The following is a 69,994-nucleotide window of genomic DNA, read 5'->3' on the forward strand; positions in this document are numbered from 1 at the left end:
AAAAGAAGAAACATCATGGGCACAAGCATGGAAAGCATGCCAAGAAGCTAGGTAGAGGAGATTAGAAAGGTTCAAATGAGTCTATATTTGCTCCACCCTTGTCCTCCTCATCCCGTTAGCTTGTACTTGTTTCTAAGGATGGTTGGGAAACTGACGGGTATGCAACTAATTCTAACAATTTTTAGACCAAAAGATGAGTAGACCATCGAAAGCTATAACATAGAGATGCTTTTTATGAATTTGAACACAAGGGTAGGAATGGATTAAATCATCACTTTGTGGACCATAATGCAGACATGAAGTAGTTTGTGGTATCTTTCATTGAAGCTTCTGATTGATTAGTTTCTTTCACATATGACAATGCTGCAAATGTTGTTTGTGTATTATTGTTGATGTGTGATTGTCACCTAGGTTCCTCATCAAGGATTGCAAGCTTCACCATTTGAATATGATACTGCTAGATATTGGAATGAAACATATTAACAATGATGAATTTTCTAGCTAATTCTATCAATACTATAAGGAAGCATAAGTTCCATCAAAAGAAAGAGAGGGAGGGGGGAGGGGGGGGGGGGGGGGGGGGGGGGGTGATTTACTGATGGGTTCCTTTTCTAAGTCCCTTTACAGAACTGAGGTTGCCATTCTTTAACATCTTATTATAAGATAGGCTTGCCATTAGTAGAGGTTATTCTAGAATGTGGAGTTGATATTGTATTGGTGCATTAGCATTTATAAAAAGCTTCTAGATTTCTTGCCCTGCCATATAATGTGCACCATCCAAAATTTTCTAAGAGATGTCAATAGGGAATGTTTTTTTAAAATTTTTGTGAATGAATGTTTGTTGTATATTACATTTTCCACCTACCTCAATCCCAATTTTTGCATAGCCTAGTCTTTTCGGCATTAGACAACTATCTTCAAGTGTCTTAAGACAAAACTATTCATTGTTGAGCTCACAAATAAGGGGTCTTTGTGCCTAAAAACAATGAACAATTTCATCTTGAGAGCCCACAATACCATCTAAAATCCTAATTCTATGATGTTCTACTGATGGAGAACCAAGCTTCCTATGAAGAGTTGCAAAATAATTGTCTTTGGAAATGTTTGCAAGGTTAATGAGGGATATTCTTGGCCAAATATGAGGGGTATATCGGGAATTTTTGGGTGTTTTGAGAGGGATACTTTGCTAATTTTTTCTTGGATTGAAGTGAGGGCCTCTCTCCAAATTTCATCATCTATGATTTCATCTCAAATGCATGTGGTTCTATAAAAGAAATGCTTAGCTCTTGGTTTTTAATCAATTCAAAGCAAAAGCTTCTCTCCATATGTCATTTATTAAAGGCAAATAGCATTAGGCAAGATGTTGACTTTACACTATGCTTGCACTTTGAAGGCATGTTCCTCATGTAACACCTTGAACTGGGCAAATAGAGTCGTGATGAGATTAAAAAGGTTGTTGAAAAGTGTCACTGTGTTGGCAAACCTTTGATTGACATCTTTGAGACACCCTCTTTCTTAACACTCATTGTAGCTCCCAATGAAGAGAAGGCACAAGTTAGAGTGCACTAAAAGTAGGAAAAGTGTTTAAGTGGACATCATCTAAATAGAGGCATGCTTGAGAAATTTTCCGTTGTTGCCTGGAGGAAGCTTATATAAACCAAATATTGAAAGCAAAGTCGAGCATGAAAACGTGGCTTTTGTGTTTTTCTTTAGCAATTTGTTTAGTTTTTGTGGCTCAAAAGTTTCTACGCTTTCTTTGTTGGCCATTCCTCACTTTGCTAAGTTGTGCTTGACTAGCTGTCCTCCTTGTCAATTGTCATTTCTCTAAGATGCAAGCTATCTCCATTATAGCTTGACAAAATCTAAGCACTAATATATTATGCAACATGTTACTTGATAGCATGCCGTAATCTCAACACTACAATAGCATACATCTGTTGCTTGAGTTCTTACAGGGAACAGGTTGCACCTATTGAACTGTTTTTCTCACCTAGGCAGGCCCATGGCTAGAAAAATACATTTTCCCTAGCCGATAAAAATAAGGGGGCAAACTTGAAATTCTCCCGGTTTCTAGGTCAAAATTTAAATCTTTTGCAGATAATTACACTCAAATTTGTGTATATGTCTCGGTTTTCTTTAAAGCAAGCTCAAAATCTAACTGGGATTGATTTTACAATTTCAGCCGGTTAACATACATTGGACCCAGTTTTTTTCTGACACTGGGCAGGCCTCGCGATTTTATATCATTATCATTATCAATAACAATAATGTGCATCATATTAATTGTTTTTTTGCTTAACACCTGTTATCGTTCACGATGTTCACTTCACTGGCCTGACGCTGCGAGCAGAGCGGCCCCTTCTGGCATAACCATGAAGCGTTTTGCAAAGATGGCAATGTTTGTCACTCGGGGATTCGCATCTCAGAGCAGGTATTTCCTTGAAAACAATCTCTCTCTCTCTCTCTCTCACACACACACACACACACACACACACACTTTTTTTGGAAATCACGTTGATAGAAATTTACAAGTGGGAAACCTCAAAGCGAGGAAAACCCACGAAAAAACAAGAGATACGAGGCTCCGACGGCTAGAAACAGTCAAAAGAGGAAATCCTGTAGGCATCAAGAGTGATGTCCCTAGCATCATGAGCTAAATGCAGCCCTAAATAGGGAAAGGGGTTAACATCAGTGCCTTGAAACATTAATGCATTCCTATGGTACCTGATGGCCCACAGAACCCAAAATCTGACGCAAGTAAAGAACACGGTAAACTGAGAATGCGGAGACTGGAGCACCCCAAAAAGCCAAAACCGTCTATGGAAAATGCTGGAAGGAAAACGCAGCCGAAGAGCAGGCGACACTTGTCAAATGAAGACTCTGGAGCAGCGACAACCCCACAACAAGTGTGGCACAGTCTCCTCAGCTTCCAGGCATCTCAGGGAGAAGGCGCAATATGCCGTGCATGTAATACATTGCCAAGAGGCAGAGCTCCCATTAAGCAGTGCCACAAGAAAATACGTTCCTTCATAGGCAGATGACTCTGCCAAAGGTTGGACAATGTTCGTTGCCACCACAAGGATGACTTGGAGAGTGACCACAATTGATTACCATGATGCACAATCCACACGTCAGATTGCAGGAGGGCATAGACATTACCGGTTGAAATGCAATACAATCTGGTAGTAGCAAGGTCCCAATCAGAGAAGTGAGAGTCCACATTCAACAGAGGAATGGGTGAGTGATCATCAAGCATCCTTTGGATTCCCTGCCATAAAGAAGAATAGTGGAAACCTAACCGGAATCGGCACACTGCATCAGCGAATGAAAGAACATGACCCGTGTCATCCACCGTCTGATGCACTTGGCAGATTCCTTTTTGGGAAAGAAAATACGCTTGACAAGAAGACCGCTGAACCAAAGTGGAAGAGAAGGCCCTGCTCCAATGCAAACTCTCCAAATGAAAGGAGTTACCCACAGAGGATTGTCTACCATGCCATGCCAAACGCGAAGTGATAGCCTTCTAATCACCAATGAGAGAAGAAGTAAGGGACAACAAGGAATGCGTCCTTCAAGCTTCCCAAAAATAACGTCTCAATATCTCGACTGCCAATGACCAAAAGATGGCGTGACAATATGCGTACACAAATGCAAGACCATGAGAGCCCAGGGCTGCAGTTGCTCCACCAGGATTGACAATAGCATAGCTTTCCGAGCGAGAACTGTTACCATATACATGTGGTAGTGATGTGTGTGAACACACCAGGACCGCCGAGGCATTTTTTTCCCTCTTTAGGAGGTTTTTCCCCCCTGTGCATTGTACATACGCCCATCACTCTAGGGCTATCTATCTTTCCATTGCACACTAAGTAATACACTCTCTATTGTGTGTCTTGAGCTTCCTTCGTCTTCTCCAAGCTGTGTGCGTTTCTCTGGAACCCTAATTCCAACAATTGGTATCAGAGTAGGTTGTGTCCCCCCGGGCTTAGTCGTCTGCTGCTCCAGTATACGCGTGCTCACTTTCTCCGATTTCAGTGAGCTTTGGCGAGCGTTCGTAGGTTGATTTTTGATTTGGGCTCATTTCGGCCTCTGTTTCCACTACATGCAGCATTGCACAGGCTATTTCGTCATTTTGTGCAGAATTTCTGTTAGTGCCGTTTTCTGCATAACAGGTGCCTTATAGTCTTCTACGGTTTGTGCTATATAGCATGTGTTGTTCCCGCTCCGTTTCTTCTATTTTCGGGCAGTTTTCACATCAGGTGCAACATTTACCATGGCTGACAACAACAACACAGATGTGTTCAAGATGTTTGTTGCTGAGGACAGGTTGGATGGGGACAACTACCCTATGTGGGCTTATATGATGCAACATGTTCTTGTGTCAAAGGGCGTTTGGAACATTGTGCAGGGCATTGATGTACGTCTTGTTTCTGAGGATATAGGCGATGTTGAGGATGTTGCAAGTCTTGCTGCTGTTAGAGTTGTTTTGCCTACGGCAGAACAAGCTCGTTGGGATGTAAAGGATGCGCAGGCTCATGCATTGATTGCGTTGTCTGTGAAGCGCACCATTGTTCCTCACATCCGTTCAGCAAAATCTGCAAAGTAGGCTTGGGATATTCTAGCAGGTCTTTATGCAAGCCGCAACGAGGCTAATATTGCTTTGCTGTGTAAAGAGCTGGAGTCGAAGATTATGCATGAGGAAGATGATATGGACACTTTCCTTGCTAGTGTCAAGGATATCAATGAGCAACTTATTTCTGCAGGCGAAGTCATTTCAGACAATTCCCTTGTGCAAACTATTCTTGATGCCTTACCAGATTCTTACCAGACTTTTGCTAGTACTTGGAGACTTATGACCCAAGGAAATCCTGAAGTTGTCAAGTTTGATGCATTATGTACATTGCTGTTGCAAGAGTCACTTTCCAGAAAAAACAGGACTAGGCAGCGTGCAGTTGAACAGGCTTTTATTGCTTCTCAAAGAAAGGGTGGTAACAGCAATGCAGCCACTTCTTATGGTTTTGTTGTGAGTGGCAAAAATACTGTTCCTAATGCTTCTGCTGGCAGCACTTCGTCTGGCAATTCTGGTGATAAGGACAAAAAGAAGATGCGTTGCCATTATTGTAAAGCTAATGATCACTTGATCAAGTCGTGTCCTAAGTTGAAGGCCAAAGAGGCTAAGAAGTAAGAGGGTGGTTTCATTGCAAATGCAGCCATTGTTGAGTCTTCTGTAAAGAAGACTGTAATGTTGATGTTGATGCAGAATGGGCTTTTAGCGCAGTGCACTTACAATCCTGCTGTCCATGATGCATGCTTGTCAGTTGCTGCAGATTCACATGTGTGGTATTTCGACAGTGGTGCTATAAAGCACATTACCTCACATCGTGAATTGTTTACCTCTCTCGAGTCTGTCCCTCATGGGAATTCAGTCACTTGTGCAAACAATGCCTCTTATCCAGTTCAAGGAGTTGGAAAGATTGTGCTTACTGCTGCTAATGGCAGTTCTTTCACACTTGTTGATGCACTTTATATACTTGGGATCAAGAAGAATCTCTTGTCTGTATCCGCACTTGCTAGACTTGGACTTGTAGTCAAATTTGTGGATGACAGATGTACAGTTCATGATCTCAGTTTTCGTGATGAAATTGTTGCATCTGGCCTTTTGTGTCGTGGGCTATATAAGCTCACTTTGTATGACAAGTGTGGACAAAATTTTGCAAATGCAGTTGCAGATTCAAGGGCTATTTCAGATGCAAAACTTTGGCATGCACGTTTTGGTCATCTGAATTTTGCTAGTTTGCTGCGTTTGCAGAAATCTGATATGGTTGCTTCTTTGCCGCCTCTTGAAGCACCTGTCAAACATGTTTGTGAAGGCTGTATTTTGGGTAAGATGCAGCGTTCTAAGTTTCCAAAGGATCATTCAGTTCGGGCTACATGCAGGTTGCAGCTTGTGCATATTTTTCATGCTCGCACAAAGCACATTGAGGTGCATTACCACTATGTCAGGGAGAGGCTCTCAGTAGGAGAGATCAGCTTGGCTTATGTGCCAACACAGGACAACCTTGCAGATCTTTTCACAAAGGCATTGTCTCGTGAGAAGCTTGAAGCTTTCCGCAAAGCTTTGGGCTTACTCCCCTTTGTGGACTGATCATGTCCTCAGGGCATGGCACTTTCCTTTACTCATGTGCCAGCTCTCGTTCACCGCATCACTCCAGGGGGGGATTTGTTACCATATACATGTGGTAGTGATGTGTGTGAACACACTAGGACCCCGGGGCATTTTTTCCCTCTTTAGGAGGTTTTTCCCCCGTGCATTGTACATACGCCCATCACTCTAGGGCTATCTATCTTTCCCTTGCACACTAAGTAATACACTCTCTATTGCGTGCCTTGAGCTTCCTTCATCTTCTCCAAGTTGTGTGCGTTTCTCTGCAACCCTAATTCCAACAAGAACATGACGTCGCAAGTCCAAAATATTCAGCCCTCCAAGCCGCTTGGGAGAACACAACTTGTCCATAGTCATCTTTGAGGGGTAGACCACTATGTGTCAGATGGTCTTTGATGGGAGAGCTTGTGCTCTTGCACCAAAAGTATCTCGGGTATTCCTCTAAAAATGTAAGTTTCCCATGTGAGTGCAAAATGAGGGAAATTTTTAATCAATAGACTTTCAAAAATTTAGAGTATATTTGCAAAAGTGGGTTTATTTTCGCATTTTAGGGAATAGAGAATAGCCCTTTTAGGTTTTGTTAGAGAATGTCAAGAATTATGGCATCTCCATGGATTTGTCTAGTCTCGGTATCTCCTAGGATAGATAGTTATAAGTGATTTAAGGTCATAACTCAGGATGAGTGCACAGTGCTTGCTCAAGGTTCCTTTAGTTCATGACAGAGATGTGCAATAGACGAGAGAGAGAAGAGAGAGATATTGTGAATGAAGGTTTTGTGAGTGATAGAGAGAGAAAGACTTACACCGGATGGGGTCCCAACCCCCCCTCCAAGGGCCCCCCTCTCTATCGCTAGAGAGGTATTTGCTTTAGATTACACAAATGCTGCCACAATGGATCTAGATGCTGAGATGTTGATGGGTGTGGCAGATGCTTGGATCTGTGAGGGTAAGGGCTGAAAAGTGAAAACGCTAATGATGAGGGCTTGGACTTAGCAAACATGATGAGGTTACGGGCTGAAATCTGAAGGGCTCATGTGCTCTGATAAAACGCTAGGGTTGAGATCTACTGGCTAATGCAAACGCTAGGGATTTGCAACTGCAACAGGTGCTCGTGACGATGAGGGTGAAAACATTGGGCTGAATCTGCTGTCGAGGATGGCGATTGGCTGAAGATGTGGCTGAAGATGAGGGAAAAAGCCAATGGTGCTGCTGTTGGAGAGGTATTGCTTCTAGCAAAAAACGCTAGAGATGCTTGGACTCTATCTGCCCCTGATGGGTATTGATGGACTGATTAAGGGTTGAACCCCTCGGTCACTTATATATGCACTTGTGGGTAAGGTCGAGCAAACAAAAGTTAGCTGTAGCCCCCACGACTTCATCATAGATGCTAGGTTACTTGTTAACTATTAGTCAGGTTACTTATTGGTAAGTTAACTATTAGTAAGGGGTGGTTCAAATGCCCTATCTACCTATTCTTGGTACCAAGGACTACTATGGGAACACTCCCCAGTGCCTACACCTAGTGGACACCGGCGGTGCTCATGTGCAATCAAAGGTACTCTAAAGTGCCTGGACATGCACATCGTGCGTACAGGCTCACAAAGATACCAAAACATTTCTCAGGTTGTCCTAAACCCTAGAAGTAGGAGTTATAGCTTGTCCACATGCACATAGGGTTAGATGTGCATGTGGCAACTAGACTCCTACAAGCTAGGAGCATTTTGTTGATATTTTCTCTATGGCCCCACAAGCCTCTGCTGCCCCTACCTCCTATTTTCCCATTTATCAGGCTTTTAAGGGCTGCTTAGATCTGGCTGCCTAGCGTTTCTAACTTTTTGGCCAGATGGCCTCGGTCACCAGCAGCGGAGCAGCACCACCGGTAGTTGATGGGCAGCGGGGGGGGGTCTTCTTTACGTTTTTCTTCATGGTAGCACAAATCTATGAGAAAGAGCTATTGGCAGTTATCCATGCTCTTACATAGTGGCGACACTATTTACTTGGAGCTGATTTTACAGTCTTTACGGATCATCAAAGTTTACGCTCTTCTTGTCACAGAAGCAGCTTTCAAAAAATCAGATGCGGTGGGCTAAGTGTTATTGCATGCGACCACGTAAATCCATTGTTATCTCAACAATAGCTTTCTAGGGCCAATACTGCTAGTTGCATGTGACTACACGTAAATCCATAATACCACAGTAAAAGAAACGCCAAAGTAGTACATGGACATACATCTTGCTAGCGTGTGGTTTTGTGGATGCCGGGGGCCCATGCAGACGGATTGTGAGATACTAGCCCCCTCTTTTACAGATAGAGCTTCTCCTTTTATGAGATCCTTGGTGCATGTCTTGAGAGAGATAGGTGGGGTGGTATGACCGTACAAGAGCTGAGATGTTTGGACGAGATTGAGCGCTAGTTGCCGATTTGGAATTTTCTGGTTAGGGTTTAGGATGGCTGTCAGCTAGGAGAGAGGAGTGTATTGATTGTATGAGGTGGGATGAGGGACCTCCTCTCTCTATGCTTCACTGGTTGGAGGTTATTTTGATAGATGCTAAGTTTATTGGCCGGAAGTTTGGGGTCGCAGAGGGGTTACTGCACCTATGGCTGAGATTGAGGCAACTATTCTTGATGCTTGGCATGCTGTGATTTGTGTTGGGAGGTACATTCCTGTACTTGTGCTATTTATGCACGGTGTGGCTCTGCAGGTTTTTTTGCCCTTGGGGATGGTGGTCACTACAAGTTAGAGCTTTCAGGGGATTGAGCACCCTCCTCACTTTCCTGATCTCACTATGCAGCCACTTCGAGTAGTCAGTCCCTATGGGATTTAGGGCCATTAAAACCCCAACATGGACAACAGGCAGAGTGGAATAAAGAACCCTAAAGATTTGCTAACGTGGCACGATCCCGTAAATTGCGGAAAGATGCTAATGTGGTAGTTGTTTGGACGCAACGGAATCTGTAGAACCTTGATGATGTGGCTTGTGGATTTCCGTAAAACACGGGAGTGGTTTTTAGTGCCAGGATTTTGGGCTATAGTGCTTCATGTAACTCTTTTTGGGTGCCTAGGGCCTATAAATATGTACACGTGGGTCTCTTTCTGGCATTCCAGATTGGCAAGAAGCAGAGGAGCACCCCGAACTTGTAACCATTCTGTGTGTGTGTGTTCAAGTTGTTTGAAGCACTAAAAGTCTCTTCTAGTCTGTTCTTTGAGTTGGCACATGGTGCCCTCCCGTCAGTGGTATCAGAGCTTCAGGCGTCTGCCTTTCTGAAAGCACACCGATCCCTCCCGAACAGACAAGGACAAGATGGCGTTTCTAGATTCTATAAAGTACGTGCAGCTCCTCCTCGCGATGAACTCCCTAACATACTCTCAAGGCACCCTAAGCAAAACCTGGCGATTTTGCAGAGCTTTCAGTAGTTTCTGAACTACATGTTGCCACCTCTGTTGCCTTTGGTTTTCCTCCTCACCAAGTTAGAAAGTACAAGGGCCTCCTCTTGACAACCTACACAATCTTCTATTTTGATCGGGGGAGTTTTCAGAAATATGGTGCAACCATCTGACTTCTACCTAGTGTAACCGCCTTTATCACCGCCGTTGCCACCACCTCCCGCACCGCCACTAGGTATAACGGTTGGAGGATGTATGCCTTTCCCTATTATCCACATCCTAGATTTGGACGCATCAGCCCAAGGACTTCAAGGATGGTGGATCTACAATTAATTCACCTATTGGGAGTGAAAGATAGAAAGAAAGCCTTATAGTTAGTGCAGCAATTGAATAATATTTGTGCCTTGGGGAACTACATTGAAGAATCAAAGATCTCTCGAGCCGTCGCTTTTTCAAAGACAATGCTATGCAGTGGTGGAGTTCTATAACTACCAAGCCTCACGCTCTAAGGACTTGGCAAGCTTTCAAGAGTATTTTTCCTCGGAGCTACTTGACATCCCTATTTGAAGTCTAGCTTTTGGCATAATGGGGAAACCATTGAAGACTACAGCCAGAATTTCCTAGATATCTACCTTTCGGTGTATTTCTTCAAGCTGATAACCTTGAAGGACAAGTGTGAGCACTGTATCATTAGACTGACATCACATCTGTTGGAATACTGTTTGTTCAAGCAAGTTTTGACAATCCAAGAGCTTATGGACCATGGATTCTCATGACAATTCAAATCAACTTGCACGCCCTCGTTTGACAACTCACCAATGAGAAACTCTACAGAAAGAAGGCCGATGCTTTGAATGTTTGCAGATGGGACACGCCTCTTCTGTATGTTCTAATAAAGGTGATAAAACTCCAGAGCAACCTCTTGCCAAGAAAGCCAAAAGTGCAGTAGGATTTGTTCCCGATATTTATGGCATCTCTGTACCCAATGCTTCCAAATAATTGTGCAAAGCCTACGGACAAATCAATGGCCATAAGGCGCTTATCTTCTTCAATCTAGGAGCCACCGAGAATTTCATCCTTTTAGAGTTCCTTAAGCAGATGGACTTTGAATATGATAAGTTTGCTAGAGAAGTGAAGGTTGAGTTAGCCACAATGGAAACCAGTAAAGCTGTACCACTTATTGGTGCTTTTCTAGTCACCATTCAAGGGTATCGTGGCAAGGCTGACTTCCATATCATGAAGCTAGGGCAGTGATGCTCTTTCGGGCATGCCTTGGCACGACAAGAACGATGCTACCATTCAAATCGCGAACTGACCATAACTCTGATGCAAAATGGAAAGCTATTCGTCCTTTGAGTTTGACTGACGGAGACCAACCCAAAATGACTTAAGTTTGCTTTGTATTTAGATGTTTGAGAATACTGTTTGCCATTTGTTTGAAATAGAATTTATCTATTTTGAACTTGTCTTCGTGCCGATTGAGTTTCTTTGATTCTAGTTGTAATGTTGGTTTCAATGCTGTTTGGAAAACCTCTAGATGACACAAGTTGCGGTCTGGGGAGCGTCTAGTTGTATATGGCCTCTAAATGACGCAAGTTGCAGTGTGGGGAGCGTTTGGTTGTATATGCCTTTGAATGACGTAGACTTTGGTCTGGTGAGCGTTTAATTGTACTTGAGAGCCCTTTGAACGACGCAAACTTCGGTTTGGGGAGCGTTTGGTTGTATCTGGATGTACTATGTTATTTTGTTGACACATGTGAACTTTGTGTTATTCTATAAACTATTTTATGAAGCACATAAATCTGGTGCATCAATAACTCCAAGCTGGCCGAGATTGCCTAGGTATGTGATCTTAGTCACCCCTTTAAATATCAGCGCGGTTTGGATGTGATGGCTAACTTTGCTATGCCGGAATATCAAGAGCTCCGATGCGGGATGAGATGACTGGATGACCCTCGGATTGTGAAACTGTATGGTGTTTGCATGGTAGAGAACGTGTTGTCTGATAATGATGGGCATTGGCATGTTTGCATAAAGACAGTGTCATTGGATGTGAAGCTATAAACATGGTGAGTCAGGGTCAAATTGGAAAGGGGGGAGCTGATCTATATCAAAACGATGTGCATTGAACCACTGTGTCATCTGCCCAACATCTGCTCTGCCAATTGGCTGGATCCCTCGAATGCGCTGTAGGAGAGTCTGTCGTGTGGTAGCTCTCTCACCTCTTGTACTGCCTCGGAAGAGAGTCTCCTCTAACATGGGTGGCTTAGCCATCTCTACTTTGACAATATCATGCGTGACTGAGGATTTACTGCATCTAATGTGGGATAGCATCATAATCTGTTGTCTTTCAATCTGTGTCAGCAAGAGGCAGTGAGTCGTGGCGCCCAAAGATTGCTGCATGATAGCTTACTATTGATATGCCATATTGTGTATGCACAATGTATGTGAGAGCATCTGTAGAAATATTATTATCTGGTCAACTTTTTTCAAGATGATGTTTACATAGGAAGAAATGAGTGCTCTCGCTTTGAATTTCCAATTCATAATGGTGCTATTGTTGTCTGTTGAAGCATAAGTGTGTGTATCTTGTGGAATCCGACAGGGCAATAGGCTGCTCTACGCTGCCCCAGAAAATATAACACATCCTTTAATGCAAAGTTTAAAAGGCAGTTACCTGTTTTTAGCTGCTAACAAGGGGCAACATTCCTTTTGAGGGCAGGACTTTTTCTTTTACATATATCAATCTATATTTTCAGCATTGATTTTCAGGCAACCAAGACAAAGGAGACTGCAAAGAAAATCCGAGCACCACATTTTCAAAGAGCACCGAGGAAAAGATCTGGTCGTGCTGTATCTCAAGATCCACGCTATGGTATCAGTCCAAAGGCAGAGGAGCTCATAAAAAAGGTACAAAGCAGGCTGTTGGCAGAAGTAATGCTCAGCTTTTTTGGTCGTGAACTCTTACCACCTCAAGATATACCAAAACAGAAAACTTGAGTGTGCTTTTTACTAGGTTCTCGATTCAACGCTTTGTGTGACTTAAAAGGAACATCAGAAAACCCTTTTGAGAACCTCTAATGCATCTTTCAATTTTTAATACACCGAGTGTATTAAAAATTGTACCATAAGCTCAGAATTTTTTTATAGAACCTATTTATAACCGGTTCTTTTTCATGACAAACTTTTCGGAGAAACAGAGACAACTCTTCTGACTATATGAAAATTACCAAGAGAATAGAGTAGGTAAGTATGGAAATTTGGAGTAGAGGGCTGTGCCATTCCGATCAGAGCTTCCATATACACTACAAAGTCTGTGAGATTTATCAGCGGGCTCTGCTAAGGCAGCAGAAGAACTGCGACTTTCGTTTTGAGGTGTTGGTCTCATACGTCAATCTTTTTTTGTCTCACCTAGGGGATCAATGCCTGGAAATTCATGAACAATGTGGGTTATCTATCTGTGATAGCGGTGTTTACTCTGCATCTACGAACATAGTGTTCCTCACTCTCTATCTCCTCCCGACATAGTCTGCATATCCTCTTTGCTTGAGGAATGCATGCAGCTTGACCTATCAACCAAGTACCTTGTCTTTGTATGAATCCGCTGCATATCCTCTTTGCTTGAGGAATGCATGCAGCTTGACCCATCAACCAAGTACCCTGGTTTGCTACAAATAATCCGTGACAGCATAACTAACTGGGGTCTCTCTATCCGATACATCAAAGTGGGTGTGACCAGTGTATGGAATAGCCAGCCCTCTGTATGGGGCTCCTGAAAGCCTGATGGCATGGTCAAAGCCTCATATCCTGGTGTCAATCAGTTTCTACCTGCCTGTCCATAGTAAAGTGACATGCTCGCTAGCAAATGTGATCCCCAAGGATTCACTACCTCTACCTGTCCTTTGGTGAGTGTGAAGGTGGTCTGGCGTCTCTGACATGCTCTCATATGCAAAAGATCAACCCCAATGGTGTCTGACATGCCTTGATGGTCGAAGCATCACCTCGCATAACCTCTTGGAGCCTGTGTTGTCACCTCCACTTTTGAGAAAGTGTGAGCAAGTCTTCAAGATATTTACATATTACTCATTTGCATCTTTTTTAAGTGCAAAATATAATTAATGTGATATCATTTGTGTTTAATTCCTTATGTTTTAATATTTCTTTTAGAAGACATTGTGAAATGTCCTTGTTTAAAAAAGACTGAATTCCTTTTGGTTGTCCTTGAGGTGCTGTGCCGAAAACTCTGTAGAATAATAACATAGCGATAAGTTGTGGGAAGCCCAAAACTGATAGCAAGAGAGGTGCATAGCATTTGAAGAGATGAAGAGAATTTCTGATATCTGTGACTGTCTTAAGTCCCATAGCTATAGCTGCTTACAGAGCTTGTGCGCTGTAAATGTCTCCTACCTCCAGGTTGCGCTTCACTTTGTTTGGATTGCTGATAATCTAGAGCAAAGAAACTGTTTATTTACAACCTAAACACTGCTTTAAGGGCTGCCATTGTCTGTTCGGATATGGCTTCTTTGCGTGCTATGTACAAACACTGATAAATGTATCAATGTGAATAAAGCTTTCTTTTCGTTCTTATATTCTGTGGAAGGTGATTCTTTTATTATAACTTGTGTAGGTCCTAAGATTGCCAGATGTTGATGAAGAAGTCTGCAAAGAACTTGACCAATGGACCCTAGAAGGAAAATTTCCAATTGCATATATTAAGCAAGCTATGCAAGTCTTTGAACGAGAAAAGCAGTGGAAAAAACTTATTCAGGTTACAGCTCTTTCTTAACTTTCATGATTTCTTATAAATAGCATAATCTGCAGTTGTGCGAATGTTAGTCTTTTCTTCTTTTTTGTGCTGCCTAAACCTTGATTATGATTACTGCGGTATGCCCAGTTCTTCACGGTAGAGAGTATTATTCATTATCAAGTTGTTCAACTGAGTCTTCCTACACAAAGTTTTTCCAGCTATGTGAGATGACCATGGAGGAGGCTGATGTATTCGTACTAAGATATCTTTCCACCAAGAGCAGAGAAGCATATCATTGCATTTTAGTTGTCAATTCAATGTGCAAGATGTAATCGTGCAAAATTCTATGATTCATTCACGTTGTCTAAGAGGCATTTCAACAATAAGGATTGGTATGAGGAGTGTGGTAGCCGACATTTTTGGTTTCGATTTTGGAAGCACTCAGCTATTGCCATCGATTGATCAAATTCCGAGTGTGTAGTAGAGAAATCGCCTTTGCACTGTTGAGCAATCTTGTCAAGCTCAAAAACTAGCCGTATGGCCCATTTTGCTTTTGCTAGTCCATTGCAAAGTTGCTCCCCATCTTTGAGACTTCTTCTGATGCACAATGCCTGCAGCCTAACTGGATGAAATTTTTTTAACAAAAATTTTGGCCAGTCTCTTGCACCTTGGAGAGTGTCTGAGTCTTCTATTATGATAGAGAAAGTATCATATAAGCAATTAAAACGATACCTGTCAATGAACTGCCAATTACAGCCAAACATGGGATGGATTATTGGCTCGCTGGACCTTGATTTTTAAGATGTGGATGAATCGTGAATGATTTTGTTTCCAATAGCCTTAGTCCCTTATGGGAAGAGTATGCCGTATGGGCAACATTGTTAGACCCAATTGATCATGACTATTTTTAAGTGAGCCGTGGCAAGTGCAATGAGATTAAATTTGGAGTAACATAGCATCAGGTTGTATATGCCCTTCTCTGTCATTCTCTTGAAGAGAAATGTTATGCCCCCTTTATAAATTTGCGTGACTGATGGTACAAAGATGGTGACCAAGTTTTTTGATAGCTGGTTCAAACTGCTTGAAAGCTGCTACATTGCATGACCCCTACATGAATTTTACTTTTTTTTCTCTTTGCGGTAAAAATTCGTTATATTATTTTTTTGATCTGCCCAATGTGCATCATCTCCTTAATCAAGAGGATACACTGTACAGTAAAAAAGGAGGACTCTCCCATGATCAACAACATATGTACAATCATCAATGGCTGAATCGTAAAATGGGAGGGAGAAGACACACACAGGTGGCTTGTAATGCCGGTGGAGACTGTCATATACCCTGAAGCCTGATCCCTAGACTGACTTGCTCTATCTCATCGCCTAGTGCTGGCCTTGCTGGTCATGGTGCCCCCCTCATGGGAACATCATATTTGGCGGAATGGATGCCATCAGAAAGAGGATCCTGGACCATATTTGCTATGCTTGTGGGTAGTCCCAATTAGAGTGTCTTTGAGTTTCCTTGGGGTGCCTATACCCAAGGAAAATCAAGGGGTGTTGGCTGTATGCTAGCCAAACCCCAACCGCTGTCCCTCTCTGTGCGTCATCCTCTGACAGTTCGGACTCCGACAATCACATGTTTTATGCAAAGAAGAAACATTTTTACAAAGCCAACCAGTATGACTTCCTCGAAGATAAGAACAAAAAGACAAAGGAATTTAAAGAGGGTGGATAGTCAATGAAATTTGAATCCTTTTCCAGATTCCGAGATGCTCCGAAGGCTTTGGCTTTCATTTAGCAGTTTGATATAGCCTTTTCTGGAGGGCACTACTCAGAGCACTCCAAGATCAGGATGGCAACATCGTTTTTGAAGAGAAATGCACGAACATGGTGGTCCACCCTTCTTATGAGGAGAGATATTAGAAGCCCCAACCAAGTGGTTGAAGTTCAAACGGCTCTTTATTTCTTCTTGGCTGACCCAGGAGTATGAATGAGATATGAGAACCGCTCGGAACCATCTTCGGATGACCAAGGGTGACACTTTGGACGCATATTGTGAAAGGTTCTGGGATTCTTTTCTACCGACCTCTTCGTTTAAAAAGGTCACTTTTAAAGAACAGATTGAGCGGTTTTGTTGCGGACTCCCTAAAGAGATTGGAGATTACTGCCTTGAGCAAAAGTCCGAGTCCATACAACAATTGATGGGACATGCTAAGCGGGGATTCTCGATACATTCGGGTAACTTGACCTACCCCACTGATGAAGTTTTGACACAAAGGACCGGACATAACTCGACAAACGACAATAGAAAGAAGAAGAACTCCCAGAAAAGAAGGATGCTTGACCCCGATTGACTGCGGAACAAAGAGCTGACTATCTCAAGGAGGGGAAGTGTTTTGGTTGCGGGGAACAAAGACACATCTCCGCAAAGTGCCCCAAAAATGCACAGCGAGGACAAACTGAAGAAAGGCCTGAGAGTCTAGAGCAGCGGAAGAACGTGGCAGAAAAGGCAAGATGAAAGCAAGGATGGTATTGGATTGCATGGTGACCGACCCGAGCTAGATGGACGAAAGTACGGAACTTTGCCGCACATGGGGCAAAGTAAAGGATTGGGAAGCCCTCATTTTCTTTGATGGAGGAGCCAAGGCCAACTTCATTTCACGTGAATTGGCAGCTTGACTTGATGTGAAGAACACTCTTAATATCTGTGTTTATTCATAAGTGAACTTAGATAAAAACTGAAACTGAACTAGAACTAGAGAATGTGTGTTGATTGATTGAAATGTGTTGCAAGGGTGTTCTTATATAGAAACTGAAGAGACACGATGAAAAGACATGACCATAGGTTAAGAGACATATCTCTAGGCCAATAGTCGTGTCCTTCTACTGTAGAGTCGTGACCCTTCGGCGTAAAGGTGCAACCATTCATGGCTATTCGCCGAATAGGTGCGACTCTTGGGTGAAGAGATGCATCCCTAGGAGAATCGGGGGTCTCGGATCTGGTGCATTTTCGGTGAAGAAGGTAATACAAAGACAAAGAATACGTCACAATCGTGACATTCCCTCCCATTTAAAATGAGCGGCTGTGTCAAAGAAATGACTTCTAATGTTGATAGAACTCTGGAATAGCATTGAATCTCCGAAAATATTTGGTCTTTGAGTTATCTGAAACCTTCCTTGAACCTTTGCTTCTTGCGAAACCTTTTTGCTTTGAGTGCTAAATCCCCATGTCATTGCATTGTTCAAAGACTTTTTTGAAGAATCTGGCTTAATCAGGTTAACTGCAACAAGGGATTGATCTTCAAAATCCTTCATGTGATGTAAGACTTTTGGTTCAAAATCTGCCAATAATTGTGAAATATTTGGTGAAGAGGAAATATTCTCAAGGCACTCTTCAAATGGGGTAACTTTAACTTTATGAATCGCTAGAGAGGATTTTGGATTGAGACTGCAATCATCTTCCAATAACGAATCTCAAAATTTTTCAGAATCATCTTCAGAAACTGCCACTTCATGACTTGCAATTGGCATATCATCATCCAACAAAGAATCAAAGAAAGCATAATCGTCTTCATACTCAAAATATGCAACTATGTCTTTATCTTTGTCTGGGAATGAAGTATCACTTGGAAAAACTTCTTGCTTGAAAAAATCATCTTTGTCTTCATTAATTGATTCAGGAAAAGTTAATGAACGCAAAATTTCTACATTTGCATTGGAAATCATATTCGTTTCATAATCCACTGTATCATGCTGTTGGACTTGTACACGTGAGACTTGAATCACTCGTTCCGCATGCTAAAGCCTATGTAAAATCAGTTCACGTCCATCTTTGAACAAATTGATAGTATGTCTTCCAAAGTTAATAACTGGATCATATTTAAATAACCAATACTGACCAAGAATCATGTCGTTATAAGATGAAGGCATTACTTCAAAATCTAGTTGATCTGCATAATTTTGAATATCGAAGTGCAAGTGTCGAATTGTCTCATTACAAGTTAAAATTGATTCATATGCTAATTCCACATCATACAAGTGAGATGTCTTCTAAGTTGGCAAGCCAAGCTATCGAACTATCTGAGTGTTGACGAAATTATTAGAACATCCGTTGCCCACCAAAACATTGATGGTATGACCAGTGAGTGGTCCAAGAAGGCTCAGAACTTGCTTTGAGAGAGGCTCTAAAATTGAAGAATCACATTGACCATGCTTCATAAGAATGGTTGTATCCTCTGAGACACGAATTTTATTGACCACATATTTTCCTTTATTTTGAGCAGAAGCTGGTTGTATAGAATTCAATGATGTTTTTGCGTTGGAATTTCTTTTGAGATTAGACGGATTTAGTTTCTTTGGACATCGATACCATCTATGGTTACCACGGCAAATTGTATATAATGCATCCTTCTTTGAAGTCGAAGAAGCATTTGACGAAGAGCCTTGCCGAGTATTAGAACACCGGTCTTGAGAAAAATCACGTCCTTTACCACGATCAAGTGGAGCTTTTGAAGAAGATCTGCTTTGAGATTGTCGATCTTGAGAATAGAACCTTGAAGTTGAATAAGGCTCCGGTACATGCTCTGCCAAAATTGAGATTGATGCTGTTGACTTCGGCTATAGCTTTCTCTACGATCGCGCTTTGAAAAGCGAGCGCTGTTTGAAGATCTATCACCAGGGTAAAAGTTCCTTGTAGGGCGTCGATTATCGCCAAGACGCTCCACATAGGCAATTGCGGCATTCAAGGTGGTAGGGCTGTATTTGTGCACATCATCCTTTAGGGTTGGTTCAAGCCCATCTATGAAACTGTTTAGTTTATCAGAGGGCTGAGATTCTCTATCTACAGAGTTAGTCTCTAAAACTTTGTGATGTACGCGGCCAAGGAACCTGTCTGGCTCAGGCGGCGAAGAGAGGACAGGGCATGAAAATCCGCATTGGCAGGTTCGAACGTCTTGCGAATAGCGCGCCGGAATTTGTCCCAAGAAGGTTTGTGTTTATTATCAGCAACCCGTCGTTGCCACCAGAGAGATGTTGTGTCCTTGAGCAAAGAACTAGAAAGTGCAATTTTTTAACTTTCTACTAAGTCCGTGTTGGACAAGTAGACCTCCATTTTGAATAGCCATTGGTCCAGTACGCGCTTGTCGCGGCGACCATTATAAGGCTCAAACAGTTTAACATCCAGTTTCTTCTTTTGAGCAACATTAAAATTTTATGAAGTAATTAAAGTTCGCGATTGTCTACCTCATCAATGGGATCTGGTTCGTTTTGTTTGTCCACTGAAGCTTGGGAAGAAGGTGGTGGACATTAGTTGTCCGAGAAGTAGTAGGACAACTCCGAGAAGTGTTTTGCGTCTGCATATGATCCAAGCGAGTGCTCCTTGATAAGAGATAAGGGCGTCATCAGATTGACCTTCTCCGTCCTGTGAAGTCGGCATGGTTACTCCTCAAAGGGAACAGATGCAGAAGCAGGTTTTGGGACGAGTACTCCGAGAGCTGAAACTATGTCTAGAACGGGCTCAGGCAATGAGTCGAGGAATTTGGAATCATTATCACTTCAGATTCAAAGTGTTCTTGCAAAATCTCGGCCGGATTTTCGTCTATAAACAAGATATACGGGAGAAGTGCCCACCGGGTCATTGTCCACCATGGCTGGGAAGTGTACCGCGCAAGAGATGCACACAAGGCCAGTGCTGGCTGATAGAGCAAAGCAACTTGCGAAAATTGAACCCGCTGCTGGCTGGATGTTTTTTTTTTTTCTAATTATGTAAGTTCAAGTCTTTTGTAAGAGGTGATTTGAAAAGGGATGCTCACATTGGGTTTGAATTTTGGCAGTTAGTCCGCCACTGAACCCATTAAAATTGAGGGCATTCAATAGCGTAAGGTTTATTGGCTGATAGTGTAAAAAAGATTATACGTTGCTTGTCACGAGGACGTGGCAACTGCTAACCTTAGTTGTTGGTTTCTTTCGGATGATTTTTATTTAATTTTTGGGACCCTCTTTTTGAAGTCACAAATGGTCGGACATTGCGTGGCCAGTGTAAAATGGTTGACGGCCAAGAGGTTCATCCGTAGTTGGAGGGCAGGTCACCACGAGATGGTTGGGCCAGTCAACACTGGAATCCGAGCAGTAAAAGGGTGTCTAGGCTCGATTCAAAGTCATTTAGGCCCCCTCGCTACACTTATAAGTCAGTCGGTACTAGGAATTAACTCTACAGAGGCAAACTGGACACATGGCAGCTCTGCAGCAATTTGCCACTCTCAGCCAGAAGAGTGGGCGCCCAAATTGAGACAGGAGGCTGATTTGCAGCTCATTGTGCTTTACAGTGTTTTGGTGAGTAGTGGGTGCAGGTGATCACAGCTTTAATGGAAAGCTGGTCTCCCTCTCAGTTGATCATGTACAGTTTTGAGGGTTTATGCGCGTTTGCCGAGGCAAGAGCCTTCTGAACAGGAACCGGATTAGCTAATTGCTAATCCCCTACAGGTACGCACAGTTCCATCGCGAAGGATTACGAAATCGGAGAGTTTTCTGGCGTGAAAACTCATCCGATTCGAAGGGGAACTATCCCATTGCGTGCGGAAGTATCTGAGACACATGTAGACGTGTTCGCTCCGCTTGAAATGGTCCAAAACAGAGAATTGCAGCCTGCTGTGTTTTTCTGCAGGTTTAGGGTTTCACACCTAAACTGCAAGGAATCGCCAGGGGAGCCTCGGAAAGGCCTTGGTAGTGGTCCAACTGAACCGCCCGGAAGAAACTGGGAAAAATTCCAAATCTTGCTTAATGATGAGTTGAGCTTGTCCTTTCCCAAGAGAGAATTTAAAAATTCAATTAAACCAAACTTCAATAATTCAATTATTACCTTATCGATTCAAAAGTAGATGGGGTACTCAACTCCGTTACGAGAAATTCATGTTTGTCCTCGAATTCCTTGAAAATGTCAAGGACTGGACTGTACTAAAGTCCCAAGAAACTCACCAACCTTAGAGTCATGTATGCCATTCGTCATTCATGTATTTCCGATAGATCGAAAATTTCCTTATCCGAGAATCTCTTAACTCACTTCCGCCTTCTCAACGTCGAGAAGAATAATCTTCCTAGAAATCGATCTAGGTATTTGTGCTTGCGCGTAATTTGGCATTGATAATCTTGAGAATTTTAAACCTCTTGTGTCCTCCCGCATAGGGTATGTCCAAATCATAAAGCATTAATCTCATGTGAGGATGTCTTCCTTTGCCAAAGAGAGTCTGCCATCCCACCAGAGAAGGTTCTTGTTCGGGACCTTTGCTCAAGGTAGGTCGATCGTTCCGATACTAGGATCCCTTGTGCACTGCGGCACCTCTTTCCGTGTTTTCCTCCTATGGGTTGTTACCACCGGCAGTGTTGTCCTAACGCCCCATCTGCGTCTCTTCCTTGCAGAGGTCATCAAGAATGTTCACCCTGCAAGTATCAAGGAGGGCTTGCAAAATCTTAGGTAGATAAAATTCTAGCCATAGCATTCTCTGAACGTATGTTTGATCTTGATTCACAAAAGAGAAAACCCGCTTTGCTTCTCATGGATGTTCTCCCATATGAAGGTAGTTCTTTCCGTCTTGAAGCGGTTGGCCGATCATTCATAGACGAACATAATAGTTCATGCTCAATCTAGCAGTATGCTAATAGTACTCGGCCTGCTTATGAAGAAGTGTATGTTGCAACCATAACATGCTATTGTAGTGGTCAAACCACATGGCGTACTCCATGATCAATGACCATTAAAAAACCCCTTCTCAGTAAGATAATCAGAGCTACCAAACACACCTCAAATAGAGATACTCAAGTCGGAATATCATGGCCCGCAAAAAGGCGCTCAAGAGAGGTATCTCAAATGTCAATCCATTTCCTGAAAAAGAAGTTGGCTCATCTTATCCTGTTTAGCAAAAAAGAATTTGACTTATAGTCGATTCAACTCGACAACAAGGTCTGCATCTTCATGTGCTATCCATGTACCCGAAGGTATACTCATTCTGTGTCAGAGGTTCAGTGAACTCAGGAGATCTCCTTCCCTTCTCATTCTGTGTCAGAGGTTCAGTGAACTCAGGAGATCTCCTTCCCTTCTTAAAATTCTCAAGAGCAAACACGCTCAACCTAACGATGCCTCGAGCGATTTTAGAGCAAACCTGCTCATGCACACTACGTCCGCCGGACACTTGACACCCACCTCAATGGTGTCATAGACTAGGTTCCCTCTCTTGTAATGGGGATATAATACTCTCTCTCTCTCTCTCTCTCTCTCTCTCTCTCTCTCTCTCTCTCTCTCTCTCTCGCGGGTCTCTCACTATTTTTAGAGTTTTGTCACTATTTTTTTGGCGTTTTTAGGGTTTCGGAATTGTTTTTTTGTTGTTTTTTAGGATTTCGTCACTGTTTTTTGCTTTTTTTTTAGGGTTGTCACTATTTCTTGCTGTTTTTTAGGGTTTCAAATCTTTTTTTTTTTGGTTGTTTTAAGGTTTCACAAGCCTTTCTTGCTGCTTTTTAGAGTTTCTTTTATTTTTTTGCTATTTTAGAGTCTCTCTCTCTCTCTCTCTCTCTCTCTCTCTCTCTCTCTCTCTCATGCTCATGGGAAGCGTCAGAGAAGTGCCGATGGTTTCCCCTACGTGTAAGAAGACGCATCCCTCACCGGTTGCCCATAAAGCCTCTTTCATGCGAACAGGAAAGAGGATGTCGGCAATAGAGAAGGAAATGAGAGAATGGAGAAACAAAGTGGAAAAGTGGAGGAAGGAGAGGAGCACTATATTTCAGAGATGGACCGAAGAAAGAGATGGCATGTGTAGGAGGATCGCTTCGCTCGAGGAGAAAGTGGTTATCCAAGATTCCATCATCCGAAATCTACAAGCAAAAAGTGGGCGGCTCGAAGAAGGCGAAATTCAACCATCCATGATGGAATACCATGAGAGAAGAAATACGGGTTATCAAGGAAGGTGAGGAGAAGAAGTCATGGGCTGCGGTCATCTCCGCAACACAAAAGAAAGTAGAGGAGGCTGAAAAATGGATTGAGGTTGCCAAGAAAGGGAAAGGTAAGGAAGCTCCTTGTACACCCACTCTTATTAACATGACCCTCGAAGAGGAACAAAGAAGGAGAATGCGGGCTCTACATGTGAGGGTAACCGGCCTCAAGGACATAAACAATGTGGAAAAAGAGGTCACAAGCCTCACATCCAAGATGGGGTTAAACAAGCCTTCACACACAAAGGCATGGAGAGTGGGCAAGAAGAGCGATGGCCCGAGAGAATCTTCGAAAGGGAGAGCTCTCATACTACGCTTCCCCTCCTTGGAAGAGAAGAAGGAATTCTTGAGAAAGAGTCCTACTCTCAAGAAGACGGGTATATTCCTCGGTGATGATCTCACTCTCTCACAGCTTGCTCATATGAGAGAGGTAATGTCAGAGATTACAGTGGCAAGGGAGAAGGGAAAGATGGACTTTTACAGAGATGGTCGGGTGGTGATTGTAGAGTGGCACTCTACATGATGGTGTGAGACCTATGGGACCACATTGAAGATGGCTACTTGGAATTGTAATGGATCTATGAGGTTGGACGTTGGTGCCTTTGAGAACAGTTTCAAAGATAGGGACATTGTTTTCTTCTCAGAGACTCGTCAGGCCTTTGGACAACTTATGCCACATGTGGTGGGATACGGATGGGATACAGCCCAAAGGACAGTTGCGAGATCTGAGCATGGGAGTAGAGGTTCAAGAGGAGTAGCAGTGCTATTTAGGGAGGAGTTACAGCCACTACTACATATGAGATGATCATGCTAGATACATGTTGTCACGTGACACATCCAACCTTATGTGTCCGTGGACAAGCTACAGCATGACAAGGGTTCAGTTCAGTCAAGTCAGTCTAGAATAGGAAGTTAATCTGGCACTTTTGTGAGTCTGTTCGCAGATCGTGCATGTCCAGACACTTAGATTAGATGCATATCCTCTGGTTGCACAGAGCATGATCATCAGATTTCCATCAGAACCCATCATGAGCATTTTTACAGTGCATAGACCTATTTTCCCTATTTTTGACATTTTTTTCTTATTATTTTTAAGTGACTTTTGTTGGAAAGTAGGTAGGGCAAATTTGCTAAGTTTGTATATAAGCAAACCTAGCGCTAGCACCTTCAGGCAGAAGAGGCAGCAGGAACCAAGGTTCAACAGGCAACTTCTTAGCAAGACCCCCCACATCAGCAGGGCTAGTGTTTTTGCATCTGCAAGGACCTAGCGTTTTCATCCACAGGCAGCCTGGCGTTTTGTGCATAGCAGATCAGCCCCGGCAGCAGCAAGACCAACCAAGAAGCCTAGCGTTTGCAGGACAACCGGCAGCAGCAGGACCATTTTCAGCCCTAGCGTTTTTGCATTAGCATAGCGTTTTGCAGATTCACCGCGACGGAACACCAAGAAGCATCAACGTTTTTCAGTTTTCAGTCTTTAGCACTCGCAAAAGAAGTCCCGAACCTTGCAGATCTCACCTTCCCGCAGCAGTTCCTCACCACACAGTCAGTTTCCGCAAGGTTTACAGTTTCAGCCCGGAAAACGCAGATTCCAGCATTTGCGTTTTCAGCGCATCGTCGTCGTACCGTCGTCATCGACTTCGTCACCGAAATAGAGTCAGAATTGAACAGATAGAAGATTTGCAGATTTCAGCCATTAGCCTTTCAGATTTCAGCCCGTCTCGTCGTCATCCTCATCGTCGGCAAGTCCAAGCATTGTAGAGATTTGTGCAATCATAAGTAGACTGCTCTCGCCATAGAGAGTGGGGCCTTCGGAGGAGGGTTTTACAACGTCTCTGGTGTAGTATTCTCTTCTCTCTCTATCTCTCAGTCTCATACACCTTCATTCACAGTGTTCATCACTTTGTTTGTGTCCATTGCTATTGCTAAATTGGCTTTATCTGACAAAAAAATAATTCTAAATGAATTATTGGATTTATAAGTGAGAGGGTTTTCTCGCTTGGAGCATCAAGGAAAAATAATTCTAAATGAATTATTGGAATTTTAAGTGAGGGTTTTTCTCACTGGAGACATTCGAGTACAGAGTATTCCTAGTGCGTCATTCAAAGTAATGACGATAGCACTGTGAACGAGAATATCTGTAAGGCCACCAGGAACGGGTACATCGGATGGGTGACAGGGAGCATCGGGAAGAAGTATCCGACCATCTGGGAACGGACATCTCTGATGCGTCATAGGATGGGTGACATAGAGCATCGTGAAGGGGATTGTACCGTAAGTTTGGTAGGAAAGGACTAGGTGATGGGTATTCCTGATGCGTCACAAGGTGGGTGACGGGTGCATCGGAAAGGGGATATCCATAGTCGAGAGGAAATCCGAACTGGAAAGAGGAAAACGCGTAAAGACGCAAGCACAAGAATAAAGATGGGTTCTGAGAAGCTTTTCTTAAAAAGCGGAAAATTTGAACAAGTTTTCCGGGAAGAGCAAACGCTTTCCCGTGAGGAATCTATGTTTGCATTGCATTCGTGCATGTGGTTGCATCAGGGACACCTGGGAAGCGCTGTGAAAGCATTGATTTTAACTTATAAGGTTTATTGAGTTTTTGGGCAAGTTCAAACCAATTTTAAAAATATGCCGGCCGTCCACTTAATAAGTGGGCAGCCACTTAGAAAATAAAGCAACAAAACCAGCCAGCAAATTCTCTCTCCCTATTTCGGGTAGAACAGAAAAAAAATAAATAAATAAATAAAATAATAATAAAACTTGGAAAAACAAAAAAACGGCCGCGATCTCTCTGCGAGCAGCTATTCGTGCCGTGGTGAAGGAGCTATAAAAGCACCACATGCCCTCACCGAAGGAAGGTTGCCAGCGCCAGCAAGAGAAGACTCTGCCGCCAGAAGACGCGAGAGATCGCGAGACTACGAAGCACGGAAGTCGCTTTTCTCTCGCAAGAGCGACAGGTACCTATTGTGGATTCGCCATACGAATTGTTGTCGTGTGTTTGCGTGTGTGTTTGCAGGTACTTCATCGCGAAGAAGAAGCGAGAAGGCTTCGGCCTACGCTTGGGAATTCCGGAAACGGAATTCGGAAATTGTCTGCGGAGTCTCAACTCCGAGTACAGACGGAAAAAGGATTGAGAGCTTGTCTCTCGGATTTCCCTTACGGGAAGGAACGACCATCGAGTCAGAGATTTAGAACGGAGGGGTTTTCTCCGGTTCTTGTGCTTGTAAAAGGATTCTCCCTAATAAAGAATTCTCTTTAAGGGGGGGGACCAACCCATCTTCTGGTCCCTAGTACTGTGTCGATCTTCTCACTCTCTCTCTCTCTCTATCTATTTCTCTCTATATCCTTTGGCTTCAATAATAAGAGATAAATTCTATTAATCTGAGTATATTTTATATTGTTATGCGCTCCCGTTTGTGACAATTGCACTCTCTCACTAAAGGAACGGAAGGCTCTCCCTTCCATAAGTGAAAGGAACCTTGAGCACAGTTCGGAGCACTCATCTTGAGCAACATTCATTCCGTTGCACCTTACTTTGGTATTAGAGCTTTGGCAGTGTTCTGTATCACTCAAGGAAAGAACCACAAGAACCACATTTTTTTTTTTGCTTCTTGCGGTCGCACGAACCCAAGTTCGCTTGGGTGTGTCGATTCCTAATCGTGTTTTTGAAGAGTGATAGGAATCCCAAGAAAGAAGGGCTTGTCCCGCCTTCTGTTGTGCCTCTTTTCACTCATTGAGAGCGGACCGTGCACTTAGCGACCGGCCAATTGACGTGAGGTGGGAAAAAGCAACCTTGTTGTGAGCGCAAGGCCGCCAAGGGGTGCGCCCGCGGAAAAGAGCAGAACTCGGGTGAAGAGAAGATCCTTCTCGAACACAGATTGCAAGCGAAAGAAGAACCTCAAGAACCCCAAGAACCCAAGTTCCTCGTGAACTCAAGAACCTCAAGAACCCAAGACCCACAAGAACCCAAGTTCCTCGTGAACTTACGAACCCAAGACCACAAGAACCCACGACTTCAGTGGATGGTCATCACTCAAACCGGAATGGATACTTAGCTTGGAGGTGATGAGTATGAGAGAGGCGAAGAAGAATTTTCCCCACCAGGAGGTTTTTTAGACCCTCCCCCTTTCCCATCTACGCCAAGGATTGCACTAACTCCTATGAGGGAGTTGACGCAGTTGTTTATGGACAACAAGTTCGAATGCGAAGCAAGAGAAGCAGGAAGAAGGGCCTACGCAGAAAGTATGGTAGCCATAGATCGTGAATACGACGCAAAAATGGAAGCCATAGAGCGTGAGCACGAGCGCGAGAACAAAGAAAGACTAGCAAAATTTGATCGTGAGAACAAAGCAAGAATGTAAGAGATGTTGCGACTCTTTTCTCAAGTGCAGGCACAAATGCAAGAGATTCGGGAAAAGGAGACTCTCTCAGTCTCTTCTTCTCCAAAGCAAGACACACAGGAATTACAGGATTTGCATGATGATAAGCATGATGATTTGAATGATAATGATGAGCATGATGATTTGGATGACAATGACAAGCATGATGATTTGCATGATGATCAAGATGTGATTTCTCACAAGCATGATGATTTGTATGATCAAGACGTGATTGTTCACCAGGATGATGGTTTAGTTGATGCTTTTTCTAGCGAAGCTAACCTCATTGCAGCTTCGATCAATCACAAAGAATCGATCTTGGCTCTCGAGTCGAGGTCCACAAAACCCCCACAGGAAGGTTTGATCAAACATGAAGAACCGATCTTGGCTCTCGAGCGTAGGTCCAAAGAACCCTTACAGGAAGTACTATGTGTTCGTCTGATTAGTTAGCACGCATTGTACAAGTGTTTCATTCGTGATCGTTTCCTGTATTTTAGTCAGCGTTTTTATGTGATCCCTTTTACTAGGCATGACATATTGTACGTTGAGCACGTTTCACTCATGAATGAGCACAGATGTATGCGGATTATTCATCAAAAGCTGAAAAGTATGCATTCAAGGGAGTCACATTCCACGTCTCTTCCTTGGCACGACAGAGTTGTAAGTATAAGCACCAAGCATGGGCATTTCCGTTGTGAATTGCCACAGTTGATTGCTTTAGATCATATGAGAAAGATTCGATCTCATTACGAGCGCGCTCGTTGCTGCTGTGAACCACGCTGCGCCATCGCTCCCCCCCCCCGTTGGCTGCCTCCTCCCGCTGTCTGCCTCCTTCCCCCCCGCCTAGCCTCAGCCCTCGCGCTGCCCCCCCTCGCGCTGCCCCTGCCCCTGTCTGTCCGCCCGTCCTCAGCCCCCGCTACCGCTGCCCTCTCCCTTGCGCCGCTACGCTACCCTTCCCGCTTGCCCCAGCCCGCTGTCCCCCCCCCCTCGGCCTGTTCGCCCGCTCGTTTTGTTCTTCCTCCTCGACAGCTCCCTGCAGTTTCGGCCCTTTCGGCATTGGTTCAATTCCTTGGAGCAGTGTTTGGCGCGCCCAATTGCAGCACCCTCCCGTCGCCCTCTTCTTATGCCACAGCAGTAGACACAGATGGAGGCTCCAGTGTCGCCACAAAGGGACTCGCGAGAAGCCCCCTCGCCCGACCCCACTGAGCCCACCATTCGACTTGCTCTCCCGCCGACAGAGCAAGCGAGCCTTGCCGCAGAGGTAGAGTGATTGCAGGCGACCTCGGTCATCTGCAAGATTCTCGACACCCGACCTAGCAGAGGAGAGCTGCGAGACCTTCTCCAGGCCCGCCTTCTCGCAGAGGTGGGCAAGATCCTGGATGTCCAGATTCTTGGACGGGATTACTATCAGATTGAGTTTGAGACCTCCGAGATGGCGTCCAAGGTCATAGCTATGAGTCCACTGGCCATCCGAGCATCACGTGCCCACTTTCGACAGTGGCGACATGGTTTTGACTCAGCTTTGGATGTTCTAGTAGAGGAGGCAGACATCCCCATCTCAGTTTGCTTTCCGGGTTTACGGAGGGAGTACTTACCACTTCTTTCCAGGATTGGTTCCGCCATTGGGACTGTCCTAGAGACACCTCGTACGGCAGCATCAGTAGCTGCCAAGGTGGCTGGCATTCCCTCAGTTCGAGTTTTGGTCAGAGATACCGACATGCTCCCGAAGGTTATCCTGTTACCTCAGGTGAGTGGGGGTTGGTTTCGACAGAGTGTGGAGTACTCGTGCCTCCCGAACCAGTGCTTCATTTTCCGACAGATGGGCCATCTAGCGAAGGCTTGTCCACGGGGGAGGCCGCGACCTGCACCACAGCCTCACGCCCAGCCTGCCAGGGCTGGCCCACAACCACAGTCAGTAGCACAGCACACACATGCAGATCCACCCTCCGAGCCTGGGGCTCCAGCAGGCCCGTGGTCGACGACGCCAGGGGCCACAGCGTCAGCCTGGCACTCAGAGTGGCCCTAAGGTGCCTACTCAGCAGCAGTGGGTTCCCACCGGGAACCGCTTTGGTCCTCTTGAGCAGGAGGAGATCCCTGCGCCAGCCCCCACCTCCGCTTCACCCTCGGCAGCCTCTCCCCCCCCCCCAGAGTTCCCCTCCTCTTCCTCATCCTCCCCCCCGCCTTCTGCTCCCGTCGCCTCTCCACCTCGCCCCTCTCCCTCTGTCGCCCCATCCCGCCCCTCTTCTCCTTCGCTCCCCCCAGCTCCTTCTCCCCCCCCTCCTGCTCCAGTTCCACAGTCAACGCAGGAGACTGGTCCTTCTCCGGCGGCTAGGAGATCTCTTGGCAGCGCCTTTGCCACGAGTCGCCTAGCGAGAGAGGGTCAGCCCTTCTTGCGGCCCCCTTTGCAGATTCAGACATCCTCCCTTGCAGCTATCCCTCGGGGTCTGACGAGCATTGACATCCGACGCCGCTGGGACTTCTTCGACTACGGGTTCACTCGTTTTCTCGGAGATTCGGCAGTAGACCATGAGGCAGCCTGCTTCAGGGTCCATGCCTTGTTCCTTGCCGCTAGGGGGACAGAGGCCTTGGACTCAGCAGTTGGTTTCTCCTCCCCCCTCTGTGGTAGGGCCGAGACAGAGTGGTCCCTCGACTGAGTGTTGGGATGGTTGCATACACAGGTCCTAGAGTTCTCTCATCACATGGGAGAACTTGGAGTTACAGATATGCTGCAGACTTTGTGGCCATTGGCCAAGTTTGCGGTGACGCCCCCAGACTCAACAGGATGTAGGCACATTGTGGTGTACGCAGTGTTTTCCTTGCTATGTATACATTCATGAGGAGTCCTAGACAGAGGAGGTTGCTTTACGCACGGCTCGCTCTGCTTGGGCTTGGGCTAGGCACTCACTGCAGTCACGCCTATCTAGAGGACGCTCGGATGCGGATTACTCCCCATCCAAGCCAGCCTCGAAGATAGCCCGTCTTGCTGCTGCGGTAGCATCTGTTCTCTCTCGCTCCCCATGAGGATTGTCTCATGGAACGTGCAGGGACTAGGTGGGCCCCAATTTCAGCGACAGCGGGGCCGATTCCGTCAGGAGCTTTAGCGTTGTCTTGTGGGAGGAGAGATTGATCTCCTTATGCTTCAGGAGCACCATTTGTGTGAGAGCCGCATTCGGCGATGTGGTCAGATTTTGCGTGGACGATATGATACCTTTTGGTCAGCTACTTTTGGACCTGGAGGCATTTAGGGTGGGGTATGTATGACTATTGCGGACTCATTGCAGCAGGCCATTGTGGGCAGAGGGATTATTGTGCCAGGCAGGGCTCAATGGATTACTATGCAGGTTCAGGGTGGCCTTGTGGGTTTCGTGAACATCTATGCGCCCAATGTGGCGAGTGCTCGTGCAGAGTTTTGGTCACAGATTGTTGAGTCTTTGCCGCAGGCCGATCATTGGTGTATAGGAGGGGACTTCAACATGTTGGAGGACCCTTCTGATAGGATTGGTGGCAGCCATGCTACTGTGCATGGAGTCGAGTTGGTAGCTTGGGAAAGGTTGTGTATGACTTTGAGGGTCTCGGATACATGGCAGCACTCTGGTTTTGTGAGGCCCCCAAACAGTCTTGCCTTCTCTAGATCGGACCGCAGAGTGGGAGGAGTGAATCTATCGCGGATAGATCGCTTCTACACTAGTGACCACTTCAGTGACTTGGGGGGATCAGTGGGCATCCTGGCAGGGACCTCCTTCTCGGACCATGCACCAGTGATCCTCACAGTGGCAGATAGGCAAAGGAGTGGGAGCACGATGCTTCGCATCCCAAAGAGGGTCTTGTTGGACTCAGCACTCAGAGAGAGGGTAGAGGCTCTCTGGATAGAGGGTATGGACAGCCAGGATTCACCTGCAGACAGAGTGGCCTCAGGCCTAGCTCAGCTTAGCCACTTTTTTCTTCAGGAGTCTCTGGCTCGCCGGGCTGCAGCGAGAGAGGCCGAGCAGCGTCTCAGACGAGGCATTGCTTCACTACAGAGGATGCAGGAGCAGCATCCAGACAGTCCATGGTTGGAGGAGCAGTTACAGCAGGCTCGACAGGAGCTTGCTAGCACAGAGGAGAGGCATCATGAGTTTGCCTTCCACCGACATGCATCTCAGTGGACTCAGGTGGGTGACAGAGTGACTGGTGTCTTTATTGAGACAGTGGGACCTCGGCACTCGCATGCCAAGGTCAGTCAGTTGAGGAGGCCCGATGGGTCAGTTGCTTGTGAGCCCGAGGATATGCGTGCAATTGCTACTGACTTTTACCGTGAGTTACTGTCGGCTGAGGCCCAGTCAGAGCGGCAGGATGCATGCAGGGAGCAGGTTTGGGCACAGATGCCATGTCTTGTGACTGAGGAGATGCGCCAGAGGCTAGAGATGCCACTCCAGCTGGAGGAGCTGCACACGGCTCTTAGGGCCCTCCCCCTTGGTAGCTGTCCAGGTGAGGATGGGTTGACTCCCAGCTTTTTCTTAGAGTACTGGGACCTGCTTGGCCCAGATCTCTGTAGTGCTTTTCAGTACATTTTACACAGAGGAGTGATGCCTGACAGCATGAGCGAGGGCCTGATCTACCTCATTCCCAAGGAGGGTGGCTCCTTGGATGAGATTCGACAGTGGCGCCCCATCACCATCCTCAACTCAGCCTACAAAATTCTTGCCAAGGCTCTGAGTTTGAGGATTCAACCACCTCAGACAGGTTTTGTCAAGGAGCGCAGTATCCTTGACAACATCTTTACTTTCTGGGAGGCTTCTGCCCTGGCACGGCTCAATGGTGAGGACCTCGTGATTCTTCTTCTCGATTTTGAGAAGGCATACGACAGAGTTGACTAGGACTTTCTAGAGGGCACTCTGCGCAGGATGGGCTTCTCAAATGCTTCGATCAGAGGGGTGTCAGCCCTGTACAGACAGGCTCACAGTCAGGTGCTTTTGGCAGGAGGTAGAGGTGACCGCTTCATGCTTACTCGCTCAGTCAGACAGGGTTGTCCTCTTGCCCCCTTTCTCTTTTTGTTCTATGCGGAGACGATGAGCAGATTTTTGGTGTCACAGCAGGTTGGTCTACGGGGCTTAGCACTCCCTATTCGGGGAGATGAGCTACTGGACGCTGAGTTTGCCGATGACTCAGCCTTGTACTTGGATGGCCAGGAGGCCAATCTTCACAGTTGTGAGCAGGCTTTGGAGACTTTCTGTTGTGCATCGGGAGCACTGATTAACTGGAGAAAGACAGTGGCTTTCTCGGTTGGTAGTGCTCTTGTGCCAGATTGGATGCCAGGAGAGGGTTTCAAGTGGATTCCCCAGGGACTGTAGTACGGTACTTGGGTTGTCAGGTTGGTCTGGACTTGTCTCCCGAGCAACAGATTGCTCCTCTTCTCTTGTCCATCAGGAGAAAGTTGTTACGCTGGAGCTCAACACGCCTTTCTTTGGCTGGTAGAGTAGTAGTTGCCAACGAGGTGTTGTTGGCGACTATGTGGTACATCACTTCCTGCTGGATCTTCTCGAGTTCTTGTATCAGCCAGGTAGAGGCTGATCAGGAACTTCCTTTGGTCAGGATGTGACACTCAGATAGCCCGAGCCAAGGTGGCTTGGCAGGTCATCACGCTTCCTTGTTCTTAGGGAAGGCTTGGGATCATTGATCCAGCACAGCAGAGCAAAGCCCTTCTTGGGAAGTTCATAGTTCGAGGACTTCTTCCAGGTGAGGAGCCCTGGAAGGAGTTCTTTCTGCAGAGGCTTCGTGCCAGGGTGCCTCAGTCAGGAGGCCCTTGGCAACCTTCGATCGGATGGATCTTTACAGAGATGCGCAGAGTTGGTTTGAGCAGGAGACTGGAGGACCGCTTCGCTGTGAGTTTGCTTCGAACTTGGGAGCTCTTACGGCGAGGCCTGGAGCAGAGACAACCGACGTGCACGGAGGAGCGCATACGGTAGCCCCTCGTATGGAACCCAATGGTTAGCACTCAGAGAGGCCACTTGGTTGGTAGTCAGCCTCATGTTTCCTAGGGTCCCATGGCAGCAGGTCCAGCGCGCTCTCTAGGTGACTGGCTAGAGTTCACAGGTTTGTCAGAGGAGGTGCAAGGTCTCCAGCTACAGAGCATGAGAGGGGTGCAGAGCATGTGTCAGGACATCTCAGAGTCAGTTCCAACTGAGTGGCTTACGCCTCTCGAGCCAGTAGCACCCCGGTGGATGGGAGCCTTCACACGACTGGAGGTTCTCATTTCAGTCAGGGCCTGCTCACAGACTGTCCCAGCCCTTTTCTTCAAGCTTCAGGGTGGGGGACGACTACAACGAGTTGCAGTAGAGGCCCCGCAGGTGGCAAAGTGCTGTTTCCAGAGGATCCGAGTTGTGGGCATCTGTGGGAGGATGTGCGTCATAGACCCTGACCCAGCAGCTCTTGAGACTGGACACTGGAGGCTTTGGGCTTGAGAGTGAGTGTTGTCCACTAGCACGAGTGCAGTGGGATCTTGGTGAGTGGCTATGGAGGGACCCCTTCTCTTCTGCAGACCACTTAGGTGTCCCTTTTTTTCAGTACACTGTTCGGCTTGGACGTCATATACTTACAGCACAGAGAGAGGCCCGCCCCGCTGCAGCACGTCATTGGCAGGAGGAGGGCCTCACAGTCGAGTTCTTGGCAGCCTTTTGGGAGAGGCTGTGGGACTCCAGACAGCCGAGGCGCGTCACCTTGTTTCAGTGGCTGGTCGCACACAGAGCTACAGCAGTAGGGAGCTGGCTAGTGCATAGTGGTGTCTCGGCCGCATGTGCAACTTGTGACCACTTGTTGGAGAGTCAGCGACACTGTGTTTGGGACTGTCCTTTGGCCCAGCAGGTGTGGCTACGAGTTCTTCGACTGATGCCTACTCTCTCCACGGCTAGACATTACACTTGGGGGGCAGCAGCTTGGTCCACTCTCACGGGCCCGGCACTTCAGTTTGAGCTATCTTCCACCAGCAGGATGATAGTGATACAGGGGGGGCGACCTACACTCCAGCTTGCTACAGAGCTTACACCACAGGAGTGGTGCAGTGAGAGAGAGGAGTGTTGGGAGCTCATCAGTGGCTTGACACTCTGGTTCATCTGGCGGGCCCGTTGTTTCCGCATCTTTGAGGCTCGGCCTGTGCCGCCAGCAAAGACTGTTCGTGAATTTTGGCTAGAGCTGATCCATACTCTCTTAGAGGACAGCTTGAGGGACTACACGGCAGCTCCGACCACATGCGAAAGCACCGCAAGGCCTTCCTTCGACTCTGGCGCCGTGAGCCTTTCTACACCTTTGTCCAGGGTGTGCTCAGATGGCACTACCGTCCACTTGTGTGGCTCTTCCCTCCTCCCATCTCTTGATTTAGCCTCATTGTATATATGGTGTTCTTTCATTGGGAGAGTCTCCCCATCATGTTTGTTGTAGCCCTCTCTTGCAGAGGTGGTTGTAGCCCTATGGGCAGTTTTCATTAACTAATAGAAGGATCTTTTTCTCGGAAAAAAAAAGAAGATTCGATCTCATTGTTTGCGTGTGTGTGGTGAATGGTTTGGCACTCCGTCTCTTTGTTCATCTACATTGCATGCGCAGTCTATTAGGACGCCAAGATTTTTTTCACTCACTTTACATGGAATAGATATGTTCATGGTTTTGTGTTGGAAATGGTTTCAGGAATTTTCAGCCATGGAGATTCTTGAAGAAGAAAGAAGCATGACTCTAGACGAAGTGGAAGCATTGAAGATGACTTTGTGTCGCTTTCGGCGCGGCCCAAAGAAGCAAGCTTTGCACTTGACCTTTATGAAGTTCAAGTATCGTACGACCCACACATCAGAGTGGCCGGCGAAGAGCCCTTTCCAGGATTCCGGATGTTACTGGCGATCTCCCTCGACGCCATACAGTTTGGTACCAGTACCTCACTTTGAAAAGGAGGGGATGTCACATGACACATCCAACCTTATGAGTCCGCGGACAAGCTACAGCATGACAAGGGTTCAATTCAGTCAAGTCAGTCTAGAATAGGAAGTGATCTGGCACTTTTGTGAGTTTGTTTGCAGACCGTGCATGTCCAGACACTTACATTAGATGCATATCCTCTGGTTGCACACAACATGATCATCAGATTTCCATCAGAACCCATCATGAGCATTCAAATTTGCTAAGTTTGTATATAAGCAAACCTAGCGCTAGCACCTTCAGGCAGAAGAGGCAGCAGGAACCAAGGTTCAACAGGCAACTTCTCCGCAAGACCCCTCACATCAGCAGGGCTAGCATTTTTGCATCTGCAAGGACCTAGCGTTTTCATCCACAGGGAGTCTGGCGTTTTGTGCATAGCAGGTCAGCCCCAGCAGCAGCAAGACCAACCAAGAAGCCTAGCGTTTGCATTTGCAGGACAACCGGCAGCAACAGGACCATTTTCAGCCCTAGCGTTTTTGCATCAACATAGCGTTTTGCAGATTCACCGCGACGGGACACCAAGAAGGATCAACGTTTTCAACTTTCAGCCTTTAGCACTCGCAAAAGAAGTCCCGAACCTCGCAGATCTCACCTTCCCGCAGCAGTTCCTCGCCGCACGGTCAGTTTCCGCAAGATTTACAGTTTCAGACCAGAAAACGCAGATTCCAGCATCTGCATTTTCAGCGCGTCGTCGTCATACCGTCGTCATCGACATCATCACCGACATAGAGTCAGAATTCAGTAGATAGAAGATTTGCAGATTTCAGCCATTAGCCTTTTAGATTTCAGCCCTTCTCGTCGTCGTCGACATCGTTGGCAAGTCCAAGCATTGTAGAGATTTGTGCAATCATAAGTAGACCGCTCTCGCCATAGAGTGGGGCCTTCGGAGGAGGGTTTTACAACGTCTCTGGTGTCGTATCCTCTTCTCTCTCTATCTCTCAGTCTCATACACCTTCACAGTGTTCATCACTTTGTTTGTGTCCATTGCACTCTCTCACTAAAGGAACGGAAGGCTCTCCCTTCCATAAGTGAAAGGAACCTTGAGCACAGTTCGGAGCACTCATCTTGAGCAACATTCATTCCGCTGCACCTTACACATGTGGCTGAGGCTGAGCACTGACACAAGGCGATTTCTATACATTGCCATATGTTACTCCCCCCCCCCCCCCCCCCCCCCAAGTATGTCAATATATGTTGCATCCGAGGACAATCGCCTTTCTCTATACTAGATGATGATATATGGGAGTTTTCTAGGGATGGTGATACCATCCTCCTAGGGGACTTCAATGCTCGAACGGGCAACTCTCAGATAGTCTTCTATGACACTTCAAATGAGATGCTTAGAGAGCTGGATGTGGGTGAGTTGGGGCTTGACAGATGCTCACATGACAGAGAGCAGGTGGAGTATGGGAGATACCTCACGGAGATGACGACTACACATGGGTTAGCCATACTTAATGGCTTACAGCGATTTCCTGGAGCAGCCGGGTTCACATGCTTTCCACACAGACATGGGGCCAGTACAGTGGACTATGTTATGGCACAACCGAGCTTTATTCCTTGTATTCAAGATTTCATAGTGGGAGCCGGACCAATGGGCGTAGCTGTGGATTATGCACTTTTGACATTGTCTGTTTCATTTTAGTATAGTACAACCCAGACATCAAGAGGCAAGTCACATACCCGTTATACATTTACACCAAAGGCTGACTCGGTTTATACAGAGGAGATCTATAACCGTCTATGCACAACTGGTCCTGGCCTCTCAGTGGAGGAGTGCACCACTTTACTGACCGAGACACTGCATGGTGCAGCATCAGAGGCATCCCACATACTTAGCCGGGTCGGAGGCAATATTTTGGGAGCATGCCCCAGAATAGTTGTTATGATGAGGAGTGCAGAGAGATGATAGCCCAGCTTCAGAGGGATCTTCTTTTAGGAGTCATCACTTACAGACAATCTCGGATTGCTTCCTGGCGCCTTGTGCGACGGAAGAAACGAGCTTACTTGGCCCAGATGGAGCGAAACTTGTATCAGTTGTTAGACTCAGGAGAGGCATGGCGATTCTTTCATGAGCACTCCCCTCCCCCAGTGATTACTTCTCCTAATGTGTGGGGCCAGTATGCCTCATCGTTATATACGGTACTTGGACAGGACCCCCTTCCAGATCCTACAGAGCCATGTCTACCTATCAACACCTTCTTTACCATTGAGATGGTAAAGAGAGCCATTGACAGGATGAGGACCAGCAGGGCATATGATCATGATGGTCTAGTAGGAGAGCACTTTACACATGCTAGAGATATGCTGGTAGAGGTGCTTGCAGTGTTGTTCAATCGTGCCATGTGTGAGGGGTTACCTAAGACTTGGAGGTTGTCTACTAGTGTGCCTATCTTCAAAGCAGGTGATCCTATAGAGCCTAGGAATTACCGCACTATTATGGTTGGGCACACATTGGCACGGTTGTATGCATCCATTCTTGAGGAGCAGTTGAGTAATTGGGCAAAGGGTGAGGGTGTACGAGCAAAGGGCCAGGCCGGTTTCAGGAGGGGTTTCTCCTCTCTTGATCATATTCTGACACTCAGAGCCATCATCGAGGAGGGTAGGTCACATGGGAGACGGATTTATTGTAGCTTTGTGGATTTCCGCAAAGCATTTGACATGGTACCGCGAGCTCGATTGATGCACAGACTGTAGGAGACGGGGTGTCCATAGTGTTGATTTGGGGGATTATGGCTCTATACAGATGAGTGATGGGACATGTACGCACTCCGGAGGGGATATCTGATTTAGTTCACTCCACCATTGGGGTGAAACAAGATTGCCCATTGTCTCCTACTCTATTTGGTATGTATGTTGATGAGGTGTCTGATTACATTGACAGAGAGGGTGATAAAAATGCCCAGCTGGCAGGGTCGTGGATTCCATTGTTGCTATATGCTGATGATATTGTTGATCTCTGACCCACCAGAGGGTATGCAACGACAGGTGGATGCATTACACAGTTTTGCAGAGGATAGTGGATTGTCTGTAAACCTTGGTAAAACCAAGGTTATGGTGTTTAATACCACACCAGAGTGGATTAGGAGATCAGCACCGACTTTCACATATGGTCAAGAAATTGTAGAGTATACTGAGGCATACACTTACCTTGGGGTTGTCTTCACTGGGCCGAGGTTTTCTTTGGGGAGAGCAGCAGAGACTAGACTGACTAGAGCTTGTGTGGCCTTGGGAGGCTTGGAGAGGACGTGTTCGCAGGTTCAGTTCCAAGAACCTCGGACAAAGTTATGGCTCTTTGATACTTTAGTAGCCTCAGCTATGTTGTATGGGGTGCAGATATGGGAACCTTCTGTAGGCCAGGACGGTTGGTGGAGAGGTATGGAGAGGCCCTTGGTATCTATGATCTCTCGACTGATCAGAGCCAAGGCCTACGTGCCCCACGCTATCATTCGAGCAGAACTAGCTGCCCCTCCTATGGAGATTGAGACGCTTATTAGATCAGTCTCCTTCGTGCACAGCTTGTGGGATACTACTAGAGATAGATATGCTAGACTGGCCCTTGAGTCTTCTAGACAGTTAGCTCTTCAAGGGGACACTTCATGCTGGTATGCACAGATGACATCATGGTTTTAGACGCATGGCTTCACCATGGACAGGCTGCCCCCTTTCCACCAGTACTCTCTCCAAGCACCCTCGATGTCTCTTACACGGGTGGAGACTACTAGACTCATTCGTCAGGACCTGATCCAGCTGGATACCAGGAGGACATAGATAGAGCCGCCACAAGAGTTGGGCAAGAAGATGGCTTTCTATAGAGAGCATCTTCTCCACCTCACATGAGATGGGTTTGTGATTCGACCCAGCTACATGGACACACACATGTCTCATGGTTGTGGTGTGCCATTGGTCAGATACGCACATCCTCACATTAGCTGGAGACTGAGATTGGTAGATTCAGAGGGATACCAGCAGACAGCAGGATATGCCGCTTATGCCAGCTAGATCCAGAGATAGAGCTACATTACATATGTCATTGCACAGTGTACTATGAGATACGGGGCTGTTTTCACTGCTTATTCAGAGAGGGTTTCGGTCCTTTCTCTAGGGCCATGAGTTATGAGGATCAGAGATGTCTTGGGCTATATCTACTCGAGTTACACAGATATAGAGACACTTTACTGGGGAGAGATAGAGAGAGACAGTCCCAGATACGTACTACAGATTTCTTTTCACTAGATATGGGACAGCCAGAGGAACAGCCATCACTGTAGAGCTTGGCCCACACTCATTCAACCACTACCGACACTCTCATCGACCGAGTACTAGAGCTACAGAGATCCAGATGGCCACGATTGAGGAGAGGGGCTACACAGCATCGACGGAGATTACATCAGAGGATTCGAGCCATACTCTCTTGACATCCAGAGTGGAGATGAGGATGGATTCTAGTAGTAGTATCTTTGTTCTAGTTCTTTTGTACCCGGACATGGTATTAGATTCACCATTTTGTAACAAATTGGTCTCATAGGTCATTTTGGCCTTTTGAAGACGTCAATATGACATTTCATTTCATTTCATCTCTCTCTCTCTCTCTCTCTCTCTCTCTCTCTCTCTCTCTCTCTCTCTCTCTCTTTTTGTTGAAAAATCAGGGCTGTGAGTACAATATAATCCCCAACGGATGCCAAAAAAGGCCTATCACGTGGGGTGTACAAGCTGAATGTAAGGGTGATAGCCACTATAGTGACAACTCTACTAGAACAATCTCATGGTGGTCTATATGATGAGTGGAGGAGAAACCACTGAGGAGGTGCATAATGCCATGTAATCTGTCCACCTGTAAGTGTGAAGAAGAGTGGAGATCGAGCCCAACGCCGAAGGAAGTCAAATCGACGAGCCTCGGCTGCTCTAGATGTACCTGAGGAAGAATCCCACTGCCAAATGAGGGTGTGAATGATGTCCAACCAAATCGTAGTGAGGATATCCGGAAGGAGCTGTGGAGCCGCACCAAGAATGTGAAGACAACGAGCTCTCCAAACATTCCATAGTGCAATGCTAGTGATAACTGAGAAGATTTCATCACGCGTCTGAGGATCCCCCTGCCAAGCAATCTGTGGTAGCATAGCAAAAGTCCCTCGTCGATAACCCGTCAAGGTAAGCATAAGAGCTGGATCTGTGTCTGAGCCCTTGTAGAAAAGATGCGGTCCGGGCATCGGCATCAACCAGGAGACAGATCCCCAAGTGAGAAATCCATGCTGAACACCAGCTCTGCCAAGTAAAGAGCAAACTGCTAGCCACACTACATGAAAAGACGAGCATGACCAAAGACAGTGTGCAGGTGACTCAGGGAGTCGCAAAGGACAGCGAGTACATAACGGTTCATGACCCATAGAAGCTAGCCAAGTCCCAACTGGAAGTCCTGCATGTGCAATCATCCACATGAAAAAAGAAATACGACGAGCCACATGTAAATCCCAGATGGCTGACCAGAACTGCTGAAGATAGGCATGGGAGAGACCTGAATGTAACCAGAAACGCATACGAGTGGGCTGCTCTGTGTACTCTCTCTCTCTCTCTCTCTCTCTCTCTCTCTCTCTCTCTCTCTCTCATAACAGGTCTTGAGTTCAACTCTCCTCGTCGGGTAGATCTTTAAGGTCTCTTGGGATAGTTTCCTACGACGTTAAAATTCTCTTCTTCTCGTGTGTGTGCGCGCGCGCTAATAAGAAGAGGAAAATGGTATAAAGTGTGGTAGATTGGTTATGCCATTTACCTCTTGAATAACAGGTCTTGAGTTCAACTCCCTCATCAAATAGATCATTAAGGTCTCTTGGGATAGTTTCCTACGACGTTAATTGCCGAGGTTTCCCTTGGCACAAAGGGGAAGGATTGACAGAGGTTTTACCACAAGCAGACATACTTTTTCTACTTGAAACGGGGAACATGACACATGTAGACTGCCAAGTATTCCAGGATATATTACACACTCGGTTTGGTGACCTGGTACTAAGATGCGCGGGCAAGGGGGTGTTGCTATAATGTACAAGGAGGAAATGCAAAATCAGGTTAAGATATGCAAGATAGATGAACACAAACGATACATATGGGTGAGATTTGTACATCTGGGAGATCGATGTTCATTGCAGGATGCTACATCCCACATCAGGAATCCCCGTTCTATGATTTGCATAATCTCTCCAAGAATGACCCTTTTGCCGACCTATATACAGATATTGCAACCTACACACCACAGGGGGCAGTGATGATACTCGGGGATCTCAATGCTCGCATAGCCAACATACAGGTTCAATTGGTTGACTACTCAACCCATCCCGCCGACAAAGATGGCGATCTTGTATTAGATGCAATATGGGATAGATGCTCATGTGATCACCTCATGAATGAACAAGGTTTGGCTTTGATATCCATGATGAATTCTATGCAACTTGTAACCATGAATGGCACCAAGAAATTTGCAAGCTCCGGAACATACACATGCTATACATCAAACCATGGAAGAAGCACTAGTGACTATGCGTTAGTTAGCCACAATGCATTGGATTTAATTGGACACTTTAAAATTGGGGCTTGGTGACCGAACTCGGACCATACTCCAATTCATGTATGTCTAGACCTTCCACACATGCCTACACAACGCATCCAAAAGGCGACAAGTTGGGCATATCGAATGCAAGCCACAAAGAAATTTGATTATGCCACTTTTCTGGACAGCCTATTGAGTAGCCAATGCATGTCCCAAAACATTTCAGAAAATTGGGCTACCTTTCGTCAAGCAATAGAAGAGGCTGCAGAGGTCACTATGGGGCGATCTAAAAGAAATCACCAACAAGTGAAAGGTCTCCCTCATAACCCATGGTTTGATGTAGAATGTAAAGCAGCCAAACGCAAGTTAAAGTGCTTCAATAAGTCCACGAAGGAGTGGGAAAGTGCAGCCAAGGAATACAAGATGCTGAAAAGGAAAAAGAGAAGGATGCATGAACTTTTGAAGGAGGTGATCAGATTTAAGAAAGAGCCCAAGAAAGCATGGCGCAACATGAAAGGAAAAAAGGAGGATATAATGGGAAATTTCAGCATGGACGAAATGTATGTATATGCACAAACACTCTATGCTCCCACCGATGCTCAAATAATGATGAATGCTGAAATTCAGGTTGACACTAAGGAACCTATAACTTTTGCAGCGGCTTTGAGAGGTTTGAAAAAACTAGCCACTAGGAAAGCCTCTGATATTTTGCACTTCAACTCCGAAATGCTGAAATGGTCGGGCAATGAAGCCAAGAAATGGATACACTGCATGATGAATCAAGCTATCCACCAAGGCATGCCTGAAGATTGGCAAGAGAATTGGGTCAAAGCTTTGTTTAAAGGCGGAGACCGTAACCTACGCACGGATTACCGCACCATCATGGTGGGCTCTTGCATGGCAAAACTTTTTGGGAGCCTGATAGAAAAGGATATTAGCACATGGGCTGAAAATAGTGGAAAGAGGGCTCTCGGTCAAGCAGGTTTTAGAGCAAAACATAGTACCATAGATCACTTGATTACAATCCGGATTATGATGGAAGAGGCGCGACTCAAAGGGGAAACTGTGTACTGCTGTTTTGTGGACTTTAAGAAAGCGTTTGATACGGTACCTCGTCATGGGTTATGGTCCCGCATGGAGACCATTGGGGTTCCCATACACTTGAGGGTTACGGTGGCACGCCTATACCATGCGGTTCGATGTAAACTGAAAATGCAAACAGGCTTCTCCAAAGAGTTCTTTAGCACAATAGGGGTCAAACAAGAATGTCCTCTATCCCCAACATTATTTGGGCTATGCATAGATGAGCTTGAGGACTTTATCTGCCAAACGACGCAAGATAATGGAGATGCACCAAACATAGGTCTCATTACTTTGCTACTCCTCATTTATGCTGATGATGTGGTTCTTTTAGCGCATAGCATATCTCTCTTGCAAAAACTTTTGGATGTGGTACATACTTTCTGCGAAGCCACAGGACTTTCAGTGAATGTCACGAAAACAAAATGTATGGCGATTTGTACACACAAATCAAAGGATCAGCCCGCCCTTATGTATGATGGGCAAGAGATTCAAGCAGTGGACAACTTTCAATACTTGGGCATCATTATATTCTCGAATCATAGATGGGGGCAATGTGCAAAAACAAGAATTGAAGCAGGACAAGCAAGGTATTACGAGTTTGAAAACATGTGCAAACAAAGCGTCACTAGAAGGTGGGAAATAAAGTCCATGGCTTTCAATGCATGTGTGGTCCAAACGCTATTGTATGGGGTAGAGGTATGGGGACCAAGTATTCCGGCCAACACATGGAATGACATTGAGAAAATTCAGAAAAAGTTCTTATGTAGACATATGGGGATAAAAACCACAACACCATGCTCAGTGATGCTATTGGAGACTAGACAAAGACCATTGGAAATGCTTGCCTTGCAAAGAATGCATAGATATCTCTTGAAGGTGAAGCTGATGCCTCATAACCGTTTGCCTCACATAGCATGGGAGGTAGGATGTAAGCCGCAAAAGAACCACAAAAGCAAGTTTCTCACCTCTAGCCTTGTTGAGTACATGAGGAAATGGTTCTCTAAATGGAATGTGGGAGCACATGGGGACATGCATGTAGAGGCAGGTACCGAGCATGAGCACGAGCTGAATTTTGAACTACAATTACTTGAGGCCCTCCACAGCAAATGGAAGAATGCAATGCACAGGTCCAAGTTTGAATACTATTGCAAGCACATAAACACGAGATACTGGGAAGAGTACAAGACCGGGGAAACCCAAATACATATCAGGACACCCATGTCTTACCGTGCGAGACGGGCCATCACCTTGATGCGGACAAGATCACACATGCTCAAAAGTGACACGGGAGGATGGCTGAATATTGATGCAAACATGAGGAGATGCACTCAATGCAACTTGAACTCATTGGAAAATGAGGCACATGTAACCCTTGAATGTCCAGCATATGCACACATTCGGGTTGACTTTCCCCAACTTATTTAAGGATGTACTACATTTGAGGAGCTTCTCTCAAGAACACATCCCTCTCCAGTAGCACTAAGCATCTATCTTGCCAAAGTGCTAGAACATCACACCACACTCACAAACAAAATCACCACAGAATCATGACACGTCCCCTCCTTCACATGGGAAGGGGGGAGTCTCATATATGAGATTTTGGGTCCCATGGGTCATTTTGGCCCCCCGAGGACGTAAATACATCATCATCATCATCTCTCTCTCTCTCTCTCTCTACCCCCCCCCCCCCCCCCCCCCCCCCCCCCCCACCCCCACACACACACCCGGCTGCCCTAATTGTTGCCACACAGAAGTTACAGAGAAAAACAAATAGATTAAAAAAAAAAAAAAACTGAGGCAAGCACACAGGACATGACAATGGCAAAAATGGAAGACCTCACGAAGATCGAAAACAAGCTCAACGTCGCCATCAAAGAAAATAAAAAGATGACGGATTCGACACTCACATCCGTCATCAAATGCCTATGCAAAATCGAGAAGGACGGAGAAGCCTACATCAAAGAACGCGAAGCATGGGGGAAAGAGAAGGAAGAATGGGAGATAGAGAGGGTGAAAGAAAAAGACGAATGGCTCAAGGAGAAGGAGGCAATGCGGGAGCAAATCGAGCTCCTCAAAGCCTCGATCGCATCCCTCACCCCCGAGGACGGGGAGCTCAAGGAAGAGGCAAAGGAAGCCCTCAAGGTAGAGTTAACCCTAGCCTTGACCGCGAGCATGGAGACCAAGCTAGAGGCTACCAAAGAGGGTTGGGTCGAAGTAGTGAAGAAGAACATCAAGAAGGAGGTGAAGGAAGAGGCACAAAAAGAAGAAGCTCTTATTGTGTACACCACTCTTGAGGAAGAGCAGATGAGACAAGCCCGACGTCTCAATGTGCGCATCACTGGCATGGTGGAAAAAGAAGGCTCTACTTCGGAGACCGATGGGAAGACTCTATGCAAGAAGCTTGGCTACAAGGAGGAGGAGCCCCTCCCGTTCATCAAATCTTGGAGAGCGGGGAGGGACCTCACGAGGAAGAGAGCTCTCATTTTACACTTACCCTCCGAAGAGGTACGATCCACTTCCTTCGCAAGAGGGTGATCTTGAGAGGGCTTGAAGGCCCTCCCATCTACCTTGATGACGACCTCACGCCTATGCAGGTAGCTCATCGTCGAACATGTATGCCGCGAGTACACCAAGCTCGCAAAGAGGGGAAGAAAGCTTCATACAGAGACGGCCGGGTCATCATTGATGGCAAGGCCATCCCATAGGGATTCGCGGCCTATGAGACACCAAAGGAGATACATCTTGCAGTCTAGAACTGCAATGGAGATCTATGGACACATCCAGAGAGGCTCGAGGAGGTGAGTTGAGGCAGGGATATCATTTTCTTGACACAGAGACACATGAGAGCCCCGACAGGAGCCTACCTCGGTTTCAGGGATTCCATTGGGAGTCTACACACAAATATTGTACACGCTAGCACACTACGAGAGGATCAGGAGGAGTAGCCATACTCTTCAGAGATGGGCTTCATAACAGAATACAGATTGTCGCACGTGATCCACACGCCAAATATCTTTGGAACCGGCTACAGCTCTCACAGGAGAGGACCATCTACATAGCTTTATGCTACTTCGCTCCTCATGGCTTGAGATTCGCATTGATAGATCAAGAGGAGGACTCACCATACACATGCCTCTCAGAGGGGATCATGGAGTACTCCACACTAGGGGAAGTCTTCCTTATGGGAGATATCAATGCCAGGATAGGCAGTGATCAATGCGAGGCATTTGACATAGAGGACCCATAGCTACTACCCGCCATACATGAGGAGGCTATAGCACGAGTTTCAGCCGATACTACACATACACTTTACGGCCCCCACCTACTTAGACTAGGCTCTCGACACCGTCTCGTCCCAATGGGTATGGGTGGGATGGTGAAGGAGCTGAGTGTGTGGGTGGCCTCTCTGGATCCCCGCACTCTCCCTCACGGGAGACACCCCCACACATACACCCGCCACACGCACCCCACACACCACCATCCACTTCATACACGAGCTAGCTCCCATATACTCGGCCCACATCGAGAAAAATCTTCTTTTGCTTCACCCTCACACCCCACTACCCTTACTCACCTCACACATCACATCCGTTCTTCAGACATCAACCATCAGCTCATTTCCACACACCACCCACTTTGGTTACACACCCCTCCCTGGGACTATGCCACAGAACCTCTGGTATGATGATGAGTGCAGGGCTCTCTATCGTCGACTACGAGCTCAACGAGTACTTGGAGAGATCACGAGAGAGAGAGAGCCCAGGAGACAGATGAAGACCCTCACACGCCGGAAGCGGCGAGCCTTTGAGGAGGCACAGGAGCTTGAGATATACCGTCTATTCATGAGCATGGATAGTGCTGTAGCATGGCGTACTCTACGAGAGCCACGACCGACCACTCCTATTGGGGATCCACAGACATGGCATGAGTATGCTGAGAGATTGTACGAGGTACCTTGGCAGCCTCCCATCCCACCGCCACCCAAGCCTCGCCCTACTAGCTCCTCTCTCTTCACAGTAGGGATGGTACAGAGGGCCATAGACAGACTACAGCATGGCCACTCGGCCGACCATATAGGATTGCAGAGTGAGCATCTGATATACACAACTTCCACTATAGCCCCTTTGATTGCACATGTTTTCAACCGGGCTATAGATGAGGGCTTCCTAGAGGAGTGGACCAGGCACACTATTGTGCCTCTCCACAAATCTGGCAACACCCTGGACCCAGGGAACTACAGGATCATCATGATTGGCCACACCATGGCCAAGCTATACAGGGCAGTACTTGAGGCAGAGCTCAGTTCATATGCCGAGATTGAGGGTCTACGAGCACGCGGCCAGGCAGGTTTCCGACAAGCCTTCTCCACTATTGATCACATCTTCATCCTGCGTTGCCTCATTGATGGGACAAAGGTGCGGAAGAAGAGATTATATTGCTGCTTGTGGATTTCCGCAAAGCTTTTGATACAGTGCCACGAGAGAGGCTCTTCCGACGCCTCCAGAGCTTCGGGATACCATCAGATATGATTTGGGCCATCTATGCACTCTATGAGCAGGTGACTGGGGGAGTACACTGTTCAGGAGGTTTGTCTGAGGCTGTTGCTAGCACCATTGGTGTTAAGGAGGGCTGCCCACTTTCCCCTACTCTATGCGGACTCTACATCGACAAGATTGAGGACTACATTCTACGAGCTGGAGGAGAGGGGTCAGACCTTGCAGGTACACCTGTACACATTTTATTATATGACATTGTATTGATTTCAGAGTCACCCGAGGGATTACAGCACCACTTGGCTGCCTTGGATGAGTTCTGTACACACAGGGGTTTGACAGTAAACCTTGGTAAGACCAAGGTCATGATCTTCCACACCTCTCCCATGGTGAGGGCTATAGCAGTATTCACAGCCGCCGCCGGCGGACAGATAGAGGTCGTAACTTCATATGTCTACCTTGGAGTTACATTCACGAGTTTGCCTGGTCTTTTCTCCATGAGACAGGCAGCCACAGACAGACTGACATGGGGGTTTGCAGCGCTGGCCATGTTAGAGCGGCGATGTCACCAGGCACACTTTCAGGAGCCCCGTACGAAGGGGTGGCTATTTGACACATTAGTCACACTAGCTATGATGTGTGCAGCGACAGTTTGGGCCCCAGGCCTCGCAGACACCCAATGGAGTGCGGTCGAGAGGCCCCAGGTACGTACGATCTCGCGATTATTTCGCGGGAAGCCGACACTTCCACATGACATCATCAGAGCAGAGCTAGCGGCACCTCCCATGATAGTAGAGGCACTGTTCCAGACTATCTCCTTCATTCAGAGGATGAGAGAGTTCCCAGCAGACAGACTCACACACAAAGCATTTGAGGCAGCTATACAGATCTCAGAGACAGGGTATGACAGAGCTTGGTACACTCAGGTTAGAGCATGGTTTGACAGACAGGGCCTAGACATGGATAGACTACCACCCTTTCAGTATGACCCAGATTCTCACCCCACATCCGCCTCTCACGTAGTGAGAGGAACACTGTGCTCAGACAGGATCTTCGGCAGCTCTACACGAGTTGGACATGGCTCACACCCGACCTGGCATCTAGACGGTCACATTACCGAGATCAGTTCCTGGACATACTAGCAGACGGGTTCATTCAGCGACCACGATACATGGATACTTACATGCCTCACAGCTCGAGAGTAGCTATTGGCCAGCTGAGGGTTTCCTCACATCGACTAGAGATTGATACTGATAGAGCATCAGACACCCCCAGAGAGGAGCAGATATGCCGGATATGCAGAGTAGAGCTAGAGGATGAGGAGCACTTTGTATGCAGATGCAGAGCATATGATGACATCAGAGGCAGATATGAGGGTTTATGACTTCTTCGTCTCACGACATCTACCAGCCCCCCACCACCCGACACACACAGAGGGGTGACTCTTCAGCAGGTTGAGACCTCCAGAGCTAGGAGACGGCTTCGCGCTACAGGCTGCCGGGCCACCAGACTCCATCGACACCAGATTGCGGAGATTCAGACCTGTGATCACCGAGCCACTGAGGAGAGACGAGCCCAGATGATGGCCGACCCCACTGCAGCCATCCAAGCAGCCCTGGCTCCAACTCCACCCATGTACCACATCTTACACCCACCCATTAGCACAGGATGGAGCTAGTTTAGTTAGTCACCCAGATGCATATCATGCTTGTACTACCCTCTTGCATATAGGCTACCATAGCGATAGCTCTCCACACACTCACACTCTCATCATGGAGATTTGTATCAGCTTTATCAGTCAGTTTTTTCAGCACTTTTGTCTTTCCGATTGACGGAAGACACACCCATGTACATTGATTTGTCTCATAGGCTGATTTTGGCCTTCTAATAGACGTAAAAAATCTCTCTCTCTCTCTCTCTCTCTCTCTCTCTCTCTCTCTCTCTCTCTCTCTCTCCCCCCGCTTGCTCCCGTGTCACCATGCCCTTCGCTGCACTTTGACAGATACACATACTCCTCAGAATAAATGGTAGCTCCAATAGAGCAGAGAGAGAGCTTGAGTCTTTCACACAGCTGTGGTGGCCAAGGCTCTTCTTCACGGTGCGCCAGGGTATCTAGTGGCACTATCTGCCACCTTTGTGGCCTTTTCCCCCTCCCATTTTTTGACTTAGCCATTGCCTACATATTTTTGAGCTTGTGAGAGTCTTCCTTTTTCACTTGAACAATTTACGCTCTTGCTAGGGGCGATGAAGCCCCATTGGGCAGTTTCCAAAAACTAACATAAGCAACTTTTTCATGCACCAAAAAAAAGTGTTTGCCTGGTTAACATGGTTTAGCAGGCCTCGCTGCCAAGCTAGAAGTCCACTTCATCTATTAGTGACAGGGATCTGACCAGAGCATGGACGAGCTTACAAGCTTAACCCTAAATATGCAGATGCTGTGAAGCAAGAACTGGATGTGATGGAGAGTCCATCACGGATTATCTGCACTATAGTGCTTAGGTGTTATCCACATCACGCACAAAGCACTTTGATAAATCTCTCTGCTTCAGTCACCAAGTTGTTGTTTATGAACTCTTTATTTGAGATAAAAGCAGTGTGCTGTGCCCTCTGTTGTGTTGAGAGTGACGGTTGTACTTGTAATTTTTACTGAAAAATCAATTCACGAATGTACTGTAAAGTTGTTACTGCTTGTGTTTTTCCAGGTTTCACAGTGGATGCTGCAAAAGGGAGAAGGGAAGACACTACGAACTTATGAGGCTCTTTTGAAGGCATTGGACATGAACCGGTGTCCAGACCAAGCTGAGGCAGTTTGGAAGAATGAAATTTTAAAAAGTTCCTGGTCTATACCAACTAGATTAGTCACATATGCTCTGTCCATGTTTGAACGGCATCATAAGCCTCTTGAAGTCATCCGGGTATTTTCTTCTTGTCATGTTTTATTTTACTTATTTTCTTCCACTGTGTGAAACAAGGCTGGCCCCAAGCACCAACGCTCTTTGGACTCTTTGTCCTTTTCCTGAAATTGGTTGTCTATTAAACAGGCATCTTGGGGGCACATTCCTCAATATAAAACATACAAACTGTCAATCATGTGAGAGGGGGTAATCCAGATATAACTATCCGTATCCATCTGAAAACAAGACTAATCCTTGTTTTTCAGCCTCTTAAATGTCATAACACATCCAATTGGATTACATACAAGAGGTGAGAGACTCTTCTCATACTGTGTCATGAGCACAGCAAGAGGAATCTCATCTCTATCAGAACTATCCATGGGGGTACACCATCAGGCTGTGTAGGGCAAAACAGTCGGTGCTGCTACCGAGCAGGTGAAGGTGGAAATCCAGCTACTGAATTCCTGCGGTCACCGGTGATTAACCATACTGGGTTAAGGCACCCATGACTGCCTCTGTCATCTGTATATTCTTCTCTTTGCCCTCTTCTATTTCTTTCTGCATCAGACCTAATCCTTCCAGAAGTACCTATTGCTGAAGATTCATGATGAGCACCCTATCTCTCATACTCCTGTGCCTGCTGTCTATGCACATACACTGCTATGTGATTGCATGCCGGTGCCATTAGACCTGGCCTCCCTAATGTAAAATAGTGGCCTACCAAGACTCACCTCTGGATAGTTGGGCGAGAGATAAGGCAAGGAGGATCCTTCACAAGGGAGGGGTGAAGAATAACTCTGATGATTGGGGTCTGATCTCTATCAGACAGGGCCTTACCCTCATGTAAAAGCACACCGAGGCTCCTCCCAAGCTAAAATATGCTGTCAAAACTTTCAGAGTAGAAGAGGTAATCTCACTGTAATTGCAAGATCTTTGCTCATGCCAGATACATCCTTGCTCTGTCTCCATGCATATGAGTAGCAAAAAATTCTGCTCCAATCCAAAGGGCCATGTGCTAGGAACTCTTCTTCCTGGTCCGATGTCTTAAACTGGAATCTGAAATGGGTTCTCCCCATTTGAGAGTGATAGAAGCCTACTAATCAGAGAAGCACTGGCCTCCACACTAGTCAATGAACCATGGATCGTGCAAAGTGTCTGAAAAGAATTTGATACATGATAGTGAAACAGCAGACTACATGATGCATCCAAAGCAGAGGATTGTCTGATAGCATTGCTAGTACCGTAGGTGTGAAGAAAGTGTGAAGAAAGGCTGCGCCCATATTATCAACTCTCTTTTGGACTCTACGTAGATGTGGTGGTGGATACATCTAGAGTAGAGGGGGCACTGAGGCTGAGATCTCTGACACAGTTACATCTTATGCTCTATGTTGATGATATTGTCTTGATTTTTGAGTTGCAACAGAGACTACAACATCACCTATATATGGTGGAGCTCTTTTACAGGAACAAGGGCTCATGGTGAACCTTGATAAACCAAGGTTATGATCTCCATACCTCGGCCAGGTTTGGAGATGGTCCGTATTCACTTTGAGGGCAGCCAGTTAGAGGTACCTGATTCATATGTCTACTTTGGGATCACCTTCACTACTTTGGTTGTGTTGTTACCTCTCTAGGTAAGTTCGTAATATATTCAATTCCTACGTTAGGATTTAAGACTTGCTGTTTTAGAAGGTTTTGTGTGGATTCTGATTCCTAGGATTAAGTCTTTGTGATGTCTTAGAGTTGAGTACTTGTTTCAAGTTTTAGTCAACCTCCTTTAACTTATTTTGCTTATGTCTTTTCTAAAAGCTTTTTTAAAGGGAATAATGGTTTGTTTTAATCTAGTTTCGTTTAGTAACAAATAAAGTGATTTTGTTTTTCGTTTTTCAGAATTCTGTGTTCCTTGCTTTTGTATTTTGTGGGTGTTTTATCCTCTCTTATAATTCGTGATTCAAACTATTCTGACCTTATGAAGGTATATCATCTTCACTCATTGAAGAGGGAGATTCTCCTTGCTACAAGCCTCTCATGAACGTTTGTTTTTAAGGTGGGCATTTGTGGCCTTGAGGCTTGGCCATGGTAGAAAGATAAGCCAAAAAGGCCCACGTGGTCAAACCGGATCAAATCCCCCCATGATGCCTAAAATCCTCACAAGGTTGGGCACAACCACAAAGAAGCCCTCACTCACTTGATTTAGATGGGAAACTCAGGAGATGACCTTCGAATTCTAACACCTCAGTATTGGGTGCACAATAAGACCAAGAATTCGGGGCCTTCAAGAGCGACGAAGGAATCTGACAAGTCCACTCCACCACTGCATCAAGCACACCACCTCTCTACACCATGCTGTGTGGGCATGTCACCAATAGCCATCAGTTATAGCCTATAGGACAAGAGTGTCAAGGAGGCCTATCGAATCTTCACCAGGACCTTGTTGAGGAAGCATATTTTAGAGACATACAACGCTAGAAGCCAACATAAGATAAATGTTCGGTGAACAAGAATCAACGAAGATGAACAATCCTTGCCTTGTATGTTGTAGCGTCCACCAAGAACTGAATAGGACCTCTTGGTCCTGCCAAGGAAGCTGGAGTGACTCCTTGAGCCTTCTGCAAAGAGAAGACAGGAGGCCTATCCACATCCAAGTTTGTGAGTACAAGCTCAGAATCTCCCCTCTGGAACTCCATCCCCATTTGGGAAAAGTACATGTAAAGAGAACATAGTAGGGCTAATGGACACAAGACTATCCAGATCAAGGCAGTTTAGGTAATGCTTTCAAACAAAATCTTCCATATCACATGTGGACAAAGAATGTGCAGTCTTTCCATTTCACCAAATCCAGAAGAATCCACAATCTTGCGTGAGAAGAAAACCTGCTTCTATATCTAGACATGTTGACTATGCAAGAGCATATCTATGCAAGAGGTACCAACCCCCCTCTAGTTATAAAGCACGGGTCATGAGGTAGTCGCAATACCCCATAGCGAGTATCATCAATCTAGCTGTTCCATGTCAGCATAGGTAACAAGATGATTCTCTCTTCTAAACAAGAATCCAAAACCACCATTAGAAAAACGGGAAAAGATGACAAGGCCCTTCCGAGTGCACAACACATCACCACTCTGGCCAAGAGAAACACTACCTAACACCAGGAGGCCACATAAGGCTGGATAGGACAAAACTCCTCACCTTCCCAGGAGAACAGATACAAGGGTATATAGACCACATCCCAACCATCTCCAACAACACGTTCACATGAAAAGACCATGCAAACTCAATGCATGTTAGAATCAACATGTCTTTTGTTTTTGTACTGCACCATAGACTCTCCATTGTCTATCTTCGAGATATCAATTCAATGCCAAGTCACAAGAGGCTACAAGCAACCTCCCGTGGAAAGAGATCTCCAACCTCTGCAAGGGCACGTGCACCAGATGAAATCGATCCAAAAACAGCCTATTCTGCTGCACAAAATACTCTAGCTGGCTGGCTGAAAATCCGCAAATGTACCAAGCGCAAACCGTCACACATGAATAGCCCCAATCTCGACCACCTCCTCATTGAAAATTAGCAGCACCTGTATTATTCTTAGCTAGCTAAGAATATAAATGAATAAAAGTGATTTTTGTGCACATAAAACTAATTTATGAATTTATTAGTACCAATTAATAATCTAAACAGACGGGTAAGTTTTCTAGTGCAATGTGCCATCTAGGAAATTTATCAGTGTCTGGATAGGATGATAAGTAAAACAATAGCCAGACTCAGTGCAAAATGCATCAAGAATAAGATGATGTGCCCAGTTTGTTCAAAAAAGTCACGATTCAATATTTTGACTCTGGCCGCCTAAGAAAATGGCCGGTTGGACACATCAGGGGACCTAGGGACGGGGGGCTATATGGCGGGGACGAAACGGGGAACGCGAGGACGTGGGACGGGACGAGGAGACAGGACGCGGGTCCCCGGTGACACAAGCAAGCAGGATGGGATTGGGACAGCAAATTTGAAACTTGATAGGGGGCAGGGTCCATGTATGCCAATGTTGCCCATTAGACTCTTCCTTATCCACTCTTCACTTGTACATCATTACTTTTTGCCCTTTGAGTATGATGATTGGTCACTGTGTCAACGTGCGCAGCACGCGTGCCGCGTTCTTACTCACATGCCATATTTTGGTATTATTACTGCAGAACCCACTTTTTCTTTGCAATCTTGTGCTCTCAGTGGTGTCTAGTATACGCTTTTTTAACATGAGTCCCTTGGCCCGGGATCCCTCACGTCCTCGAGACCCGTCTTTATCCCATGTGACTATGGTACAAATACGTCTAGGCAAGCGGGGAGACCCAGTCTGGAGAGGCATGGAAACACTAGAGTCAAACATGCTTTAGCGTCGCTAGAAATCCACATTTTAACACACATTTTTAAGCCTAAGGTTCAAAAACCTTTTTAAATGAGTGGGCCAGGCTAGTATGAAAGGGGTCACATTTTATAGCATTAAAATAATACTCAAAAAAAGAATGTTTCTGGGAAGAAGCAAGCGTTGCAAATTTTTCGAGCTCTCTCTCTCCCACATGCAGCACCATGTGGCCAAAAACTCTGGCAGAACACACACACACACACAGGTCCTCTCTCAGCTCTAAATTCTCAGCCCTCTCCCTCTCTCTCCTGTGATTTCACACTCCTACTCTTGGGAAGGCGGTGCAGAGGCTACGAAGCACACTCATAGGTCAAAGGCAGCCAACAGAGGATTGTGTGCATCCCTCTATGGATAGCCGCACTCGGACAAGCACTCTACCGGCTGTCCAAACAGTTTTTCAACTCTCTTAACAAGTTCCTGACCCTGAATTTTCAGCAAAGGCGACTTGGCTTGGGCACCCGTAAGCAGACAGATAACATAAGTGATCACTCCCGCATAGAGGAACACATAACAAGATTGACAGCCATTTCCGGCTAAAGGTACATGAAATTTCAGCCATTGGGCTAATGATTGACATGGATTTTCTTGCATTAGAATAGTTCCGGGACGGAGAACAGTGTAAGCTGCTTCAGTTCATGTGTTTGTAAGAATCAGTTGATAAACTAATAAGAAAAATCTTCTGAAGTTGGGGGACCAGCCCATCTTCTAGTCCCTAGTGTCATGTCCCTTTGAATTACTTTTAAGTTTTATTATATGCGGATTCATAAATGATTTAATTGAATAGTTTCAAAAGTGTTTCTGTGACAACACCCCTGCATCTACCGGCTGAAACATGCAGGCTCTCAAGGGTTCTTCATGACAAGAATGCAGTAGAGAACGATCAGCCCCCTCTTGATGCTAAAACGCTAGATTTGAGGAAGGCTTCGTGACGAAAACGCAGCCACAGGCATCCTCCTGCTGGCTGAAAAACGGCCACAGTCAGCCCTTTCACGTGCTCCTACAGGGAATGGCCATTTTCAGGTCCCCGCTCCCCGTTCCCATCCCAATTTCCCATTCTGGATCCCCGTTCCGTGTTTCAAACGTGAGTATCCGAAACAGGGAATGTCATTTCATGCATGTTGTTCCCCATTCCCTGTTCCGGGTAACTATGGCTCCGGATCCACTAGGTGTCAGCAAGCCTACTTTGATACCATGTCAAAGTGGCAAGGAAGGTGTGGTGACAAGGAAGCATGAGGGAGAGGGAGAGGGAGAGGGAGAAGAAGAAGATAGAGAAAGAGCACATAGGCCTGTCCAAGGCTGGCCATGGAACGTCTGAAACCTGTAGCGTATCAATGCTGACCCCTCCAGACAAAGGAAGCTAGGGCCCTGTCTTGCACAGTATTGCATGAAGAAAAAATCAATTTGCATGGGCCCTGTCTATGGAAGCCTTATCTTTTGCCTTGAGTGTCATCGCTTTAGCATGGTTGCCATTTTCATGCTTGGCTTTACAAGGTAGGATGTGTACAATGCACTGATTGGATCAATACATTTACATTTTCACTACTTACTGTGTGTTCAGCACATGATCTTTTTTTAACGTGCATTCTAGCTGTAATTATTAATTAAGCCTTTAGTTCAGTCTTGCAATTGCTTTAGTATATTGGCTATCATGTCGTAAACATGTTCGCGTTTGCAACTTCATGTGTTTAGTTTTTGTCTTTAATCAGTATCGTCTTCAAATTGCAGTAATTTGTAAATGTTGGGTGGCAAAATTGCTAATGTAGATTGTGAAAGTCTGATGTCAGATGAGTGTGTGACTTATTCAAGGTTGGTTCTGACCTCAAGTCTAAAGTCTTTGTTGTGCTGTAGTGAGTAATGAACTGGCCACCGCCAGAAAACTAGTGTCTAAGGTGGTAGGTCTCCCGATGATGATATGAGTAGATATGTCTCTCCTGACCAGTGTGGTAAATCGCCATCTTGACGTCTATATATTTCTTTTAGCAATGTTCTATAATTTACAGTTCTTTATCTTTAAACTTTATCGATTATTCCAATCCAGGAGTTTATTTGACATGGACTCGGGGAGGGAAGATGCTGGGACGCCTATTCTCGTAGAGATAATGTTTGAAAGGGAAAGCGGGACACTTCAGATTTGTCAGGTGTTTTATAGAACACATAGATTACTATGCAGGTTTCTGGTTATTGCAAACAGCATTGTATTATGCCTGAGCCTTTACATACGTGTAAAGATTTTTACTTGCTCACATTGCCACTTCTCATAGATAAGAACCCGATTTGTGAGAAATGTCAGAAGTCCAGAGCATCTACACTGTCGAGGGCCACCTTGTAGGTGCTGGACCAAGCTGTATTGTAGCCTTCACAAGTTTTGAAGATAAGGGGGGTCCTGGATTTGAAGCTCCTATATGTTAACACATTGTCTATTTTATAGCCTAGTGGCTATTTGGAAGATCTTTAGGATCGTTTGACACTTTATAGAAATGATTCGGCAAGAGATTAACCCAAAATTTCCAGATTTTTGGTGCTGAGATAAGTTCGCCAAAAATACCTGTGAAGTGCCATTTTTTTCGAAAATCTCAAAAGATTTGCCCCAAATCCTATACTCCATAGTTTTATGGTTAAGATATATTTGCCACCCATCTACATTTACAAATTCTTGAAGGTTGTCTTATTTTTTTATACCCTGGAACAGCCGAGGTTTTTCACCTTGTTGCTGTGAAGTTCTTTTGTTATCCTTGAAGAAAGTATCTCGTCTCAATAGTTTTGTAATGACAATGTCTTGTAACGAGCATTTCTTGTTGGTATCAAATGCCGGCACTCATGTCAACTGATTGTATTCAGCAGTTTTGCAAGTTCTGAAATGTGTAGACATGCTCTAAAAAATGTGGTTTGTATTTTGCAGCTCTTTATAAAAATGCAAGACAGCGGAAGGAACCTGTGTAAGGAGTCAATCAGGACAGTGGCAAGAGCATATGAACAAGAAGGGTTCTTAGAAATGAAGAAGCAGGTGCTGCTCAATCATAACATTCCATTGAAGGATGCATCAAAGGACTCGGAGTCTGAAACTGAGCAGGAATAACTGCTCAAAAATGTTACTTTTTTTGCATAACAAGCTCTGCTTGCGGTCGTCCTGTTGGGCTCTCATATTTTTTTCATCCTTTACTACCAGCTGACTTCCAAGAATTTTGAGAGAGAGAGAGAGAGAGAGAGAGAGAGAGAGAGAGAGAGAGAGAGAGAGAGAGAGAGAGAGAGAGAGAGAGAGAGAGAGAGAGAGCACCATGCTCACATAACCCTGTTTGTCGTGTAAATTTCCCGGCTGAAAATGAAAAATCCTGGTTGTAATTTGATTGGCCCTTAAATTTTAAAGGTCATTTTAGTTACAAAATCTCGGTAAATACCTTAGATTTTGGCGTAGATTCTGGTTGCAGCATTAGCTTGACCTAAAAAATCAAGGCCAAGAAAGTTGCTTATTTTTTTGGAGCAGTGGAGAGCACTTGGTCTTGCTCTTAATTTACTTGCTAGAACTTTAAGTCCTTTGTAATGCAAGCAAGCAATGAAGTACCATTCACAAACCAATGGGAGGTCACAGAGCTGTGTTAGTACTTTCCAATATTGTAATGGTAATTTCTACTTTAATGATGGTGTTTGTGTGAGATTAACTGAGCTAAGTAATGAAACTGTGGTTATTAAATGTGCAATTTTTGTCTGTTGCAATCGTGTTGTGAAAAAGTAAAACACGCAAATTGCTTAAAAAGGTGTACATTGCACCAAATGGTAGTTTATTGACACAAATTGATGAATTTATGGGTGCAAAAGAACAATGTAGATATATCATTAATTTCATCAAGCTATACTTTTAAGGTGTACCTTGCATCTGAATAGTGGATTATTGACGACGACTTAACTTACAGGTTCAATAGAGCAATGCAGTAACTTCATCAAAGCCATGCTTTTAAAGTCTCTAAACAGCTCTCTATCTTCACAATTTTTTTGTACTTTCACTCTTTTTTCCCTCTTTTTTGGCAAGCCTTGGAATTCTAGCACTTAGCACCTTTCTGCTTGGTCTACTATGACTACTTCATAGAAGAATGGCCAAAATAAATTTGAGTTTTGCTTTCATAGAAAGTAAAAATGCAAGGTTTTTGTTGTTATTTGGTAGTCCACCTTCATGCATGAGTCCTACCGAATGCTGGGTAGATAAGCAAGGCAATAACCAAGTGACTTTCTCCCAAAGATTGGGCCATAAAGGGAAGAGAGCATTGTCATTCTAATGAAATGAAAGTTGTGTTTTTCCAGCATGTAACTAATATCTCTAGTGGACGCAAATAATCTGGCCAATGAAGCCATAGCAAATAACCATCCTAGAGTAATTCCCACTTTCATGAGTGCATGGTGTCTCCCACCCAATGGGGGGATCTTCTACCCATGTGCCGGTCTTTGTGACTTGGTATATTTACAAGGCTGCTCGTGCCTTAGCATATGCTTACGCAAAGGTGACTACAAATGCCCTTGTTTACTTTGCCCTTCAGTCAGCCTTGATAGGGATGTAATCCCTCTCATCGAGCATCAAATGAAAATTGCAAAGACGACAGAGGTTTGTGTGAAACATTCTTCGATAAAGTGTTAGTGGTCACTGTAAAGAACCACTTGGATAGTTAGCCAAGACCTACTAGTCACAAATTAACCAAGCCAAGTGAACTCGGTATGGATCAATGATCATCCATTAAACCTTTGATGATCCTTGATACATGTTGCACAGGTTCATCCATAGTCATCTCTCTTGTCGTTTTCCTTTTCACAAGAATTCCCCATGAAAAAAAGGGTATCACATTTTTGTTCCTTCCATTACCTTCAAATTGCAATGATGGTGTACTTGCTGGCTAGCATCTTCTCCATTAATGGAGGAGACGGCTCATCAGTTCTAGGGTCCTCCCTCATTGCATCTTGAAGCTCTCTTTTGTGTGCAAAGCATGATTTGCATCCATATTTATCCACAAGGAAGTGCATGTTGATTGCATAAGATTTGTGACGATTAAACCCAGGTGTTGATTTGGATGACTAACAAGGTTCCCTTTTGTTTGTACAAAATGCTTTAACTAGGCAACACATTTAGCATTATACAAAGCAAAGAATTACTTGTCTATAAGCCAAATGTTGATTGAACATAGGTTTAACGCATCTTAATCTGATAAATAAAGTGTGTTCTTCTTCTCCTCCAAACGCTAGGTGTCCACAGGTACCCACACAATTGTAGACAAAATGGCATAAGGTGGAAAATGCGTCCTAGAAGCATGTACCAGAGAGGCTAAGATTATCTCTCTCTCTCTCTCTCTCTCTCTCTCTCTCTCTCTCTCTCTCTCTCTCCTTCTTCTCGGGTGTGTGTGTGTGCACGCTAATAAAAAGAGGAAACTAGTATAAACTTTCTATCACCCAAATGTGGTAGATTCGTTACGCCATTTCCCTCTTGAATAACAGATCTTGAGTTCAACTCTCCTCATCAGCTAGATCGGAAACTACGACGTTAAAACTCTCTTCTTCTTCTCTCTCTCTCTCTCTCTCTCTCTCTCTCTCTCTCTCTCTCTCTCTTAGCATGCACTTTAGGCTGTGTATATACATGTGAGGGTTTACTTTGGTTGCCTTTATTTTATTTTATCAACTATTTTTGCAAGTTTCTTTGCTTCTTGTTGTTGTTCTTATGGTCGAATCTGTTGTTAATCTGAGTTGAATGTGTTTTGTTTTTTCCTATCTTCTTGTTGTGAATAGATCTGGAGGGTGTCTGTAAATGATGAATCATACTCTTAGACCCCAACAAAATTTATCGTCTTGACTCATTTTATTGATTCAGAATGCAACCCATGATTTTTCCAATTGAGGTGCTCTCGATACCTCCATTTCCATATTTGTCCCAAAAGCTTGTTTGCTTACATGTGTTATAACCCCATTACAAAGAGCTTGTGTGGGCATTCATGGCCATTATCATATATTGGGAGTGAATATAATATGTAAATGGAGTACTTTCATTCTCCTCGTAATGGAGAGTAATTAGTTGTCATTGCTCAAATAGCTCATAGCTAAGCATGTTTCCATGCGGTTCTAAATCAACCAATACGTGTGCTTCCATCAAACTTTGTCTTGCACAAACTTTTATGTGGGGATTGATTTTTTTTTTGTCTTAGTCATACTTACAGTCTGATTGATTACGAGATCTTTGTCTAGCCTAGTGCTTTTAATATTGGTGTAGAGATAAGAGCCTCGCCAACTTTACATTCTCCACTTCAAACAAACTTTGACAGCACACATGTTAGTGAGTGATAGCCAACATACTACACTCCATTAATCCTACTCTTTTGCAACGTTAGCCACACAAACAAGATATGCTTTTTAGAAACCTATTACGACACAATAGTTATGTTGGATTATACTGGTAACTTATCTAGTTTCAAGACATAAGTTCTTTGTGCACTTTGCTAATCGTGCACTTGTATTATAGACACACCATGCATACAAAGTAGTTGTACGCTCAAAAAAAAGTATATGGCCTTTAACACTAGTTTTTGAATCGGACACTCAAGTGTCCTTTTTATCTAGCAACTTGTCATATAATTATTTGGTGAAGCTAAAAAAAAAATTATAGCTCGCGTTTGTACCATAGGTGAGTTATGAGGAGGTGAAGAACATGGACAAAAATATGCCAAAATTAATACCAGCTTAAGATTATGGTGATAAGTATTAAGAGGAAAAAATCATAAAAAATTTAGCGTTGTTTTAACAAAATTTTCAATAAATTGAGTATACCTTCTCATCAAAATAAGATTTTGCATAGATTTCACGGTGTATGGATAGAAAAAAACTTATTATAACAAGAAATCGAGCTTCATAACTTAGTTATGAGAGTATATTTTTGTTATAATAAAACAAAACCAAATCTTGAAAACGCTGACAAAGAGCAAAAATTTGCGCCTCTTTCATTAACGTGGTGAGGTAATGTGGCAAAAATTAATATTTATAAAGTCTATACACAAATACCCATCAACTAAGCATTTTTCAAGGTTTCAAACTCACAGACATCTTGTAATTTGAGCTGATTTTTGAAAAAATTATAGTGCATAAGTTATTGCCAAAAAAAACATTGGTATGAAAAACTAATGAAAGTGTGTATATAAATTCTCCAATTGTGTCCATATGAGGTATTTGTATACAAATAAGTGAGATGAATGGAAAAATCCAAAAGTGGGCTTTATTTTAAGACTAATCTTTGATAAATAAAAAATAAGAATTGTAACATGCGAAGTTTTTAGGATATGACATACAGTAGCAAATGTAGCTTGCATAACCATCAAACAGTATCACCTTAAGTAATGGAGTCGTAAATCTAGCATATATGCATCATAAGACATTGCAAATTTAGATGAACTACATGTTTTTTTGGGGTCATAAATTGAATTTGTAAATGTTGCATATTTGATGCACATGACATTCTATATTTAATTGTAGTCACAAAGATATATTTTGTCACGTAACAATTACAAAAATGTCAAACACATATGTAACTAGTTACAATAGATTATTGCATGCACCCTGCTCAATTTTTTCTTAGACTAGAGTATGAGTTTTAGTGAAACATCGACTGTTGTTTTGCATAGGTGCTTTTTCTAAGTGTAGTTACTATTGAGGTTGTGTACAAAAGTGACAGGTTATAATGTTTGTGAGTACTTTGGAAAAGCATTTCTTGAAATATTTTCTAGATTTTATGTACCATTTTATATAAATTCGTGAAAAAAAGACAGTAAAGTTTCCTTTTTGGTACCAAACTAGTGTTAAAGGTCATGCAAGAGGCAATACTAAGCATAGACAAAAGTATATGGCTTTGAAAGGCCGGGCAAGAGGGATTCTAAGCATAGCCAAAAGTATAGGGCCTTTAAAGGTTGGGCAAGAGGGGATACTGAAAAAAAGTATAGGGCCTTTAAAGTCCGGCCAAGAGGGGATAGTGGAAAAAACAAAAGTATAGGGCCTTTACAAGCCGGGCAAGAGGGTATATAGAGGGTGGCCAGTCAGACCACAATGCAACTTTTGTGGTAAGGACAAGCATCATAGAAACACATTGTGGATACTTTTCTCAATAAATGGGGAGATACCCATAGATTATGTTGTGCTCTGGATGCATTCAAGGCAACGCACACGAGTCTTGCACTTGAAGGCAAAAGCATTGCACATTGAGCCAAAATACCTCATTATCAGGATGTCATCTTAAAATTGTATGGGTTGGATGAGTTTTAACAAGTAAGATAGAGCTTAAGAATTTCATGACATAAAGTCCCAACACTTTAGAAGATACCATAATTCCATCACATATTCTTGATGATCCCAACAACGGAAAAACATATGCACAATCATTTCATAAACCACAGTGCACCATGCCTAGTAGCAATGATAGTACACATGCATTCCCTCATGTCAATAACAAGAGAAAGTCTTCATCTGCCAATACAAGTGAAAAGTGCAAGAGATTTAAGGGACCTCATGGACCTCTCTCTTAGCAAGACTTTGAGACAACCAAGAAAGAGAATCTCTACTTCAGTTGTCTATGAAGGAATCATGCCAAAAAGGATTGTCCCAAGGAGAAAGCACAAGGTGAGGGAAAGGAAAGAGCAATGCACACATTCTAGCTCCTCTCTCTAGGTTCTTCCTCTATTTTATTTTTATTTTTTTGCAAGGAAAAGGAGCTGATTTCTATTACTTGTGAAAAGCTCCTCATACACCCAAATTGTACCAATTTTGAGGGTAAGTATAAAAATGTTGACGAAGCTTTTCCAAAAAGAAACATCCAAAAAAATGTAGACAACTACCCTCTGGTGAAACTAAAAAGTGAAAGATCAGTAAAACAATCTCTCCTAAAGAGAGTAAAAAGTGTCGTTGCATGCTAAGTGGAGAGAAGATAATAGCAACCTTAAAAGATAGGAACTCCCAACAAAAGCTCACTCTACAAGTGCATAGTAAAAGACTAAGACCACCAAAAGGCCATGAAATTGAGTGGAGCAAGGAACAACTACCATGGCAGTAGCTCAGTATCAGGAAAATCCCACCAACTGGTACTATTTGAAGGCAAGGGCTATAGAAAAACAAAAGGAATGGAGGAACCAATGCCAAAGATAATAGAGAAGAAGCATCTCACATCACCAAGAAATCCACCAATGATGACCAAAATGGATGGCTCACAAAGCGCTATACACTAGAGCTCTCAAGGAAATGCCAACCAAGATACAAGACGGCCTACTTGCTTAAGGTGGCTCATGTAATCCAAAAATGGTGAGGGAAACTCCAAGAAGATGATAAAGGAATCTCTAACCTCCTGCTTAAGATCTTCATCCATAGAAAACTTGCTAGAGGGGAAAAGGAGGAGCCCAAACACGCCAGAATGTTCCAAAACAAAAACAAGAAAAACAAGAACCAAAAACCAATTCATGCACCAAGCAAAAACATCAAAAAATGTACAAGGCGTGCATGCTTCACACACACACAACCACCTAAACACCCACTCACACACCCAAAAGCAAGCCTCAGATGTACAAAAAGAAAACAACCAAGCTTCACTCACCCACACCTAGAGACACACCCACTCATCAAATTAAGGAAGAAAAAACACAACATGCATGCAAAAACCCAAAAAAAAAGGACAAGAAAACAAAACCTTGCAAGAACCATGACACAACATCATACATTGCCACTAAAAACAAGCAGATCGCGAGCTAATTGGTTGAAGGAGACGTGGGTAGAGGCATTGGCAAAAACTTAGACAGGAGTGGTAAGCAAACACAAGCATGATGCAAAGCTAGGAATTTTGCTAAAAACCCCTAGAAAATTCAAGGGTAAAACGAAGCCATAACTTGGGCTGATACCATGACCTCCAAGCTGCCAAGATAGTAAGGCAGTGGTGGCAAGCGGATCAACAACCAAAGAGAAAGCTTGATATTAAGAAACAAACCCCAAAAGGATGCCAGTATAGATGAAGCCAAAAAAGGAGATGAGACGTGTCATGTCGTATCTCTTTGCACCCATAGACTACAACACCTACAAGGGAAAATCCTGGTGCTGAAAATGTTGACAAGCAAAGCATGAGTAGGTAGCATTAGGGCCATTGGAAAGTCTGCATGAGAGGGTGAAGAACAAGTCACAATGAGGCATGGAATAGCAAAGAAAGGGCAAGCAGGGGCACAATAGCCATGGCAAGCCGACCCTCTTCACAAGCCACACCAAATCAAAGGCGTTTCCTCTCTCTCTCTCTCTCTCTCTCTCTCTCTCTCTCTCTCTCTCTCTCTCTCTCTCTCTCTCTCTCTCTCTCTCTCTCTCTCTCTCTCTCTCTCTCTCTCTCTCTCTCAGTATTTCAATGTGGAAATTTTCCATATGAAAGAAGTTTATGATGCTATTTGACTACCTCTATGTGGTAGCTAGTGGTCTTTGGACCACATGATCTTGTGGGGATAATTGGCACCATTAAAGGGCACAAGGAATGTATCTTGATGTATGATAGTGTGTCCCATAACTTTCTTGACTACTAGTTAGTTAATATATTAAATATTTAACACACTCCTAATAGTTCACATCGTTGCAAGGTAGCACTGATCAATGAGGATGACGCATATGTGTGGGATAAAAGATGTCCCCCTTGAAGTTCAATGGCACAATATGACATTATATTTCCAAATTTTGAACATGGATACATTGGATGTGGCTCTAAGACGAGAGTGGTTGCATGGGTTGGGTCCATCAATACACCATAGCTATGAGCACAATATATGATGTTTGAAGCCAATGTTTTTCACATGGTGTTATTAGGAGAAAGGAACATCCCTCCCTCACCAGTTATTTGTACACCTGAACTTTCCCAAATTGATTTTAATAATGCAATAGAGCATATCTTTCTTTGTTACTCCTTGAGTCATGTTCTCTCTACTTCCAGTTCAAGGTCACAAGTTGGTATTGAAATTTCAATGATGCATGCTTATGTTGCTTCTTCATCTTCAATGGCTAATGCCTCACATTTAGAACAAGGAACATAGTTAAATTTTCAAGCTAAGACTTAACTTATTACCAAACTACACACTCTTTTGAAGATTTGACCCGAGTCACACATCAACACAAGGAATTTCTTAGAGAATACGACAATGTTTTCCTAATGATTTACCTATAGTAATTCGTTTATCACCTGCACAAGATCTGAACATGGCATAGATGCCACACTAGGTAGTAAAACCTATAAGCAATCTGCCTTTGCAGCTTACCCATATAAAAGCAACGAACGTAGAAGGACAATTTGATGGCTGCCTTAGCAGGGGTTTTACTCAACCTAGTTCTTCACCATAGGCTTTTCATATTCTATTGGTGAAGAAAGAAGATGGTACCATCGGATAAACTCTATTAATATTAAGCATAAGTATATGCTGCCAAGCGTGGATGAATTGTTCAATCAATTAGGTGGAGTACATTATTTACAAAGATAGATCTATGTTCATAGTATCATGAAGTACACATACGACTTGCAAATATAACCTATATAGATTTTTAAACACAAAGCTTCCATTTCCATCTCTTGTTCCACTCCATCTTTGTTAGCCTTACCTGGATGCATAACTTGTGAGTAGATGGCTTAGTAGTGTGAAATGCTTCAATTTATTGCTTTGGGCAAGTTTTTCACCATCTTCCTCAATGACATCTTGATTTATAGTGCTACCAAAGAGGAGCATTGTAAAGATCTTAAAAACGTGTTTGACTTATATACCTCAGCACAAACTTTATGCCAAGAGAGAGTAAGTGTGATAATTCTAAGAAAAAAGTGCACTACCATGGTCATATCATTTTCCACGAATGGTATAGCAATGGATACTTCCAAAATTAATGTTATACTAAACTAGCATCATCCTAGTTATTTGAAAGAACTTCAACTTTTCCTAGGATTTGTAGGTTTTTACCCTAAGTATGTCAAAGAGTAGTCAAAACTTGTTGTTTTTAAGACAAACCAATTGAAGGGCGAAGGCAAGTCTTTCTTTTGGGGAGAGGATGAGCAACATACTTTTGACAAGCTCAAGGGAACTTTAGCATCAATACTTATAATTGTTGTAGTTGATCCACAAATACCATATTTTTTTGGGAATAGATGCTAGTTCTAAAGCTACAAGTGCAATTTGACTCCAAGAGGGAGAACTAGTGGCTTTTGAGAGTGAGAAACTCAACAATGCACGACATGATTATTATGCCTACTAAAGAGCTTTGATATAGTGTACGCTTGAGGCATTATGTGTAAAGAGCTCAATTCAAGATTGTATTTGATAATGAGAGCATTAAATGGTGAACACTTAAAACATATTTGAAAGGTTGAAAGGCCAAGTGGGTTGATCTTCTTCGAGAGGATGATCCTCGACTATGGTATCACAAGGGTCCACATAATGTTGTAGCATATGCCCTCGGTAGAACGCCTAAGATTCTCTTTTGTTCACAAAGATACAAAGTGAGTTTTTGGGATCCTTAAAAGGCTGATGTCAGCATGATGAGGCATACTTCAAGGTGTGAATCCGTTCTAAAATGAGGGATCCTTCTCACTCCAATGGGGGTAGTGCGCCAAGTTTCCCCACATAATTCTCTTCTATCGTGCTTATTTGAGCGAATGGAAGAATTTTTCCATCAAAGATGGGTACCTACTCCATAAGGAAAGAGTATGTGTACCAGGAATGCAGACATTTGGCTAAGCACATCTGATTATCCAAAAACAAATGGCTAGAGAGAAAGAGTCAACCAAGTACTAGAGGATATGCTACAAGCATATGTCAACAAGAAGCAAATAGCTTAAGTAGCTTGGATTTCAAAGCATTGCATCTTTTCACATTTTATCAAGATTTGAAATTCACAGTGCACGTATGGATAAAAAAAGTAGTAGGTGCATGCTTCCTTCTGATAAAAAATTTGATGAGAATTTTGCCATTGCTTCTCGCATAACTATTGTGGAGTTTTGATTGTAGGTTTGGTAGGTGCACAATGGGCTTTATTATTTTTCTTAGGCTCAAGAGAATTCCTTGCACTAAAAATAGCCTTTACTTTTCATACTTTACGAGATTTTCTTTTAACAAAACACTGACATGTACTCATAACAGTACAAACCAAATGTCCCCACTTCCCTCAGTACCATAGGCAGTGTGCACTCTCTATTTTTCTCTCATCATTGTACAATAATGATAGCACTATTGAGAACTTATATGCTAGCGTAGTGAATGATATTCTAACGTTATATATGAATAAGCAATGAAAAAGAGATCAACGTTGTTTCCATCTGGTGCACATACAAGATGCAAGTTCAAGGAGGCCTACAAACTTAACACACTTACCACAAGTTTTCACACTCAAGCATGCTCTCTAGGGATAGTTTCCTACGACGTTAAAATTCTCTTCTTCTCCGGTGTGTGTGGGTGTGTGCTAATAAGAAGAGGAAACTAGTATAACCTTTCTATCACCCAAGTAGTATTCAAGATCCCTATGTTACAAATTTTTTTCTAGATTTGAGAATGTGCAAACTGATGAGGACGACGACACAATTAATGATGGTTTTGATTACAGGCTAATGAGGACAATGAGACTCCATGTAAATTTCTTCAGAAAGCAATTTTAGTGCACATTGCCTCGGCCTCAAAATCTATTGTTATGGATACATGTAACTGGCATGTCTTCTCGATTTCATGGCATGAGTCAAATTCATTCCCCATCATACTATACTCGTGTTTGTTTTTTATTGCTTCAATGATGTCCTTAAAATTCTTTGTTGTTTTGGTACCCTGGTCAAATGCTCTTGCATGCCATGTAGAGTACAGTGCCAATTTTTCAATGTCCATCCATGAAGAGCTTCTTCTTGCCATGTGATCGAAAAAGGTAACAAGTGACCCTTGTCCCTTCCATGAGTGTGACCAAAGGCGCCAAGAATCATCTTTTCTTTAACTAGAGAGGGTGCCCTTGAGTACAACTCAGATGCTTATAGCAAGAGCTTACACCCACACCATCATCATTTTGGGTGACATATGTGGAGCACTTCTAGCTACGTTAGTGCTTCAAAACACATTGCACTTGGGAACAAACTTCTTGACTTGAGGATGCACACACTACATTCATTGTGGACAAAAGCGTTCTTTATAGGCTAAGTAATGCGATATCACATGTCAAAACATATTAAAGATTTGCGCCAAGAAGTATATAGAACATGCATTGTGATCACCTTTTTCCAAGGAAACAATAAAAATAGTGTGCACAAATCAAATCTAAATTCGCATGTGCACAGGTCATGGCACCCATCTAGAATGAATATGTTGCATCTTGAACCAATGTTTCATTTATGTTCTTCTTACATGCAATTTTAAATTACATCAATTTATTTCATCCTCTTTATCATAAATATTTTATGTTTCTCATGTAGAAGGAAGAGGGGCAAACACACTTCACCAAACAACCTAATGGAGGGACTGAGAATTTGGCCTACATAAAAAGGCATTTTCAAGGTTGATAAATCCCCTAACTCCATGTGCTAGACCTCCCTCATGGAAAGAGTTGGAAGGCCTAGCAAGAGCTACTTGTCAACAATTGCATGTGGCTCAGACTCACCAAAGTCTTGGAAAAGAATAAGCATGCTCTTAAGGTATTGTGTGAAGCCCCCTAGAGAATATAGAGTTCCATAATAGCTGGGAGGCCACTAATCAATAATTAAACACAACTGTACAAAAAAACATTTGCCACTTATCGAAAGGCAAAAGACAATGGCAAACTCAACAATGGATGTGTGCTACATAGAGGGTGACTTTGGCACCATACAAATGTACTTGCAAAGAGATGCTCCTCGTCAAGGTTTGCTTGAAAGATCTCGGCAAAAGTTGACCTGGCACAACTCACCTTACAAATTACCATCCATGGTGGGATGAGGTGACCCTTCAAAGTGGACAAAACAAACATGTCACTTTTA

General features: G+C 44.5%; 1 protein-coding gene across 1 annotated transcript; it reads left to right on the forward strand.

Annotated features, from left to right (window-relative positions):
* The first annotated feature begins 2,236 nt into the window (after positions 1-2,236).
* On the forward strand, positions 2,237-58,279 carry LOC147463097 (pentatricopeptide repeat-containing protein At4g18975, chloroplastic-like). Its single transcript, XM_086487327.1, has 5 exons — positions 2,237-2,431; positions 12,307-12,457; positions 14,175-14,315; positions 50,400-50,612; positions 57,908-58,279. Exons 1-5 carry the CDS (start codon positions 2,268-2,270, stop codon positions 58,082-58,084), a joined length of 846 nt encoding a protein of 281 aa, XP_086343453.1. The 5' UTR covers positions 2,237-2,267; the 3' UTR covers positions 58,085-58,279.
* Positions 58,280-69,994: the final 11,715 nt, after the last annotated feature.

The sequence above is a fragment of the Adiantum capillus-veneris genome, chromosome 2 (assembly GCF_014529385.1).
Source record: "Adiantum capillus-veneris isolate H3 chromosome 2, ASM1452938v2, whole genome shotgun sequence".
NCBI classification, from domain to species: domain Eukaryota; kingdom Viridiplantae; phylum Streptophyta; class Polypodiopsida; order Polypodiales; family Pteridaceae; genus Adiantum; species Adiantum capillus-veneris.

Excerpts from the sequence above, each read along its gene's own strand:
- LOC147463097 (XM_086487327.1), top strand. The coding sequence starts at position 2,268 with ATGTGCATCATATTAATTGTTTTTTTGCTTAACACCTGTTATCGTTCA. Across the intron at positions 12,458-14,174 it reads CAGAGGAGCTCATAAAAAAG|GTCCTAAGATTGCCAGATGT; the intron begins GTACAAAGCAGG and ends TAACTTGTGTAG. Across the intron at positions 14,316-50,399 it reads AGTGGAAAAAACTTATTCAG|GTTTCACAGTGGATGCTGCA; the intron begins GTTACAGCTCTT and ends GTGTTTTTCCAG.